The sequence below is a fragment of the Poecilia formosa genome, unplaced genomic scaffold (assembly GCF_000485575.1).
Source record: "Poecilia formosa unplaced genomic scaffold, Poecilia_formosa-5.1.2 Scaffold8, whole genome shotgun sequence".
In the NCBI taxonomy this organism is placed as follows: domain Eukaryota; kingdom Metazoa; phylum Chordata; class Actinopteri; order Cyprinodontiformes; family Poeciliidae; genus Poecilia; species Poecilia formosa.
In genome coordinates this window covers 4,346,751-4,418,839 of record NW_006799947.1, presented here as the reverse complement: position 1 = coordinate 4,418,839, position 72,089 = coordinate 4,346,751, and the positions used below count along the sequence as shown (strand labels likewise).

Here is a 72,089-nt window from a genome sequence, read left to right as displayed (position 1 = left end):
CACTGAGACCCATTTATTTTAACCCCAAGCTAAAAGACCATACAAGGATCTAATATTTATCTTGCCACCACCCACAGAGGGCAGAGTGGGAAAGCAACAGAAATAATCTCAGGCTCACTATTAAAGAACTGCAGGAAAGAGAGGCATCTTGGGGTCACCAACTTAATTATCACTATTGCTATCATCACAGACTGAAACATGTGGAGTTTCAGATGAAGCCAACAACTTTGGCCATCCTCAGCTGGATAACATCTGACTGGAAGAGTCACAATAAGGTGTTTCTAATTCAAAACTGATGCTTCAGATTGTAAAATACAGTATATGATGCATTTCTTAAATTAATCCACTAGGGATAAAAAAACAAAACAAAACAAAACATTGTTAGAGGTTGTAACCTCTATTGGACTATACATTGTCCTATCTAGTCTATGCCTTTATATTTGATAAAGTAATACTATACAACTTTTAATTCATCAGTTCATTTAGAAAGCAGTTTTAAATCATAATAGTTGCAGAAATTTTGAGAACCCACTTAAATGTACTCATATCAGAAGCAGAAGCCCAAACAAACTCAGGTTTGCAAACATTAGGCAGTTGCAAATAGCTTCATGCATCGATCCCAGTTTGGTTTTGTTGTCTAAACCCAACATCCTCTCTTGTGAACTCATTTGGGACAAAGGATCCAAAAATTGTTAATCGTTACAGAGCTGTGTTTAAGTCCACTTATCTTTGCTGATATGCAGAGAAATTGTTTTCAGTCCCCACAAAGTGTTGACACTGAAATGTGCCGTTAGACAACTATAAGTGGGCCAGAGCTCACTATGCTGTCAGCACACACACACACACACACACACACACACACAAAGCTGTTCAAAGCTGACAAGCTCAGCAGGACAGGCCCTTCTTCCTCTTCATCATTTATTCACCAACACAGCACACTTTAGCGAGCACATCCTATAGAGAAAACATTTATTCTCAGCATTCTTCAATTTCCCTCACAAAGCTCTTTTCAACCTCCAAGCACAGCCTTTCCACTATGCAACGTTCCGGCCATATTGGTTCCATAAGCCCGTTTGGATGCCGGCATATTGCGGTCCGAGATCAAATACTGCTGAGAGGAGATATTGATGTAATAGGATACGGGCATGCATGGAGAGTGTTATATATGAATGAACAGGATGGAGGCCTGTATTTCACAGTATGACCACTGAAGGTCTTGATTTGGCTACAACGGACGTCCTATGGTTGTTCTCAGACTGGGACACCTAGCTGCCATTTATGTTTTCAATCCAACCAAATCAGATAAATGTGACATAGAAACATGCAAATTTATACGCAAAATACATAGTCGATTAAGAATCCATTGCACAGTAAAAACACTCAACAAAAATCAATTTACAAAAGCTCAATCGTTTTTTTATTTCATTCTGTAAATACATTATTGTAAGAAAAAAATAAAAAAATTAAAAAATGACTGCACTGTTTTCTAACAATACCTCCCATACGCAACTAAATCTTTACCTTCATGTTTCAGATAGTTTTGCTCCTGGAGTTGGAAATATTTCAGTGAAACAACATCAGCTATGGCCCATTTCCTCTGGCATCCAGACAAACGATGTTGGCGAGTGAGAGTTGATGACTTTCCTCCTATGCTTTCGTAATTTATAGTTCATGATGACTATGTTACAGTGAAAAAAATATTTGTCAAAGTCCTCATGCCACCGACTGAAACTTTGTACCATTTTCAGTTCTGAACTGGAAAAAAGGTCGACTTCTCTTCCTTGGATGAGATTTGGTCTCTGGCACAAGTAAAGGAATTCAAGTTTTTTGGTGCCTTGTTCACAAGTGATGGTAGGACGAGACAGAGAGGTTTGTCCCAACTACATCTTAAGCTGTCCTGTACATCTGCATTTCCCTCCCTGACCTGTTACCTGGAAGACCTGTTTTCAGAGAAGCAGAGAAAAATAGATGGGATCAAAATCAGTACAAGTGACCAAAGTGCTCAATTGATATTACACAAAGACAACAAACACAAATATGGATGTGTGTCAATGTCAAGCTTTCAATTCAAGGAGTGAAAGTGAGAGCATGAAGACAATGTATAACTCACATAATCAAATAATTTAAAAAAAATATTCATATGGCACATGTTATTTCTAAAAACATTGTATTTTTTTCTACTTTCATTTTTTTTTTTTTTTGGTAATGAAAGTTTCCATTTGGGCTTGTAGATGCTGATAAACATAAAATATTGTAACCTGTGATCAAACCAAAACGATGCAGGCATTTTGAGTCATACGACCACATTTTCTCACAACGTACAATGAGTAAACATTAACTTAACTCATCTTGTCGAAGTAGGTACAAGAGCATTGTGGACCAGAAAACGCTGCATTGTAGAAGAAGAAAAAAATTACGATGGGATGAAAACCATTTTCTAATATTCATAGACAAATTGTTAGGTAATGATGACTCTTCAACATTTTTAAAATGTAACTCATTTCTGCTCACACAGTGTTTAACACAAGCTGAACCCATGAGTTTGTTAAAAGATATTCTCTATCAAAAGAGGAAGTTGCCAAAGCCACTCACGCTGTTCAGGAATTACATTGTTGGACAAAAACTTCGCCATCACTTTATTGTTGTGTTCATGTAATCTGTAACCATCATAAATCTCAAGGGTGATTTTACAGCAGCTCAAATCGGCAAGCAGGTGGACTGGGAGGCAGTAAAATAATAGTTGTGCTGCAGTTTCTGCAAAGCACTCAACATGATTCAGCTCCTCCCAGGCATGTTCATGGAAGGTGGGAAGAGTAAAGAGCAAATTTATGGTTTATTGTTGAGGTATCAATACAAGCCAAGATGCACTGTAAATCCAAAGGGTGGTCAATAAAATGAAAATATTAGGAAACGTCTTCGGTGCAAATGTGCAGTGCAGGAACAAGAGCTCAGTAAGCAGGCACCTGAATATGTTTACAAAGGTGTCAGATTTACTTTTGGCTTCCTGGTGATAATTACTTGGTTAGTTTTGACAGATTTGTCTGCGCTCAAAACTTATTTATTCCAAACCGATTAAAATATATACCAACAAAATATTTCAATCAGAGGCCTCAAAAGAAAGCCCACATCATTTTCAGCCGTCATGAAAGTCAAAGCTGGAGACAAAGTGGAACCGGCAGTTGTGACTCAAGGGGTTGAAAGTCACGAGAGATGGTCCAGAGCAATATGAGTAAGATCAGAAAATGAATCCCCCCAGTCCAGGGGCGCTTAGAAACTCTGCATCATTTACCCAATGAGAACGTTTCCACCCTGCCCCCAGCAGTCAGCAAAAAGTCTATTTCCCAAAGCTGGAACCTTCCTGTCATTATAGATGACAACATTGTCTCCCAATTCAAATGTCGGTCCTCTCCCACTGACTTTTGACCGTCGATATGCAGAAGGCCACAAAGTTCTGCTAGGAGAGGAATGACGCTGCAGACATAAACTCGGCTGAAAACTCATCTGACTCTGTAGTCAATGATGAGCTTCAAGTTTTGGTACATTGAACTTTCCAGTATAGACGAATCAGACCCAGCGATGTCTGATCACTGGAGAAAAATTTGCACAATTTAGAAATCTTAAAGAGTTAAATTTAGATAATCATCGATCAGGTCAAATGGATATTACGCATCATTGGTGATACTGAAAATATTTCAAGAGTAATCGTTTTGCAACAACTTTTATTTATTTTTTTAAAACAAAAATAATTCTTTGCAAACTAGTTCTCTTGCATTAGCTACAGTTTGACCCTTTTTTTTATTCTGAAAAGCAAATATTTAGCACAAAACAGCACAATCCTCTGGTAGGATAGCAAATGCAATGTCTAAGTGAAATAGGAATGACGTGACGGCGCCGACAAATGTCAAGAAGGACAACAATGTGAAAAAAAAATAGGAGAGCAGTTGAAATATTCTGTTCAGATTCTGAAATGTTCACACACTGTTTATTTGTTTATTTATTTTAAACTCAAGTAAATTTACTTATCCCCAAAGGCCTTTTTCAACGTACATGAGTAGTACAAGTAGACTATTAAAAGTGAAATTTACTCATACTTTAAATGATCCAATTAATTTGTATATACTTTAAGTAATCTAAAACAGTTTAGCTAGTAAATTGGAATGTCATGTAGTCACTTGTTAAAAGAAACAGTTCAGGTGACCTTATTCTTTATGAGACTGTTGCTTTGTTGCTATTTTTCAAGGTTTGTGACCATGTTCAGTGAGAAAATTGTAAATTTTCAGTTTACCAACTGTGTCTATGTTGTATGATCCTGCTTGGGAACTCCGCACCCCGTTAAAAGGACGGACGGAAACAATGTCAGCAACAGAACCGCCCCCCTGCCCCCTTTTCTTTTTTTAGGTAGAAACTCCTCCTTCCATGGCAAATTGCTCCTTCGTATGGAGCCGCTATCTGGCAAAGTCTCAGCTCCTTGTCGACCTTGAAGGATCGATGCAGAGGTGGCACAGCAAAGCTGAGAGTCTCCATGTGGAAACACATACATAAGAATGAACAATGACCCTTGGGGCTCAGGGTGAGGAGGATGTAGGGGCAATCGTGAAACACCACAGTACCAGAGGGCCACAGCAGTTAAGTTTCCCAGCACCTCCTCACTCATCCAGAGATTAATTATGCCTCTTTCCACATTACCATCTCACCCTTCCTGAGGGAAGCCTTGACCCCTTCAACCCTTTACTCTCTCCACTTCCTTGTCTCACCATGCCAGCCACCCCATCCACTGCAGGCCATGGCAAGGAAACAGAAGGCTCAATCTAATCTTTTACAGCTCTTTAAGAAAGTAGCAGGCAACAGGTTACAGTATTTATAGTACTCGCATGACACCTTAGGTGCGAGCCTTCCTTTTCTAGTCATCAACACAAACTCAGCACTCGTCTGTAATCAGATTCAGGGCACGAGCGGAGGCTGAACTGTTTTTTTTTTTTTTTTTTTTTTTTTGGACTGGCTTTCTCTGCATAATGACAATGCTGCACTCATAACTCACCTCGCTGTCATCAGAGCTCAGGCTGCCACTAGATATTGATAGAGCTCTTGAAAACTTCCACTCAGGAAAAACGAGCCATAAAGCATCCTGAGGATCTATGTAGGGGCTTAATGGTGCGTCAGACTTGTCACACTGTACACCCTAATATTACACATCAATTATGTTGTAATTATATATTGTTTTGTTTATCAATGTATATGTTTGTTTTTTTTATACATTCGCTGAGTGCATTCATTGCCATAACACACGTTGCAGTAAGAAAAGGAGCCAATCTGATGAGATCAAAACTCGTAATAATCTGTACATCCTAGTATCTGGATGTACAGATACTATATCCATGGCAATGCAACTGCAAAACTTGCCTTAATTTTTTTATGATTACTAAAGACAAGTTTCAACTTATATTTTTTTTTATTTTGGCAAAAAAAGAAAAAAAAAAAAAGAATTGTTTTTCAAAACTTTCTTGCATCTCCGCTATTGTCTAAACTAGCTACAGAGTGAACACAATATCAGTGTAAACTACAACACAGACATAATACTGAATGTGACGAAAGCAGGAACAGCTGACATTTCGGTTGACTTTGTAAAAAAAAAGGAAAAAAAAAAGGTATGATGCAACAAACTTGATGAGAAAGTAACTACTGTTGCTGTTACAGAGTAAAATGAGAATTGTGTGTTCTGGTCGAGATCAACTCCTTAGATTAGGACGCATTTAGTTTGGCTGAACCTTTGAAATGACCCGGCAAACGGTCGCTGTTGTTCTAAATGAAATCCGCCTTAGACTTTTTTTCTCTGGACTTAAAGTCCTTCGTTGAAGTGTATTAAAGCTTTACTTCCTGGATAATATTCTAAAATGGGATTTATCATAATTTTATTACATTCATTTACTTTGTGTTTGAGTTTAAGGCCTCAAACCAATGGTGGGACTTTCTTTTTTTAGGATGATATGGAAGAGAGCAGGATTCATACTTTCATCAATTATTAATTTGTGTCATGCCACAAATTAATAATGCTCTTGTATGGCAGAGCGGGAGTAGGGCAGAGTGGAGCACAACATAAGAAAAACAAACTGTGTAGTTATTAAAAATAGCATACTCAAATTACAAGATGAGCACTTGCATATATGTGCATTAAAACAAGAAACTATTTATTAGAAGTGGGGGAAAAAATCACAAAAAACGATGCAAGCAGCCGGTACATGCAAATCTGTTATTTGAAGTGACAAAATCCTACAAGTAACAGCAGAGTTTTTAAAGACTTATTGAGTCTGCTGGAAGCAGTGGAGGTTATAAAGTCTTACAGCTGCTGGGAGGGAGGATATGCTCTAAGGCTCTTATGTGCATCTAGGATGCAGTTCAGCAGCAGCGTGGGGTGGGAGACATTTTTCAACAGTGATGTTCCTGTAGGGTTGAGGAAGTATCCTAGGACAGAGCTAAGCTTAAGGCTTAACTGTAGGTGTTTGCAAATCTGTAATGTGTTTTAAACAAGTATTACACAACATTTCATTATAAAGGAAAACTTGGTTTAAACCATAGATCCTTGGTTGACTTCAGGCAATACTTAACTATAATTATTATAAATTATCAGTAAAATGTTGTGGAATATTCTAAAATCCGCATGCTATCTTTCGAGGTAGTATGTTTTAGAAACTAGAGTCATAAAGACGTTCCTGTTCTAGGTTGTCTAATTATATACCTGCTAATAGCTCAACTAGTTATGCATCCACACCTTTTGATCCTAATTATTGACATGAAACTAGTCTGTGGGGTTTGTACCTGAAATAAACCAGAATGGTTTTGTCCCGGAGCCAAAAGCTGGTGTAAAATCTAAAACAGCGACAGAGACGTCAAAGTCCGTTCGAACCAACGACGTTTTGAATAAAATCTTAGGAAAAAATGCAAGTTCTTTATAGTTCTTGGTGATATGGGGCTGGATCTGATTTTTTTCTTGAACTTTTACATCCACTCTAACCACCAGTTTTGCCTCATTCAGTAGTTAACTTTCCTTCCTGCCCCAGCTCATGAAGATAGTGCTTATTATCTGCTGTTGCAACAAAAAATTCTAACTTTATGCTGATGCTTGTACATTTACCGGCTTTATCTACCCACTCCTCCGTGACTCAGAACTTTTTGGTGTTATTTTATTCCCTTTTTTTTTTTTTACTCTGCTCATACCCTGAAGTCCCTATGTATCTTCTGTCTTTATATCTCAGTTTCTATCTTGGCTTCTCAGTCCGTTTCACTTGCTCTCTGTTTCTTCTTTTTTTTTTTCTTTTTTCACTGTAAGCCTCAAAAGCTGCCATGGGGAATATAGCTGACATGACAGCATAGTTTTCAGCAAGAGCCGACAGACATCCTCTATCCTTGCCTCCGTATGCATATCGAGGCTGACTCTGAGCTGATGCTCTTGTTGAAAACTTGTTCTGACTGCTCAAATTGTCAAAAGAATCCATTCCCTCAGCTCTGTTTATTTATTTTTATCCCCGTCTTTAAGTCCATGTCTTAACACCTTTTATTCAGACTTAAAAAAGTTGAAGGCGGATGGGAAATAAACTCTGTTTTGAACCGTTTTTGGCCAGGGAGCCAGGGCATAAAGCAGCGTGTCTCAGAACATTGTCAGCTTCTGAGCCCCTCTGCACTGCAGCAGGATCAGTTATTTGCTCAGTAAGGATTGCCTGCTTAGGGAATGCATTGATCCAGCCGTGAGAGAACTACTCTTGAAATAGAACCTAAAGGAAACCAGGTGAGTCATTCGAGGGACAAATATGTTTAGGGAGCCAGCCGTAAACTATCAGAATTTTACCGTTTGTCATTCTGAACACAGCAACCTTTTCCTCTGCCTGCTACGAATTGACGTCGCTGCCCCAGCTCCGGCTCCTAAAAAAGACGCCCTCACCAAAGACAAACCTTGACCTTGCACGTCAGGGACCGCGGCTTCCTCAATGGTAGTCGGAATCCACTCTCGGAAACAGAGCGTCTGCCATAAATCAAACGTAATGTAACTGTTGTTCTTCTCTCCTATTTTCTGAGGTTATTAATGATGTGAGCAGAGAGAGCTGAGCTGGTTGTACCCGAAAGCAGCTGCTGGGATCTAACCTTTCAATTCCCAAAGAGGACTGAACCTTGTATTTAATACCCATAATTCTGTAAAGCTTCATGTATGTGTGCTAGGTTTAGTTTTTTTTCTAACTCTTCTAGTGAATCTCATTACTCTCATATTTAAATGTATTCTTGGAGCAAAAATAATGTTTTGATGACTGAGTGAAAACACAAATATGACGGAACTAAATCAGGACATATGGATGGGTAACGTGGCACTAAGTCCTGTGATAACCACTCTTTGGAGATGCTGTCTAAACATTAGTCAAAGGGCACTAAAGAACAACTTCTGCCCCTGCAAAAAAATCACATTGGTTACAGAATATATGTGATGAAACAGAATAAAAATAAAGAACTTCAGCAAAGTTTTGCGAAAAATACAACCCAGTCAGTCGGAAACCGCAGCTTTAAATGTTTCGCTTTTGTCTAGAGTTTTTATTTTTTTTAATAGAAATTTTAAGAGAAAATGAAAAACAAAATAATAAAAACAAATGAAGATCAGAAAGACAGTTGAAGTCATTGGGTATCTGGTGGACATAGCTGAATGCCTGCTTCATGATGGAAGTTGACATCTAGATGCATCAGCAGATATTTTTCTGGAATGTGTCCTCTCTCGGGTGTCACCACTGACGTATAATGTCAACTTTTGAGACACAGACATTTTCTAGTCCTGCCATGGCTGTAACCTCTAAAAATGGCAGCTATCAGCAGTGTGAAGTGATATGGGTGACCTGGGTTCTTCTGTCAGAAAATGAATTTAAACCAATCAAATGAGCATGAAAAGCCAGGAATCAACAGTTTATCATTTGAAGAAAAAAAAAAAGAAAAGAAAAAAGCACAGGCAAGTTTTGCAACATAAACAACGTAACTGGTGAATGATTCCAGGATCAAAAAAACAAAGGTTTATATATAGGTTTGATTTTATTTGGTGCTTACCGCTTTGCTGTGTTCATCGTTTCCGTAGAGAGAACAGAGAATCCCTCTTCATATTGGCGGAGGTCTGATGAAAGGAGGTGATGTAAGGAATCTTGTGGGTTAATACACCCTAAAACCAAACACAGTAGACAAAAAAAAAGAAAAAATAGAAACAGAGAAAAATTAACAAGCTGAAAAATAAGACCCAAAACAAATAAAAAGATATCTACGCAGCACAGGGAGAAAATATATTTTAATTTTTTTGCACTTCTAGTCACTCAAAGTACACAAAACAATTATTGCAGAACTAAAAATGATATTTTGCATATGTTTCCATAAAAAAAACAGAGGAGAGAATAATTAATTCCAAGAGTTGTCATGCTGAGTCTAAATGAATAGATTTTGATGGACGACAAGCAAATTTAACATGAAAAAGTTCACTTGAAAGAAACTTGACAGATGTAGTCTGATATACCTGAAATTGAGCCGTTTGTGACTGTGAGAAACACTCAGCCGAATGGTTATTTTGACAAATAAACCATCTTTTGGAAATGCAAGTCAAATCATTTGTGCGACTTTCCAGGACATAAAAATCCCTCAATTTGTTTTAGGTCCAATATTTCACTAGGAGGATAGGAGTCAATTTAGTCAATATTCTCCTCAATAGGAGGAGAATATTGACTCTCTTTCTCTGAGATTTATTTCAGAGATATCATAAGCCGCTTCATCCATACAATGGAAAACCTGAGTGGTGTTAATGCTCCTATTCAACACCTTTTGCAGAGCTGGTTGTTTCATATAAAAACTGTCTTATATCAACACTACTTTTTGCAGCCCAACCCATCTGAACAAGTTTATTCCAGCCTAAACTCATTGCTCTTCAAAACCATACTGTCAATGTCTGAATTCCATTTATTTCACATATTCAACATGGTGAATATTGTTTCATTCACTGGTATTAATCTCAGCAGTCCAGCACAGAATGCACTTCAAAGTGGTCTGCAATGATTTAATTGCTACACTTTTGAATCTGTCTGATGCAGTTTAGGAAGCTTTATCTCTACATGAATTCCTCTTTTTCAGAGTACGGACAGCTCATTAGCTGTTCTTTTAGCCTGGCTATTTTTAGTGTCCAGGCAAACCAATCAAGTGTCTTTTTATTCCGCATGTATGTTGGATCCATTAACTTTTTTCTTCTTCTTCTTTTTTTTTTTAATGAACACATAATTAAATGCTGTTAAAAAAATAACAGGAATTAAAGGAAAACCTTTAATTGTTGAAATAGGTTGCTTCTTGCACAAAGGCAAATCTTTACGATAGAGACGACATGAATGTCAATAAGAACACAGAGTTTGATCTCATAAGAATAACTAAAATCCAACGATTCACTGTCAGGGAGCAATGGTAATTTGAGAAGCATTCACCTGAATTAAATCTGCATCTGTAAATGTTACCAAACACCAGAGTCGACCTTTAATGTTGATTTCAGCTGGTAATTACACAATGAAAACGCTGCATCACAACACCCCACGAACAACTTGCACCGAATCCAAAGCCCTGCTGCTCCCTAACTAAGGTTATTTGTGGAACCACATGGTATTTTCCCCAATTAGGCTATAAAAATAAGTCATTACTTCTCAGTGTGCTGTATGACTTCAAAGTATTTGAATGTTTTTTTTTATTATTATTATTGCATACAGTACATTCACTTTTTTTGCGTTGTGAACATTCTGCAGAGCCCCTTTAAAGAAAAGCATTTTGGTAATATACTCTCCAAAGGAGACAGACTTGTTAAAGATGACAGAAAGTTATCAGTGCAACTGAAGACATTTTGCAATAGAATACCAACTTTGTATGAACAAGGCTCTAGACCACATATGTCAAAGTCGAGGCCCGGGGGCCAAACACGGCCCAACATAGCTTTTTATGTGGCCCTCCGGAGGGACACATAAATAGAAAATTCACTTCAATATTATTTTATCAATCAAATCAAATTAGTTTTTTATCTATATGCTACCAAATTGCATTTAACCCATTTCTTTTAGGAGAAATGGGTTAAAATATCAGCAAACTATTCTAAATCTTCTGGAAAGATACCCACAGTGTTTCACCCATTGCATTTTGAAATGTAATTCTGTCAAAAATTAATTCTAGAAATAGTAAAGTGGCCATATCTTCCTTTATGTAAATGATTCAGTATTTTAACACCTTATGTTTAGCTGATGAAACTTTGTAAGCCTAACGTGAGCAAAGAAAGATTTCGCCCCACTTAATGTCAGGAAATGAGAGAATTGTTTCTAAGCAAAAGATTTAAATGAATACATATTTATCTACTAATAATGTTGGTGTCGCTCTGAGTTAACATAGCAACACCAGTCAAGACAAATTTACTTTTATGTAAATTTGTCTTGACTGTTCCTTTACTAAGCCAATCTATTGTTTTCACCTTTTGTGTAGCTTTGCTGAAATTAGTTGAATTTGAAATAAAAGCTTCAGGTGTGCAGCAATGACAGCCCACTGTGTTCGCCAGTCCTTCCTCTGGTCTCACATTGAACATTTCCATATCCGTCTTTCCTCTTCCTTCTCTCGATCGGACTGCGTAAGGTTGTAACTTACTAAAGGGTGAACTCGAATGAAAAAAAAAAAAGTACACACACACTGGGATAAATTAGAGCATAATGGTTAGAAATTTCTCCTCTCTCCTAACAGGGAAGATAGTGAGAGTGGGAGAGAAAGGAAGAGAGCCAGGAGGTAAAAAGCAAAGAGGAGCAGTGAGTGAGGGAGAGTGCAGGGGCTTTTGTACTTTATTTGGTTTATGTCTCAATCTCTGCGTCTGCAATGCGGTCCTATCACGCTTTCATAACTTTCTCCTCTCTGTCCAAAATAAAAAAAAAAACAAAACTCTCTTTTCATCTATTGTATTTTTGACACTCCTAATTTCTGTAAAATAAACATAACCTAGGCATTATTTGTGTTTGTATCGTACAAGTTCATCAGTAAAATTGATGCTTTTCTTTGAGCCACAGTTTTCTACCTCAGATGTAAAGATGATGTGACACTGAAGACCGGCGGTTCTCATAGCCACTCTTCAAAATGGGAAAGACTACAGTTACATGCCCAAGTAAGGCAGGTTAATGCTGATCTTTAAAAGTAAGAACAATTATACACAAAATAGATCTTCCCATAAACATGCCCATATTCACCTTCGGTCAGTCTGCTCCCTTCCTCATCTGTTTCCAATTCCCTGATTTCCTTCACCTGCATCTAATGTCATTCTACACTCATCCCTCAGTATTTAAGCTCACTAACTTGCATTGTCCTTCATTAGTTCCCTCTGTTGCATTTTCTGATACTCCTATTCTCCATCTGCATTCCTTGTCCTACCATCCCAGCGGATTCCTTTGTAAGCGATCTGTTTTGTTGTTATCGAAACTAAGTTGATCTCCACTCTTTTCTCTGCTTGTCTCCACTTGTAATATTACATTGGAGCCACAAAGTCCCCAAGACAACAATCTACTTTAAAGCTTTCCTTAGGTTGCAAGTGTTCATGAAGGTAGCTGGAAATGAGAATCTACTGAGTACTCCATATTAAAAACAATTTTCATGCACTTCCAGATGTCCATGAGAGTAACTGAAATGTTTCTGAGAGCTTTGCAGAGATTGTCCTGTGGCTACGAAAACGAACTTGAGTGTCATCTCATTAACTTTCTCTATAGTGTTGAAACAAAAGGTCAAGTGAGGGGGCATTACCTGAGAGAGAGGTGCTTTGTCCTTGAGAAAGAAAGTGAAGAAAGAAAAATTAATTTCCCTGACTGTATAGTTGACAATTCTTTGAAGGCAGTTAATTAGTCATGGCCACAACATGCAGCGAGGGAGAGCGCACTAATTCCCTTACTAGCCATCGGTCGTGTATTGGGGGATTTGATCTTATAACTATTTCTTTAAGCTGTAATTAATTCACTCCCTTATTTAAGTTGGACTAGCTGAATCCTCTGGCTGTTTAAGCCTCATGTTTAAATTTCACTCATGAGTGGGTTTAAATTATTCATATTTTTTTCAGATTGCAAAAGGGGATGGGAGGTAGTGGGATGAAAGCTGACCTTTCAAATCCAGTGATATAACATATTATAGGTGTTTATATTTAACAGTTCCTTCTGCCATTTACAGTATGTCAAACACAATGAATCATATCAAGACTAGCAGTTCACAGGGCTGGTCAACTCGTTAATCTCTGTAGCCAAACTACTCTGGCACTAAACAGCTGGTAAGTGAGACCCTCGACGTCAACAACACCTGCACAGTCAAAGATCGTAATCAACTAAACAAAGAGGGAAATGGGCCCACCAAACTTGATATGCAATGAGCAGGTCTGCTTCATTGCATCCATAGGATTGATGGCATATCAAGACTGAAACTTCTTAAAATAATTGTCAAAGCCAATTAAATATAGGAATTATTTCAACCCAAACCACTCCTCTGCAGCTCTGGTTGTATGTTTGGAGTCATCCAAATTCCAGCCTCCCTGTGCCTGCATGAGCACAGCATGATACTGCCACCACTATGTTTAACAGTGAGGGTGGTGAATTAAAGGTTTTGGTTTGCTAAGGCATTTTGCATGCAACATTTCAACCTCATCAGAGCAACTTTGTTTGCTCTATTCCTTATATAGAAAACTGCAGATTGATTTATTTAGCTTTCTTTCAATAATTTCATAATCGTGTCACTTGTCCATAAAAGTTAAATGTGTTTTAACAGATTGTTGCAAATCAGCTGTCAATCTCTGCAGCTCCTCCAAAGTTACCACAGGCCCTTTGTCTGTTTCTATGATTAATGCTCCCATAGTTTTGCCTGTCTTCTTAGGTGGACGTCATGTCTTCCTTCTAACCATTAAATGGTTAGAGGGAAGACAATAGTTTGATATAATTTCTTTTTCTCCAGAAAGTCCAGATGAATAAAAATATTTCTGTTGATCACTGTGGATATTTTTCATGCCTTTTACTTTGAGGAGAACACAAAGTACTTTAACTGAATTATATATCTTTTCTTCAATCTTTGCTAAAGTTGAGTCACTAGATAAATCCATTGTGAAAAATACCAAACACCTTTGAGTTCTCATATTTCATGTCCATGTAACAAACGGTTCATAAAACCGGAGCTCAGATTTTTAAATAAAAGCGTTAGAACTGAGACCCAGACTGAGGTTGCAAATTTTATGTACTTATCTGATTTACACCATTTTCCTTTTTGCATCAAATCCATGATTTCTCAGATTTTCTTTATGACCTCTGACACAAATCTCTTTCGACAGAGCAGCGTGATCTTCAGAGTAAGAGATTAAAACTTCCCCAGCGTATGAATCTTCAGCAGAGTTGATTTAGTATCTGTGACTCCTGCAGAGCTCTGAGAACTGTGATTTGTTGCTTTCATCCGTCATCTTGTTGGAGACGAATAGTCACCTTTTGAACTGCTTGATATTCATCATCTATATACAGTCCCTATACCTTCTCAGCATGTTTCAGTTATGTATATACATATACGTGTGTGTGTTCCTGTGGAATGTGGTGAAAGACGATTATTCATCTGAAAATCTGCTACTAGTGTTTGATGCCATCATGTAAATACGGATCAACATTTCTGAGGAATGATTCTTGAGATCTTGTTGAATTTTTGCCTTGGAAAATTAAGGCAGTGCTGAAGGCAAGAGGATGTCCAACACAATAGTAATGGGATCTAGATAATAAAGTGGCCAACTACACAATGCTGGCATTAGTGATCATTTCAGTTTTGATACATTTTCTATTGCTCCAGATAAAATCAGGTTTTGTGCCAGCATTTGTAGCTTTCTTTGTTGTTATGTTCATATCATTTTCTCAGTTTCTGATGCATCTTGGCTTAGCAATTAATTATGCTTGGCCATTAGCTTCTAAGTGAGATTTGATGAACAGTGATTGGGGTTTAAAGTCATTCCACATCCAGCTTTTCAGTAAATGTGAGCATGTCTGCTTCATTGCATCCATAGGATTGATGGCATATCAAAGTCTTGGCACACCATGTCCTGTCCAAGTCTCCCCGTTCAATGAGTTAAGATCGCGACTGCCGTTTTAGTTTCCATTTGCTTATTGATCCGGATTTTCATCAATCTCGAGCACTGAAGTATTGCTGAGAGGAGGGTCATGATTCTTACGCCAAACAGCGCTGCATGTTAGAAGTTATAGTCACAAACAAGTCGTTTTCCCGGTAGGAGGCCAACCTTGTTCAATAAGAGTGGGTCTAATGTTGTAAATCCAGAGCCAGAGCCTGTGATGGATAAGTAGAGATTGAAGTGATGATAGCTTTAATACCAGCAGGCTGACCTGCAGGTTAATCACAATATGCTGTTTAGACAGGCTGGTGTCGACAGCAACGTCTGCTTACCTCTGGTACACATACCCTTCATCGCGTCTCCTCATACATGGAGTTGTCCACATAAAATGCTTTCCACTGCCACAAAGAGCACATACGACATTTGCTCTTACTGCCTGTCTTGATTGTCCCTGGTGAAAGAGAGGGTCTCTATTACACTGACCTTTCAATATGCTGAATTAGCACATCAGGGAGAGTGTACTCCCCCAGGGCAAATATCAATAGGCCTACCTGAAGGTATTTCTAGTGATCCTATTTTAGCGTGACTTCAAGTCTAACCTACTATGTTGATTGCATTTTTACAATAAAGGAGTATTCTGTACTTTCTACCTTAAGTTTGTATAGTGTTGATGACAAAAGCAGCATTTCACACCCTGTTTAAAGTAGAACACTATGAATGACCTAATTACTAATTAAAGTTTGTTCATAGCTGCCAGTTACAAAAAAAAAATTCTGAAACTGCTGCCCATGTATCTTTTTGTCATTTTATGTAGTTGAAAACATAGAATGGTGCAAAACGATGTTTCCCTGTGCAAGATTTTGATAATGTATTAATAATGTTATCTTCAGATGAAGGAGATGATTCAATACTTGGGAGGGGAGCAGCACGTATCGCAGCAGGAAAGCTTTCCTAAGAAATCAGTATTATGTGATCATATTATCTCTTCAAAAGGATGAGACCCATGGTCTCCAGTTGCTATGCTGGCTGTAGTCCTCGCCACTTTGATTTATTTATATGGGGATTTATCCAATTAGGAAAGAGAAAGTAAGGGCAGCTTTGTGTATTAGTTGTTTTAGAATATGTATACACCTTTTTTTTCTTTAGGTTACAATACCTTACTGTAAAGTCCCTTTCCTTTTCTTTGGAAAACTTTGTTGCTATTGCTGTCTTTATGTTCCATTTGCCTGTCACTTTGCTCTTGATACATCTGAATTTCCATAAAGTATATTTAAAGTCTTCTATTATAGTGTAGAGACTTTGCAAACTGGCACCCTGGAGAGGGATATTAAGAAACTTTGGGCCTGATCTACAAAGATCCGAAATAAGGAGCTCTATATTGCCTGTTGCAATCTATAAAGATCACCCTCTTTCAATGAGGACTTTGCATGTGCTGCTAGCTGTCTTCATGGAGAGTGCTGAATAGCATAGCTGTAAAAGTAACATGCAGTAGAGGGTCATTTATGCTGGAGGTGCAGTGATGGAAACAGTGAAGAGAGAATAGATCAAATAATTAAACAGAGCATGAAGCCACACATGAATAGGAAAATTATGAATTTTACTAAAATAGCCTGTGAAGTCTTTAACGATTATACGTCAGCTAGACCTAGAGGTCATCAAGTGGGTTTGTGAGGCTGTGATAACAAATAACACGCAATTAGTACCAAGGAAAATGTACTATGAGGCAATTAGCAGACGGTAGTTTATGCATATTGGTTAACATCAAATTACATTTAACGAGCATTTTTACCAATGTCAGGATCTTAATACCTAATAATTAGCAATTATGCGAGAAGCTTATCTTTTGTTTTGTGCCGTTTAAAAATGTTTTTTTTTTTTTCCTAAATAACAGGCTTCTGTTTATCCATAGTTCATGTGAATAATTGGACGCTGACATGCTATATCACCATCAAAAAGTGTTTTAAGAGTTTCTGTAGGTTGAATTAGAATCATTTGTACATGGTCTCCTTGCATTGTGATCAGAGGCTCTTAAGCTGTCTTGACTGCACATGGGGTTTGGTTAGAGCAGGCTTTTGCTGCATTCCCATTATCAGGAATAAATATGCTGACAGGACATGCATAATGAATGAGAAGCAGGGGGCTATTGCAATGCGCCGTTCTGTGTGACAGTTCCTTTTGCCTCACCATTCAGTCAAAATGGACATTTACGGATTCTAAAAGTGACACCGCAACACTGGAGGCCCCTGGAAGGAGGCAAGAAGAAAAACAAGAAGAAGAAGAAGAAAAAAAACTTAGTGGCACAGAGCTATTCCGGCTGCTACTTATTGTTCCCATTTCTATTTTCACTGCCTCTCCAATCCTTTGCTTTGTCAGTCAGCCTCTGGCCCTTTAGCAAGCAAGCATCCTTTCTCTCTCCCACTGGGTTCCTATCAGTGAAGCCTGGCACTAAGCGCTAATTACCCCGTCTATCTCGGCTCCAGTGACATCCACGGTCAAGAAGAACCTTGCTCCCCATTTTTCTAATCTACAGCTGCTAAAGCAACACATAAATGAGTAGCTGCTGCCAGCACCGGCCTATTAGCTGCAGACAACAGTTGATAAAAACACACAGCCGAGCAACCGCAACAACTCTTGGCACAATACCCTTGAGTGGCATGCATTCAGTGGATTTGTGACACACATATTGTCATCTCTATGTATTCTGGATACTGTGGATGATTTGATTTGATCTACTGTCTTTTCTTGTATGTAGATTATGAATACAAAATCCTATCTAGCAGTGGGTCTGCAGTTTGCTGGCATGCACTCCCTGTTTTCTACGTTGCGTAACACTGCAACACAAGTTAAGTTTTAGATCTATTCAGACATGTTGTAGTCCTACTGTTGGTGGAAAAAAAACATTGAAGCGTACGGTTTTTCGCACACGTTGTCACGCCCACATTCTACCTTTACAAGATGGAAGCTGCCGGCTGCCAACTTGCTCCAATTAGACTTGTGGAACCTCAAGAGAATTGAAGTTATGTCCAGTGGCAGTTCTTTACCAGGATGAGTGGAAAGGTCCATTTCCAATATGCTGGACATGATAATAACCAGTTACAATGTGAAAAAAAAAAGATTTTGTCAAATCTGTTACACAACCATTTGTTTGCTAAGTGCTTTTGTCCAGAATTCTGACTTTTTTTCTCAGAATTTTTGATTTCTGACAAAAAAGTCAGAATTATTTTTCTTTTCCAGTAACCAAATTCCCTTCTATATAACTGTGATTTAAAGTTAGCTGGAAAAAAAAATGAAAATGCAAAAGCTATTTATTTTTATTTTTATTTTGTGCATGTTAAAGAAGTGTCTTCTTTTCAGACTGAGATAGAGACAGACATAATAAAAAGGTCGAACAACATGGAGAGCTGTTTCTTTCTTGATGTTCCCCATGAAATGAAAATAAAATAAATATAAAAACATATATTTTAATTGGGAGATTATTTTATAAATCACAATGTATTTCTCAATTTAAGATTTCTGTATTATTTCAGGATAGCCATGATAAGTTCAATCTCATTGAAATGCCTAAAACAGACCATCTGTTGACTATGTACTCATTTAATGTTTGTCTTAAAATGTCAGTAAACTAGTTTGTTTTACATATGGTGGAGACATCACGTCACGTCTGATCTTAATATAACAGCAACCCATTAAAGTATTTTGTACTGTTCTTATATTCTAGTTCTGGGAAGAAAAAAAAAAAAAAAAGAAGAATACTCCAAAATCTGTAGGTCAAAGATCCACAGATAAAAGGGATTTTGAAAATGATCCACAAAATTCTGATCGGTCCATTCCAGTCAACAGGTATGCCAACCTCTTTAATGAGGGTTAGCTTGTAAAGGAACATGCTGTATTTTACTTCCCCTGAAGGGAAAGATATTTCAACACACTGTCAGGTGTGCTGATCTGCAAACAGGTATGAGAAAAATGCATTTGTCATTCCCAGCCACACGAGGGTTGTTCACTTGCGGGAATGTAAAACTGAGCAACATTTTGGTTGCGACAGTTCACGGCACGCCACAGTTCATGGTAAGTAGTACTGAGGACGCAGGAGGCAATTAAGGACCCTACCTCTTTAAAACAGTTGCTGACCCATGTTGCATTTTGCAGTGCAGTGACTGTCGAAAATATCTGTTTGGGTCAGCTCCATCGTCCAAGTCAAGGTGATGTAAAAGAATCCGAGTCCTGTCTAAGTGAAGCCCTGCTGACTGCTGACCTTTGTGTCTTTTCCCATCTATCATGCTGAGCAGAACCTGCATGTGTGTCAGTGGTGAAGAGTGCTTGTTTGCCTGCTGGGTGCTGCATTTGGAGGTGGATGTGCAAGCGAGAGACTTTGAAGGATTTGTCTTTGTCACAGAGTTGCGTGAATGAGCAATCTGTCCTGCTCATATTTATTCAAGCACGTCCAGGCAGACAGGAGAGCTGCGGCAGTTTAAATCTGTTGACATTGTCTGGGCTGCAGAAGTGTCTATGCTGAGGACCGTATCTGTTAGGTTTCTAGCATCTGTAGAAATAAAAGTAGCAGCTTTCTTAACAGACAGCAAACTGCTGCAGATTCATCCAAAGTGCAAGGAAGCAGAGAAGGAAATAACATTTTAGTAAATTAACACAACAGACAGGCTGAGGATAAAAGAGTGGATTGCTTTAAAGCAGAATTTAGCATCAAGTTAGTGGTAACACTGGATGGCCTAAACCCGCAACTCAGGTAAAAGAATCTGATAACAGTAAACTTTTTAGTCAATCCCTCAACACCTAACCTGTTGCAAGATGCAATCCTTAAAAAAAAAAAAGCCCTGATTGCAAAACCATGTAGGAAACAACAAATGTGTGAAAGAAGTTTTTTTTTCTGCTCTAACATTTGAATTCCTAATGAAACTTTTGAGGTTATTATATCAGAAAACATTCAGGGTACAAATGCTTTAGAAAAGTACAAAAAGAGCGAGTTTTATCTGTCTTAGTTGTTTGAAGGTAACAATATAATTTAGCCAAGTTTCCACAAACTTTGACCAAACTAGTTCTGGAACAAGCAAACTGTAGCAACCTGTTTTGAAATGCAGTGGCATTGAGTAATTGTCCACGAGCTGCTAAAAATAGATCGGGCAAGATTCAGCTTTCCAATATCTGGGGAATGCAGAGATTTAAGTGGCACCTCGGAGACAGATTAGTGGTGTTCCTGTCTCCAACTGAGATGAGAATGGTGCATTGCAGCTGATAGCAGAGCTCAGACAGACAGATATGTTATCAGAGTCTGAGGTATCCCCTAAGGTCCCATATTAATGGCAACCTTACACTATGGATCCCTACATTGCAGTGAATGGTTAAAATGTTTTTCCTTTTCTCTCCTCTTTCTCCACCCTCTATTTTTTTTTGTTTGTTTCTCTGTGGTAACGCCTTACTCCTCATCCCTCATATTCTCCTTTTCTACTTTGCTCCTCCTCCTGCTTCTTCTTCTTTTTCATGCAGTGATGTACCAATTGTACTCTTGGTACATATTTGTGTGCCAAGCTTATCACTTTGGGCTGGTTTACTACGCTATAAGGTAGAGAAAGGTGGAGGAAATGGAGGTCAGAACTCATTGTTAGTGGGCAATGAATTCTTAATTAAGCAACAAATGGTGCAGTGCTTCTCGAGCGACCGGAAGCTCTCCCACAGCAGCAGAAATTGGCGGGACTGTCACCCAAAACTCCTTTGTTTTAGCTGATTATGTGTGGGGCTGCAGCAAACATTGGAAATGCTTCTATGGCCTTCATCACACACAGAATACACGGGCACATATTTGTAGTTGTATTCTTGCCGTCGTACCAAATTTAAACAGATGTCAAATTTAAAATGCGTGTTGTTCTTTTGTATTGTTTTACCAGAATAAGCTTTGAGCAGAACAACCATTACTGCGAGGCTCCCAGCAGGGTGTGAATGTAATACTCCAATACATCTAAGGATAATAGGGTATACAGCTGTTTGATGCGACAATTTATGTTCATTTAATGAGGATGCCATGGATGCAGGCATTTTAAAGTGCTAAGGGACATTGTTTTCCCTGATTTAGTGCAGAATAGAAATAGAAAGCAACAGCCAAATTGGACTTGCAGCGAATACTTAGAAATGTCTGATTGCTGCAGTTTTATAGTGTCATTTTTTTTTTTTTATGGGAAATGATAATTAAGGCTTCTTCTGTAAAAAGCAACATTTTAAAATTTTCTCGCTGCTATTCGAAAATGAGTGGATCACAAAAGTAGATTCATTAATTTATACAGACAGCCTGTGCAGTTAATAATTTTGCACTGAATATGAGCTCTTAATCTTTTTCATTTCTATTAAACGTTTGCAAAACTATTAAATAACTGAACATGAAGGCCGTGGCCATAGTTTTCTTAGCTCTGAGCTCGTGTTTTCTTCACTTTCTCTCGTACCATCTTTTCCATCCACTTTCACCTGTTTCTTCCTTCTTCCCATCTGTCCTCCCATGTTCATATGGTGCATCAAACATCCCCAGTGTGGCTGCGTGCTGACAGGTAGCCAGCTGACAAGCTCCCAGGCCATTCTGAGGGGAGCAGAGCTTTCCTTTCCCTCGGCCCTCGAAGAGACAGTGTCACAGCAGATCCACTCCGGAGTCATGGCAGACTTTTTCAGAAAATAGAGGGGAAATATACTCAGAGGGGCTTTGCATCTTGCATCTTTAAGGACTTCAAACAGAGCTGGCGACAATGAAGAAGCATATATTGACGGAAATCAAAACTTTATAGCTTTACAGATGTGTTACACGGAATCCGATTTCGGAGGATTGCTTGAAGGATTTCTATGTGATGTGTCAAATTTTCAGATATTATTTTTTTAGTCTAACACTGCTTTAAACATTCCCACAACTGACCTCTCTATTGTGCTCCTTGGTCTTCACCACAGAGCGTTTTTTTCACTATATTCTTTTACAAAAACGTTCTCAGAATAACTGTTTTTGACAAAGGATTAAATTTTAAACAGTTGGAATATTTTTTGCAATACTATCAATAGGTAAGAGATGTCTGGAAATATTTCCAGTCATTTAATATGTCATAACCTGCCTCTGGTGAGGGGCTGAGGTTGGGACAGGGTGGGTTGTGTTTAATAGGAAACCTTCCCCTACTCATAGCTGCGTTTGTGAAAGAAGTGTAGCTGAGTGTCAAGATGCAGTAAAACTACAGTACTGGCCCAGTGCATCTGCTTGTCTGTAATTATCGTTACACACACACGTGTGCACACACTCTTATTTCTATATACATAATGAGGCCACACAGACACACACATTCACTGTAACACACACACACACACACACACACAGTGTCATCTTCAAAGACACCCAGAAGCAACTTAGCCAACGTGACAACAGCCCTAATGAGCTTGCCTGAGTGGGTGACCGTGGTGCCTGGTGAGAGGAGTGGTGTCGCCATGGCAATGTGGAGGCGAAAGCTCTGAGTCATGGGGTCATGCAGGTGTTTCAGGCAAGGGAGGGGATGCCTTAAATTAGTTTTCTAATTTGTACATTTCTCCTTTATCCTTAGACAGAAAAGTACATATTTTGAGCTGTATCCATTCATTGGCATCTTTAGAGAAATCATGCAGCCAAATGCATCTCCAGTGTAGCTTGTTTGTGTGGGTTTTGCTCTCTGAGTAAGTAGCCATTATTGTGTTTGACAGCCCAAACCATGACACATGTAGGGATTTGAGGTGTGTAATGATGACTTTCTGCTCCCCACTCTTTCATCTTCAGCAGCACAAAGAAAAGAGAATTAGACATAAGATGTACATAGGCATAAGATGGTGTTGAGGCAACAAAAGGAGGGGGTACAGAAGCAAAACGCATGAAGAGACCTTCGGGGTCCTCAGTGTGCACAGTGATGATATGCAGGGTAATGAACTTCCAAACTTTACACATCAGAAGCGTGACGCTTTGCGTTGCCTTGACTGTCAGCAATTTTAGCCCTGTATCAGTGAGATGAGGCCATAATCTCCTTCCATCCACTCCATACCCGCTTTTTGAGACTTGCTTTGCCGACTTAAAGCCTGCATTTCATTTGTCAGCCTAATGGTGGAATTTGTAAGGAGTTTAAATTCGCTGTGCTGCTGGAGGTGTCATGTGCAGTTGTCAGTGGGGAAGGAGTGGGTTGTTGCTCAGTGTGGAAAATAATCTCTTTAAACTTGGACGAGTTCAAATATCTTCCCAGAGGTCTGGCATTCAGTGAGGAAGCATAGAGCTTGTTGCATTATTAATGATACAGTTCATATAAGTCAAATGCACTGAGACAGATATTTCTCCGACCCACACTTAAATGATTCCTTGTACTTTTATTTCTAGTCTCCAAGAGTTGCATGTTTTTTGTTTTTTTTTTCCATTACAGGACTTGTATTTTGTTGTTTCACCCTTAGCTTGTTCCCCATGATAATAATAGCATTCATACTTATTTGCAATAATGATAGGCTTCCATAAACAACTAGTTTATAAGCTAGTTATTAAAATTAACATGAAGACTTTGTACACCATAAATAGAGAGGTTTTCCTTGCTTTGTGTTTTGTAGTTCCTTGCCAAATAGCAATTGCATGCTAGTGTCTGTAAAGTCTCTTGTACCTGCCCTGCAACCATTTCTAATTGGCTTATAAAACGCTAACAGATAAATTATTAATGAATTAAAGGTTGTCTTTTAGGGTACTCTTGTTTTTCAGAATTTTTAGGCTCTAGTGTTGTTTGTTAAAAGGGAAATTGAACAGGAAATAGGGTGGAGAAAAAAGGGGAAGGCATGCAGAAAATGGCCCAAGAACAGGAATAGTCGTGACAAAAACTACAGCCTGCATTGATGGTGCACACACTCTACCAACTGAGCCACCCAGGGGCTGGAAGGTGGTCTTGTTTTAAAGTGATACCAACCCCTCTATTTTCATTGTTTTATTTATTTGTTTTATTTTGCCTGCATTGATTCTTGAAAATTGTTTCTGTGGCTGGCTTAATGTTACTTATGACTGACTTATAATTAGTTATTAACTTAATAATAATAATAATAATAATAATAATAATTATTATTATTATTATTATTATTATTATTATTATTATTATTATTATTATTATTATTATTATTATGCTTTTTAGTAGAGTAAGTTTATTATAAATATGTATCAACAATTTTAATTTAAATGAACTTGTTTCTAAATCTAACTTACTAATAATCTCTGAATAATTAAGTTTAGTAGTTTCTGGGAATTGTTTTTTGTTAATTCTTATAGTTTTTGATTTGTATTCTAATAGGACACTGGGAAAGGTTGAACAGCTTTGAAAGGAGAGGGGAATGAAAACAAGCTGGTGCTGCAGTGTACAGATGAAAGAGAAGTATGGTGCTGAGACTGGATGACGAGGAGGTGGGGGGGATATCAGACAGAGGTTTAAAATGAGATGAAATGGGTTTAGAGAGGGTGGATAGGTCTTTCGAGGTTATTGCATAAAGTATCCTGGTTAAGGTTGCTAGAAATGGATCCTGCTGTAAAGGTGGCTGTAGCCTGTGTCTTGGCTACATCTTTATTTTCTGCCTGTATCTAAATGTGTCACAAAAAAACAAAGTATTTATGATTTAGCTCATAAATATTGTTGTTGAAACGATAATCAGTGAGATTATTATTGTTGTTGGGTCATTAATATGAACACGTTTTGTTGATTTTATGTTATTTTTTTTGGGTTCTTTAATAAAGTTACAAACATTATAAGCTAGTCAGAGGACGACGTGCTGGTCTCAGTGTCCTGGCGGTGTTCAGTTTGACACCTAATGCCGAGATCGACTCAAAACCTTCCGCGATCGACGTATTATTGCGCCCCTGCTCTAGCAAGGCATGAACAGTTCAGAAACAATATGAAATGCGGTGGGGAAAAAAAAGCTATTTACTAACTGATTAAGTCGTGTTTTAGATTGTTCTTGAAAAACTAATCAGTCACGACTGTACAGTGAACCCATTGATTCTTTACAGCAGACAGCCGCTCCTCTCTCTTGCAGGTACTGCGTACCCCCGCTAAATCTTTTAGGGGTACGCAGTACCCGACCGTACCCGCCTACTTTCACCCCTGCAAATATGTCAAGATCAATAGGATTTTGGGTTCATTTTATCTGTCTATATTATATTTCTGTGCAGTCAGTTATTCAAGTGAAAAAGAGTCAGAAGCAGTCTATGCAAACATGTAAACAGTTCCCAGTGATTCTGCTGCTGTCACGAGCTGCTAAGCAGCACCAATTGTGTTTTAGATAATGGACTCTGCGGCTTTTATCCTTTCATGCATCAAAGGCAGTGTTTTAGCCAAAGAAAAACACTGTGGTGCTTATTCATTTCCACCACTCAAGTACTTTAAAATAGATTTTCATCTCAGTCATACACTGATTTACTTTTCCTTAGTCCAAATGTTCATAAAAATGAGAAATCAGAACACAGGTTTTTCATAAATCCAATTATTTGAAAACAATATGCATAATTTATTAATTTTCATAAGTTGTGAATTTATTAAGTATAGTATAGCTTTTGCGAAAGCTATACTTTAGTGAACAAACACAAGATAAAGATTTTAATGATGTATCTGTGAAGTTTTAGGAAGTGATACATCCATCCATTGTTTTGTACGGACCTGCGCAGGGGCCATTGGAGGGATTGCTATCTCTAACAATCGGTGAACAAAAGTGGGTTCACCAGGGTAAGATTACCAGTTCATCACAGGCTAACATAGACATATTAGGAAAAACAATTCTGCTCCAGATTTGTTAACTAGATTCATGTCTGAATTTTCAGTAGGCCATTAGAGGTAAAGAATACATTTAGATCTAGACATGGGAGCTGCTGATGTTTGGAGCAACTAAAATGTCACCATGAACCTCTTGGCGATTTTCTGCATAATGCTCCGATAATTAATGTGGAAGTCCTTGTCCTAAGAGATTGTTTTATATATTGGTGGGATATGAATTTATCTAGAACTTATCTGGTAGCCTATATGACGATGTTCTTTGTTCATAAACTTTCTGTAACAGACTTTGGTGACCTTGAAAGACCTGATTTATTAACGTTGAGATGCACAAGTAGACTTCAGAAGTCAATTACTGGCAATGGATTTCTGGGTATCAGAGTGAAGGGGGCTGAGTATAATAATATGTCACACTTTTCAGAAACACAAATCTTCATAAAATATACTTAATGTGGTTGTCACTTTACAAAATGTGGAAAAGTCCAAGGGATATGAGCCATTTTTCAATTCACTCTGCATTGGTGTGTGTGTGCATGTATGTGTGTGTGTTTCTACGGGATACATGATTGTGTGTGAACTCTGACATAGCTTGCACAATGTTGTCTTGGAAAGAAAAACCTCACTATGGATTATCCTCAACCTCAGAATAATGCATCTTCACACAGATGCACACACACAAGCACATTCGTGACCAGTGTTTGTTCCCAGACCCTTCCTGTGTAAAACAGACAGGATGGTAGTCAATATTGTAGTCTTTACTCAATTAAAGAGGCTTAAGTTTCACAATGGATTCATAACCTGTACAGATAGAAAGCTATGTTTTTATTGTAAGCTTGTTTTACAGCCTGAAAATATTGTTTTCTAGGCTCTCGTGGTGTTTACTGAGCAGAGAATAGACAGGACATGAGGAGAAGAGAGAAGGGGAAGACATAAAAGGACTGAGACCAAGATTTGAAACTAGGATAACTGTGTCGAGGACTACAGCCTCTGAGTGCATCAGTTCTACCAACTGAGCTGCTGCCCCACAAATCCCAAAAATATAGTTTTATACATGCATGTCTGGTTTTTATGTTAGATTGATGACCTGTCCAGACCTTGCCACCAGGGCGGCACTAGCTGGTGGTCTTTTAAGGATCACGGTGTTCATATAATGGGTGTATGGACTCATGAATGGATGGATGGATGTTAGGCACATCTTTATTTACATCTACATTTGTAATGTAATGATCTCTTTGAGTATTATCCCATGGACCAAAGCTAAATAAAAGAAGAGACATGATCAGGTTCAGCAGGAACAGAAACCTGAATGCAGGGGTTGGATGCAAGCAAAACATCCAGGAAAAAACAAAACAACAAAAAAAAAAACTGCAGGACTTAAACCCTTACAGCACTATAAAACACATGACTCCACCATATTCAACAATATAAAACTAATGTTTTCAATCAAACATATAAAGTCCCTTGCTTGCTGTGCTGCAATGTAAAAATGAGGCTTTTCATAAAATAGCACATGCTAAGGACCCCAAGGTACAATTAGTTGTCTTAGCTGTTGCCTGACCCAATATTGTCTGTCCAACTATGCCTTCCAGTGGGGATTCAGAACAGTAATATGAGATGTTGTCACAGAAAGACAACATCTTATGTTACTGATTGTAATCTTCACTTTCCTCTTGTGTACTAAAACCATTAAAGTTGTCTTTTTCAGTGTCGGATTTCAACAGCCTCACACACTCTTCCTTAGTTCTCTCTCTTGTTTTCACTCTCAATGTCACTTTTGTCTCAAGGCAAATTTGCTCTTGGGCTTGTACCACCCTGTTCATGACACAGCAGTCCACCCTTTTGAAACCCGTTGGTAAATCACAGCCGCATCACAGTGCTCAAAGCATGTGAACGAAGTAGCGGCTTAAAGTTTGGAAATTCCTCCCAAAAAACTATTTCATAAATGAAGACAGAATACCAAGTAGAAGAAATAGTTTGAAGATTTCAGGGAAATGAATTTGGGGAGAATATGCAGGGGTGCTGGAGGAATGCCAAACAAGTGGGTGGCTAGCACAGCGCTTGTCCATTTAAGTGGGAGGTAGCGGCTTTGCAGAAAGATCTATTAGCAAAGCCTACAGCTTCCTGGGCATCAATGGGGCTCAGAAACACAAAACTATGACAGGCAGCAGAGGAAACCTTAGAGTGGCAAGATGCCTCAAGATGGTGATCATGCAGTAATGCTTCTTGGGCACTCTGAACTGGACAAAAATATATAAAGTTAAAAGACATACACCTGACACCAGTGCTTTCAATGAAGATATGCAAATAACAGCAATTCTCTTCTACAGGTAATTCATTAGTAACTGGTAAAATCAATCAACATTATACTTGGTAATTCTACATAAATGCACCTTAAACGATTGTTATCCATTTCCCACCCTTATAGCGTGCTGGATGTTTTGAAGTGCAACCCTGCCTTTTTGCAGTTTAGTATCACCCCCCCCCCAAAAAAAACAAAAAAACAATCCACCTATTCATGTTTTTACATAGAAAATACTATCAAATATTCAAAACAAAATGCAGCATGGTAAACTGAAATACTGAGACAAAATGCTTCTTGACACACTATTGACTTGGATTTGCAAGATAGTCAATCCAGTGATGCAGTGTCTGCTCCAGTATTACTGCTCCTGGCTGGAAGGGTATAAGAAAACAATTTCAATGTTATTATTATTATTATTATTATTATTATTATTATTATTATTATTATTATTAAAGCTTATTTCTTTTTATATTATTTTATATTAAATTCATTCTGCTTTTAAATCACAATTGTCAGATAAAGATTTTACCACATTTGATTAGGGCGTATGTATGTATGTATGTATGTATGTATGTATGTATGTATGTATGTATGTAATACATGATATTACATGATTTTATATGGGGTGAAAGTAGATATCTTAATACATAATCTCTTTGAACCCAGAAAGCTTCAGTGATTAAGAATCTGTTACAAGGGACAGAAAGTTGAAACAAAGCAAAAACATACTATACTTCTATCAACCTATTTTATTTAACTGTAGCCACCACAGTCCTAAATGAATTTCCTTCTAACATGACAAAAAATGTATGAATAAGTGACATGGTAGCTAAGCTAAAAGTTGATCCTTAAAAACTAAAGCATGCTAATATTAAATGACTTCCCCGATAAGAAACATTTCTTCTTGGTTCCTTAAACTGCACACAAAAAAGAAGGAAAACTCAAAAAGTCCGGTTCATTTTATGTAAATTGTCAGCATTACAATGAATTGAAATGCTGCTGGTGCTTATGACAAAGTAGAAAAAGCTTTTGCCCTTACAGTAAGAAAGACACCCCCAGGAACTTCAGATAAAACTGGCATGTACTGTATGTGCCATCCTGCCCTTGCAACTCAGAGCTATCCTCTAGTAACTGAAGTAAGACTTTTCTGTCTTTACAGTAATATGTGGGGAAAACCTTAAATAGATTAGTTTGTACTGCAAAGACTTCAGCATACCCTTGGCAAAACGAACTTTTAGCCTTCGATCTATTTACTGAAACCTCACGCCTCGGCTGAAAAAACCAGACTCACTCGTGACCTCAGAATGATACCAGTCCTTGTGTCCGTTCTGCCTACTTTAATCATCAATCCGCAGCTTGGTTCACCAGCCGCTGGCACCTGTCAGGATGAAAGACAAGGATTAGAGATGGAGAGAGAGAAAAAGGTTGGGCATACAATACTAGCATCACGTGTCCCGTTGCCAGGGAGGTTGTGCATGTGTGTGTGTGTGTGTGTGTGTGCGTGTGCGTGTTTCCGTGGATGTGGATGTGATTTACGTCCAATAGTACTGTCAGGGCCAGCTCCAGGCACAACAGGACAATATCCAGATTTGCTAGTGCGAGTCTGTCTGCGAGTGTGTGGGTTTCTCCAGTACTTGTGTGTGGCTTATGTGATTGCGTGTGATGTGTAAAAAAGCTTGGGTCTTGCCTGCAATGTTGTCTCAGAAGAAACAACATCGCTACGCATCCTTCTCACCCATAGATTCAAATCCATAAACACACACACACACACACACACACACACACACATATCCAAGGGCACATCCCTCATGCTTATCCCCTCCCTATTCCACATCTAAAAATAGATTTCTTTTTTTCTCAATGATCTATCTGCTTCCCAAAGCAGGAGGCTGTAAGACAAGCATGTGCACTGGGTTAAACACAGCCCATACTCTCGAGAGTGATTGCTTTCATACCAGCTCCCCCCTATCCACCCACTCCAATAGTATGCACACACACACACACACACACACACACACACACCCTTGGAGCAGTCCATTCAGGGTGCAGATGGCAGCTAGTGTGTGCGATACAAGAGACCCCGTCCACATACTTACTTAACAGGGAATGGAGCTCATTGACATGCAGGCAGTGCATTTTCTCCAGTCCAGGAGACTATGCATCACTGCGAAGCCGGCTGGAAGGCCATGGGGCTCACAAACTATAATGGCCATATGTGCATTTCACCTTAACTTCCACTCACCCTGCAATGCCCTTGAACAGGTTAAAATCAGGATTACAGTCGGCATATGTACACACCAGGACATAATCAAGCAGATAAAGACTGAAGATACAACAGATCATAGCCCCAAGATGCCACTATATATATTGATGCCTTTAAATTGAAGATTTAATATGTACAGGCTTCAATGTGATTTATGGGTGACAGCGGCAAACATACCGGGTAGGTTGTGTCCTCGTTTTGGGAGAACAGTGAGCCAGTTGCTCTGGCAGGTAATGAGAAGGTCATTTTGCTGTGATTCAGTCAGTTTGAGTCGAACAAGCCGGCAGGATCATCCAGCAGGATTAGCACAGACGAACAATCTCCTCATCGTGTGCAGCGTGACTATGCGTCAGTGGAATCTGCTGATTAAAGGTACCTTTCAGAGGTTGAACAAGATAAATAGGATAAAGTCTTCCCACAGTAAAATATCACATGGCTTTCTGAAGTTAGATGATTTTGTTTTATTTGTGCATTCAGTGCTGTGAGGACTAGTCGCAAATCTTGAAGTCTTTCAAATTTGCCGTAACAACCCACCAAACTTACTTTTTTTTGTTTGGTTTTTACATAAAAGATCAAGAACAAGTGCTTCAAAATTTTTGAAGACAAAGAAAACTATGTACAGTTTACAAATTTAACAAATAAATATCTACCTAATTACTCTAATAACCCTAAAATGAAATCCATTGTAAGTAATGCTTTCAGATCTAGCTGAAATAATAAAATAATTCCACCTATTATAAATGCAGCTGTTCTGCGAAGATTTGTATAGAATATTAGGAAGCAAAAGGTAAAACACTGCAGATGGATCAGTTCCTTGGTAGAAGCAGTGTTTGGGCTAATATTGATATCCATGATAAATATTGCTGGTTATGGACAATAGCCGATATTTGCCAATATTGTATCAATTATACATATTTCACAACCCTTTCAACATCTTGGAAAAAGATGATCGCAACACTGACTTCACCACTGCTGATAAAAGGTACACGGCATAAATAAAAAAAAATAATCATTGCACAAGTTTTCCTCTAATCCACCAATCTATGTCCTATCCTATAGGATCCCCAAAAAGTGCATTGTAGTTTGGGGTAGCTAGATAAGGTGACAAGGGTTGTAAACACTTTTCCGAGCCACTATAACCTTTTGCCCCATTTGTGGTGTGACTTAAGTGCCGTGGTGACATAAAACACACACAATAAACCACAATTCCTCCCTCACACTCTCCTCTCAATTAGTCGCACCGTTTGTGTTAACATCGTCGTTAAAGTCACACACTGTTATGTTAATTACCGGCGTTGTCACCCGTCGTAAATTTGGATAATTCTGGACACCGTGTGCCTAATCAGGGGGTCTCCACGCTTGACCTGTAGGAGCCGTATGTGTGTCAGCCATAGCTGCACTCTAACAAAGTTCCATCTATCACCGTGCTCAGCCAGGCTTCAATAATAATTGTGTTAAAATAAATGGGCCATGATTTTGGAACACAGAGAAAGACAGAGCGCACGCGGGAGAGAGAGCGAGAGAGAGAGAGAGAGAGAGAGAGAGAAAAAAAAGGAAGACCAGCAGAGACAGTTCAATAATAACGCCGCGCCTGGAGAAGCAAGAAGCAGAGCAGGGCAGTGCAGTGAGACAGAGGCTGCGAACACAAAGCGGATTGATGTTCTGCCCCTGGACAGGGACAGTTCTGAATAAAGATGTGTCTGTTACTAAGGCAGGGAGGAAGCTGTGGCCCTAAGGAGGTGAGACAGAGTGACACAGCAAAACTCTGCAGTCGTTTGATCAGTTTGCACGGAGTGGCAATCTGAAATGTAAAGCATGTTTTTTACAGAGGTATTGACAGTTTTTACTAGTCTACTTTAATTTTATGTTGGAAAGTGCCCAAGTCCAGGCAAAAATTAAAGAGATTTATCCGAAGGAAGGTCCTGCTAAATCTAGAAGATCAACCACATATGCTCAAACAAGAAAGCTAATCTCTGAGTCATTTTCTTGTAAAACTCCCGATGTTTATCTCACAATACGGATATGTTGTGTCTAATTTATCTGTCTTTTGTCTCTGTGACCCTCCAGGGAGTTTATGTAATAATAAACTGACACACAGTAGTGCTTAATTGTAACATGGATTCAAAATGTCAGTTTGTCCTCAACGTTTCATATTTATCAGAAGGCTTTGTGGAACCACCGTTTGACGGATTGACCCTAAAGCATAATTCCGCCACTGCCATGTTTCACCATGGGAGTTGCTGTTTAGGCTAATATGTTTTTGCTAGTTTCCATCCAGATGTCTCGCTTTTTTTATATGACAGAAAGTTAAATTTTGATCTCATCTAAGCAGAACTTTTTCTGTTTATATTGTATGTGTCCCCCTTCACGGCTTGTGGCAAACTGCAAATGACTTTATTTGAAGAATTGTTCCATTCTTACCAATCTGCTGTGAAGGCTGGATTAGTGTAGTGCACAACAGATTCTCTCATCAGTGTTACCACTGTCCTTTTGGCTATGAAATTGCAATGATGCACATTAAACTTTACAAATACTGTAAAGCATAGGAACATAAAACAAAACACGACAATCAAAATGTTTTGATCTGAGGGAAAGTTTAAACAATTCCACTATTCAAGGGCATCGCTGGCGCATTATAGAATACTAAACCCATCGATATGCATAGACACAATGCTGCACTTGCACACACTATACACACGTAGGGTATAAAAAGAAAGACAGAGGTACACACTGTGTCACTGGAGATTTTCTGAAAGACAAAAACACCTTCTTCCAGCAGGTTTGCATCGTGAAAGAGATTATCACTCTTCGTCTTTCAGAGCCTTTCATGGTGTGATAGCACGTATGGCTTGGATACAGAGCAGCAATGTGTTGCGCTGCCTAAAGTGGGGGGTTTTGAAGTCACAGATAATCTCCTTTTGGAACATGAGACACTGTTGCTTTTCATTTGGCTCAGTTAAGCCAGACGCCAAATAAGGAGAGGGAGCGATACTGCGGATCTAACAATTTGTGTTGAATCCCAAAATTTTACAGCTCAATAAAGTCTCAGTAGCTGCAAAATTTGTTGTCTATTGTGCTGACTTCTTTTTGGAGATGATGGATTTGGCCATATTGGACAAAGATAGTCCTCATGAAGCTCTAATCTGAAACAATGAAAAAAGTATTCATTTTTAAATAGCCGTAGTGTATTCTTAAACGCTTGGAGTTGAGGTTTAACTGTCACGTTGGTTGCATTTGGCAAGCAAACGTCCAACTACTCATTCAGCAAAAGTTAAGTGTATGAAAAAACAAAATACAGTTCCATTCATTTATTGCTTGCATTGGACAATTGATTTAATTGTACATACAGATGATTGCTGCTGTAGGAGACGCAGCTTATTAAATGCCTTATGACATATTTAATTCTACTTGATCTAGACATTAACGAGGCATTCCAGTTTTTGTTGTTTACTGAACCTTCAGAAATGACAGTAGCTGCAGTGCACCACAGCAAATGAAATATGAAGCCAAAAAAGGTGAAGAACAACTCAAACCCCCTTGAATTCTCCTTTTCTCTCACTCCTGATTATCCATGAGATCCTTTTCAATCACCTAATCCTTTGTTTCACACCACATATAAACTTAGTTTATGTTTGTAATGGCAGGAGTGAAAAGTGTTTATTTCTATTATCACACCCAAACATCTAGCTGGTGTATAGATAGCATTTAAATGTTATTACGGAGAATTATTGACCCTGAGATGAAGGTTTTTTTTTTTTTCTTCTTCTTTCCTCTTCCTCTCTTATTGTTCATGGCGGCAAGATTAATATAGATCCTTACTTTTATATTGTACTTAAGGAAAACAAGAAGTCATTGATTATTAATTAGAGGCTCCTTCAAATTCAGATCAACTTAACTTCAACGTATGCTTAAACAAAGAAAGTGATTAAATTCCATTTATTTTAAATCAGCTCTGAGGGATTGCACTAATTGTGTCACCAGTGATTTGGTTGAAAACAATTCATTCTTAATGTAGGATGTTTCCCCTTCTGAATACTTGCATTCAAATTAAAGTTTGGAGTTTTCTGTAAAGTTCTTAGTGATGTAATACTGCGGTAAATATTTTTTTCTTAAAGCTTTTTATTTTTGCCAGAGTAGTCAGTATTTCCACCTAGCACTTTATGCAGGAAAAAGTCAAACAATGTTAAACTTGAATATGTTTACTTAGATTAAATTCTTCCAGTTCTGTAGGGCTAGACTCATGCCTCAAACCTGAATCATGAATATCTAGAAACTATTAAAAAAAAAAAAAACTAGAGACTCAGTTATATTTAATTCCATCTGCTGCAATGAAAGAGAATAATTCATGGAGTCACTTTACCCGAATCAGTACCTTACATGTTAGTAATGGCTTGTGCTTTATGTAGAATGTCACTTGTAAGCTCTTTTCCCAGCCTTTATTTGTATGATAATCTTTGAGAAGAAAACGTGGAGCCGAATCACATTTCTGCATTATGCCAACAAACAGACTTTGCTGTATGGAATACCAAGAGCTGTACTAGGATGAAAAGCAGAGAAAGCGGCACTTCGGGATGCTGCAGCGTGTTTCACATGGACAAGAAATCAAGATTATTCCAATTAGAAAAATCAAAAAGCAAACAAACAGCATTTAAAGAATGGCTGCGTAATATTGTACAAGCGTCACTCAGTGCTAGCCCTTTTGTGTGTTAGAAACAGCAGAGGCTTAAAGAGAAGACAAGCTGCAAGAGAAAGTAAACAACAGGCAACGAGACAGAAACAGGCAGAGTCCTGAGCACACATGTCCAGCTTTGCTAATGGGAAGGGGCTGCGCCTCGACCCTGCCACTTTGAAAAGAGCTCCACACCATCAGCCACGCTTTAATCTTCAGCAGGTGCATAAACACAGGCTTTATAGGAAAAGACACAAGTAAGGGAGGAAATAAAGGTTAAGTGTTAGAAACGCTTTACAAAATGGAAACCATAGCAACTGCTGCAGGTATAAAGTGACTGTCTTATTACATAACTCGGTTAAATTGGCCATCTCTCTGTAATATGCAACTTAACAGGCTGATTTTTTATTTATTTTTTTTAACTTTGTCACCATAACTTAAGTGAGTTGTTAATTCTTATGATGTCATGACTTCCTCTGTTTCTGAGAAGTTACTAACTGTGACAGGGAGCAAGACTCGAGGCAAAAGGGGTCAACATCACCCAGAAAACTGTTTTCTTTAATGTTCCACCCGACATTTAACAAGTTGTGATTTGAATGAATTTGAATCACCTCTTGAGTTGGTTAGCAAAAAGATGGCATAAGATGTTAAAACGATGTAATAAACAAAACAAACTAAAATGTTCAGCTTCCTACAAAGCATTAGATTTTTGATCACTTGTAGAAAGCATTACTTACTTGGTGTGATTTTGTTTTGTTTTGTTTCTCTCCTGTTTTGGATGACACACACAAAGCCTGATTCTGATGGAAGTTTTTGTTGTTGTTGTTGTTGTTGTTGTGCTAAAATTAAACATTTTGTTTCCACTGTCACCATGTGCTTCCTCAGCATAAGGGATTGCTTCAACATCAGTGAGTGAAATCTTAGATACATTTTTAATATTTAGCAATAAAAGATGAACACAATTTGACTATGTTATATTATAATTTGGACTGAACTAGAAAGCATGTAATTAAATCTGAATCTGCCCATGTGATTGGACTGGACTAGAATGAATTAGACGGAATTAGAACCAAATTGTATTCTATAAATTAGGACATGAATTTGATTAACTATTGACAATAATTGTGAATGAATGCTACATAAAATGATCTAATCTGCAATATCCTCTTCTTAGGATCTTTGTCCACAATAACAAGAGTTCATATCCAGATCTACCTCATGTGAGCTACGAGTTTCTATGAGTCTCGAGTGCTGAATGCCAACTTGCGTGTGTTATGAAGTGTAGTATGTTTGCTGTCTCGATGGCTCGAGGTGATACATGGCAGGAGGGCGCGAGATGAAGAAAACTCACCAGACCCAGCTGTGATCTGCCACTGACGACCAAACACGTTATCACAGAGACATACACAGTTGAAGTCGCACAGCATTTTGGGATGGGAACCAATTAACGAAAGAAAAACAACAGTTCTGCTACAATTACACCAACAGTGTGTGATTGACGACATGTTTTGCTTTGAGTGTTTATGTGTTTTATGGTTTTGCAAACAGAGCCGGAAAGATCCCAGATTTCTTTTCTCGAGTCATCTAATGGGGTTTGAGAACCCCTTCAGGCGATCCTCGTTTTCTTCCCTTTACCGGCAGCTTGGCATCTCAGCTTTCTGACAGAAGCAACAACACACTGAGCTGGTACAGCTCGATGCCTGTCAGGCAGTCTTGCCTCTGCACTAAAAACATGCAGTAGGTGTTAAAAGCCTATTTATTAACTAGTTAAGAGACGTCTGATACTTCTGTGGTTTAACAGCTGTTCGTTCAATCATATGAAAAAAAAAAAAAATGGAACAGCCTGTAACAGTCTATTTGTTTTTATGACATATTTGGTAACCCTGTTAATAACACTTCTGACTTTTAATAAAAAGAGGTTTGAAGTTTTTTTTTTTTGTTTGTTTTTTGTTTTTTTTTTTTTTGTAAAATGTACAGTAAGACTGAAAGAACCGTCTGAGGCCTCCAGAAAGAAGATTGTAACATCATGTTAGTAAACCCACTATAACGCTAAAAAGAAATGTAAACTGCTGCCAAGATCTAGGAATCGTAGGCTGTTCTAACTTTTACCTTTATTAGAATGTATGTTCTTGGTGATTTCTTTTTGTATGATTAAAACAAGGTTAATATTGGGTGTGTACCAGTAAATAAAGTGTTTTTTTTTTGTTTTTTTTTGTGTGTGTGTGTGTGTGTTTTTTTTCAGAAATAAATAAATCAAGATGTCCATAAATGCATGTGTACATCCGTAATGCATACCCAAAATTAATAGGGAATTTGTGCAAATTGTTGCTCAAAGATTGAGCTCAACAATCTTGAGCTCAACTTTTAGACTCCAGTTTTTAAACTTGGAGTCTAAAAACTGCAGACTTGGAGTTTTTAGACTTGGAGTCTAAAAACTCCAAGTCTGCAGTTTTTAGACAGCAGACTTGGAAAAGATATTATTAAGGTTTATTATACCGCTACTAAATTTGAGCTTTGAAAAATGTCAATTTATTTATACTTGCAAACTTAGCAGAAATCCTGAAGAACAACAAACCAGGACAACAGTTGGTTAATTGACAATCTGAGTCTGTTAACAAAATGTTGTCACGCACCCTGTTTAACATTTTTTTTCCTCTAGCCACAACTGCATGGTGTAGAATAAAATTTAACACTGCTATTTCTTTAAAATTACCTTTTGACCAAAAATATAAAACCACATGATTTTCTCAGACATAAAACAGGGCAAAAATGAACAGAATGGAAAAGAAAATTGAGTATGTAAGTGCACACCCAGGTGATTGGTTCCCTGACGGCAGACACTCATTCCTACCCAAAGCCATCTGTCTGGAGATGGACCTGGGGACATCCTGCGTCATCAGTTGTCTGTCCGCATCAGCAAACTTCCTCAATTTTTTATTTTTTTTTCATTGCAAACTTCCCTTCAATTGTGTCCCGTCCACTTGAACGACCAAAGTGGGACACAAGCATTGGGACATAGGACAGGGGAGAAGGGAGAAGCCGGTTGCCTGATTGGAGATGTCAGCCCTGAGGGAACACTCTTAGCCTTTTGACGGAGAAAATGACTGACAGTTAGTGTTTGCTTTGCTGGCAGACACAGGCACCCAGAGGTGGCTGAGTGGGAAGGGCCAGAATGACGTGCCAGAATGAGGACAACAAACAAGGTCATGTAAACTGTGTCACTGTCATCCAAACTCTAAAGGGCAATGGGATGTTTGAGGTGATGCTTGCATTTATGAGCGCTTTTATTAATCTTTTATTGGATGTTTCAGTGGATGAAACGATTAGAAATGATCAACGATCTAGCTGTTGGCTTCAGGTGAAGTCAGAGGCTGTGTAGGTATTGTTACCCCACCAATGCACCAGTAATGTAACAAGGGTTGATATTGTAATACCTCCCATAATCTTTCTGTCAGTCTAATTAATATTTTTTAGTGAATAGCTTGCAATTGTGTCAATATGTTACCATATTGAAACCCTTTAAAAATGTGATGAATAAACCCATGGGATAATAATACACAGGACTGCACTTCTTTGAATTAAAAGTCTTTTTATGCAGTTTGTTCATCAAAAAGAAGGCATAGTGGGTGTCATAATTGTTTGGTACATACTCAAAAGCCTTCAGTTCAATTCAATTATTCAGTGAGATGCCGTAACCTCCATTTACCATTTTGACCACTTTGTGGAGCACCATTTATATGTAGGGCAGTGATCATGTAACCCACATGCGTTTGTTCAGTTTAACCTGCCAAAAGAGTAACAACCCTTTTACGTTAGTGGCAACATATTGTTTATGACCCAAAAACATTTTTATATTTTTGACAAATGATCACATAACTGGGTTTATTACATCTAAAAACATAGCTTAAACCTATTATGACATTGGTTGCCACACACATGTTGTTCAATGTATCACTAGCAGCATCACTGACTCTCATCATGATGCTATTTCTACCTTGGTTCAGTGTTCTCAGATTTGAAAGCCTTTCCTTGACTGTACCAGATGTTCTTCCTCTCACCGTGACCAGTTCGCTCAATTTTGGTCTCCTCTGAAAAAATAAATAAAAACTTTCTAGGTTTATGTGAAATTTGCCTTGGTGTGGACAGTGAGACTAAATCTCACACTTTATAGGTTTGAGCCTTTGCAGTTTCTGCTTATTGTAATAAATTCCCTTTCCTCTGAGGATTATTGTTTGGCTCAGATGTTCCCAACTTGAAGGTGACTGCAATTTTTGAGTTATACCTATTTGTTGTTTAATTGCATATTTTAGTCTGTATGGATTAGAATGTTGTTGTTTTTTTTGCTCTAGTGGCCTTTATTTGATAGTTAATTGACAGGAAAGTGGGTAATGAGAGAAGGGGGAAGACATGCAGCAAAGATCACCAAGACCGGGAATCGAACCTGCGACAGCTGCATCGAGGACTAAGGCCTCCATACATGGGTTGTGCTTAACCTCTGCGCCACCACAGCACACTGGAATGAATTTTTAACATTTACTAAACCTGTGGACACAACTCTGGTTAATGAAAACCACAGAAGTTTGGGTTTAAATCATTCCACAGTGAATACATTGAATGTATTACTAAGAACAAAAAAAAAAATAACAGGATGAACAAATGAAAACTTTTTTATCTGCACTGTACAAAAAAAAAAAAAAATTCAAAAGAAATTCTACAGAAACAGGAAAACGTCATTTAAATGATATTTTGCTCTGAACGTGTAAAAACATCTTTTGCCAGACGTCTTCGTGTTTAGAGCAGTGACAACCACTGCTCTGATTAATTATGCAGCTAAAAGAATGGCCCACATGAATTTGTGGAGTTTGGGGGTTTTTATTACCCTGTACCGAGTGTAGTAGTAAACACTGCATGATTTAACAGAGGCTATAAAACAGCTTGTATAACTGTGACAGATTCCAGCAGAGCAGCGTAGGACAGCATGAAAGCATTTTGGGCACCTCTTCCTAATGTCTGATGTTGCATGCTATATCTACATGAGTGTGGTCATATGTGCAAAACAAGAAAGCTGTGGCAAAGTCATGTCGAAGCATGCAAGTGGCCTCATCCACTGTTCCTCTTGTTTTTTTTTGTTCTCATTTCTTTTTTTCCTGCCTTGCACTCTCTCAAAGGTACTTTTTTCCTTTCCACTTACACATCTTCCACTGGATCTGTTTTGTTCCTGCCTTTTACAGATTAATGGTAGCCATGATAAAGTTCAGTGGTGACGTAATGCAGGGCTGGTATCATGAATGATTTAGCAGAAATGCAAAAGGAGTATCATTTTGGGGGGGAAAAAGGATCAAGTTGTTACATTATGTTAAATTGTGGTTAAAAAATTAGAAATGCCCTTTCGATTAAAATAGATGGGAAACTCTACAATTACTTCCTGGGATCATCCTATTATTTACCTTCACAGATTCTTCATCGTTATCAAGTCAGGATTCATGCTGGGCCAGAACACAGCATTAATAGTACTTCCAGTCAGATAAACAAGTGGGTGAAATTAATAGATTAGTGTAAACGTAAAACCTGCAAGGGTATGAAAAGTTTAGATCTCGACAAAGACAAAATGCTGCAAAATGCTGCAAAATGCTGCAAAATGTAACCCATAAAGTGTGATGGCAGCAGCACAGTTTGGCCAGATGTGTGAGGCCTCCCCAGGGGGAACCTTGGTGCTGTGTGCTGCAGGATTAATCGTTTGATTAAAAGAAAACATAATTAAAATCTTCCCTCATGTCCTGACAATCAAAGAGATAAAGAACGAGGGAGATGATGGAGAGACATCTTTGATGTATAACCAGTTCCAGTCCCCGCCACACTCAACCCTCCTCTCATTTGCACTGCACACTCACACACCAACAACGTACACGACACACGTTTAGCTCTGATGTACAGTAACCAATGAGAATGCAATTGAAAGCCACCATCTCTCAGATCCAGACGGTGTCAATGTTTCTCCCAGGTGGCGTCGAGGCAAGGAGGTGGGACAGCAGCTGATGTTTGGAATCAGCCATGCAGCAGCAGCAGTGAGTTGGAGTGGCAAATTATTTGTCTGCTGAAGATGTTGTCTTCAGAAACAGTTGGTGTTTGCAGCTTTTCCCAAAAGAACGTTACGCTCAAGTTTCCTAATGTCTCACTGATCTAAGTTGCAAGGTGCTCTTTTTTCCCCCCCACTCTTCTTTTGTGAATCTAATCAATTTGCAGCACAACATTATTCGGTGTGGGTGGTTTTAATTTACATACCGACCAAAAGTGTCTCATCTGCAAACCTTGTTATGACTTTGAAAACTACAAACCAAAAGTTGTTTAACATTCATGAGAGATTCTGTTGGTGGGTGTGTTAACACGTTACACAAAAAGGCTTCATCAGAAGGGCAATAGGGTCATAAATGACCTCTTGCATCCAGGACACTCTTTTGTTTCCCCTTCTTTCCTGCAGAAGACGATATAAATCACGCAAAAACTACTAGACTAAGCGGTAGTTTTATCCCTCAAGAAGTAAGGAGCAACAATAACCTTTGGTCCTGAACATAGCAGACTGCAGTTCATATTTACATTTTCTTTCGTAACTTGACTTTTAATTGTATTCTGTATATTTATCTACTTTCTGTTTGTGTGTGTCTTTGTTATTCTTTTCCCTATTCTAAGTTTGCTATGCTGTCATTTACAAGTGCCAAACTGTCTCTTTCATTGTTCTCATAACAGCGACAACAAAGTTAAGGTTAGAAGGGGCAGACATGATTGTGGAAGGTACTTAGATATTCGATATCTAATTACGTAAATCAAAACTGAACTGAATTACAGTGAATCAACTGGCTTCTGCATAGAGGACAGTCCCACTGTGGAGTGTGTGGTGCTGCAGGCGGAGGACTAACGGGGACAGCTGCTCGCTCAGGTCATGTGAACCCAAATCTTTGTTTGGAGAGAGACCAGCTTGTCTCCAGTTGTGCCTCCTAAGGCCATCAGAGAGCTCCCAGTCCAGCCTGAGCCAGAGCAGCTCTACAACGACAGGCTCTATGCAAAACCTCTCCCACAGAACAGTGTAATTCAAACCGGCTATTGTTGTCCCATCCATGTGGCAAACAATGCAGCGAAAGTACATTAAAATACGTGATTGGAACGTGCTAAGTTGAACACACCAACCCCGTGTTGAAACATGGTTGCGAAAGCACCAGCAGCACCACATTTGGTTGTATGTTTGCATATCATGTTATGGTTTTTGCTTCCTAACTCATCTGAATTGAAGTTTGAATTAAATTTTGCGTAACTTGATCCAGATTGGACATGTGGGACAACGTTTTGGTCACGGTTGTTGCAAATTCATATTGTGAAGATAAAATCAAAACTAAAACTTGTGATAGTGTAAAAAGAAAAAGAAACAACAGGACCAGTCGATTCCCAAATTAACACGTGACGGGTCGTCGTCTCTTGGATCATTGCCTAATAACTATATTATAATTAGAATAAGCTACCCATCGTTATCATTCATGTCATTCTTTATCTTCAGTTGCCATTAGATCTGGAGTTAGAAACTCAGATTACTTTTGAACAAAGTATCTACATATGTCTACGGTTTACAACAAAAATTATTTTTTTCAAAATTGACATACTTTGATTTTAGCTGCCTTAAAAGCAGCTTCATGGATCTTAGTGTAGTGAAAAAGTCCAATATATGCAATTTAAAAATGCTGTGATCTGAGCCTGAACCGATTGGGACACCTCTACCATTCCCATGTTATGCACATTACGTTGTTTACCTATGTATAAGTTACTACTTCTCTACTATTCTATGTTAAAAGGTTTAATCATGTTTGCTAAGAAAAGGGGTGTAAGGAGTTGCACATACAAAGCCATTTTCTTTTTTCATTTTTTTTTTTGCATAGTAATTAGATCAGCTAAAGTCATTAGAAACAGGCCTCCACAATGTAAACTCCATCTGTTAGTATTGATTCTAGATTACCATTAAGCCATTTTTCATTCTGCACAATCAGTCGCCTCAGGCTTCAGTGCAGTATCTCCTCCTCTAATGTTCACAGCCTAGAGGTGTCTTCAAGTCATCCCTCAAACAAAACGGTTTGCTTTCATGATTTAAATTTGTATTCATTTCAGTTTAATTCACAATTTTATTTGCTTCAGCAGCTTTCAAACACAACTCGCATGGAATCCTGTCAGCATTACATTTGATCCTAATTACAAGCAGGCATGAAAAACTCAAGAATGATTCACGCGGCCGACACTTTGCGCAGTGGGATTGATTTTTAATGATCAGGTGAAATTTTCCACACGCATTTCAGGTCGCTCACAGCTAAGACGCTTTCTGGCACACGGAGTGGGATCTCTGGCGTGTGTGGGAGGAGGTGTTATGTGGGTGTGTGACTCCGGACGGCTTGAAGGGAGGGTCGAAGATAGGATTTCTCAGTCTAATTAACGCCTCAGCAACAACAGCAGCATACGTTTCTGCACAGACTTTTCCCAGCAGCTCTTTTTTTCACCCCCCATTTGAAAAAAAAAGCTGACAAGGAAACAGCGCAGCATGCACGCTTTAAGGGACGTTAGAAGATGAGGGAACACATGCATGTGAGTGCTGCATTCTGCCACAGCATTGTGTTTGTAGTTAAATGTCAACATGCAAACTGGGGCTTCTTCGCTACCACCAGCATCATGTTGCCAATTTCCAGGACGGATGATCGGATATTTCGGTATGAAGGTTGCTGCTGTCTTGGTCGATGATCATGTGACATATCCAAAGGTCCAAGTCGTTATTCAGATGCTGCATGTGTGTTTTCACTTCACGGATGACTCCTGTTCACATGAAAGACATCAAGACATGTCAAATAATAAAAGGGTGAGCTTTAAAAAGCAACTCAGACTGTAAGAATATGACAAACTGTTTGTTAGCGCAAGAGAAATGTGGAAACCAGTACGAGGAAAAACAAAAAGCTCTTGTTTCAACATTAGATGGGTCAACCCCAGAACCCCAGGAAGAAGAGTTTTCGATCTGATTTACATCTTTCAGTCATGTTAGCTTTGCTGCTGGTGTGCTTCTGCCTCAAGGAGAAGACTTCACTGACCTTTGTTGTTTCACTTACAAAGAAGTGACAGAAAAGAGCAAAAATGATCAAAACTGAAACGGTTTGGGCATCTGCTAAAGATGGATCTTAATCATCATCAAGAAGAGATGTTGGAAAAAAATACTAAAGACTTTCCAGTACCTGACAATACCTTCTAAACTAAAGTATTTCAATATTTTAAAACCTTGTTATATTTTGTCATGTTACAACCACAAGTTTCAATCTGATTTATGACTTACAAAAGATTTTGCAAGCGCATGAGTGGATAGTAAGTGTTTTTAGATGACAGAAAAATGTTACAAATGTGAATTTTAGACCAGTAGCAGGTGTTTGATTTCATTCCTTATTCTTCTGGATATTCCAAATATTCAAGGTTTTAAGCAATTTGCAGTCACTTTGCAGATAAAACTTACTCACAGCACTCAACAGACAAGAAAGTGGGTGAAGTGCTGCCTGCTTCTGTTCTGCCCTTGGCCCTAAAACGACAACATTCGCCCCTGCCTGGGTTAGCAAAACCGTCACTTTCCAGGATAAGTGTCAGAAGAAAGGGCTGAGGGTATCATAGTGAGTGTGTTACACCCACGTTGTCAAATCCTACGTTTCCCCTGGCATATAAATTTGAATTCATCCTTCAAAACAAAGATAGTATATGTTCCTTTGTTTTTTGCTTTCCATTTGTTTGCACTGAAAAAGCTTTATTTTTATTTTTTTTATTTTTGTAAAGCAGCAGCCTTCCCTCTCATCTGGCTCCTATTCAAGCAACTTAGTCTTTTATTTTGCACCCACAAAATTCCCATACGAGTCTCATCTTTTTGTCCCTGAGTGCTTCTGTATTGCACAGTAGTGATTCACAAGCTTCTTCATGTGCTACAGCATTTTAGTGCAGGTAATGTATATGTCTGTTATTAAAGTAAATCTTCTGTCTGCCTTAGCCGTCTTGCACTCTGCTGCACTGCACCTCGTACATCAAGTGCAAGTCCAACTGGCCGGTGTACAGCTCTGTGTCCAATTAGGACTTGCCAGCCGCTGATTTTTATTGGCTGTGTAATGGTGCAAAACTTAAACATTTATCAGGGTCGATGGGCTACATGTAGCAGCTACAAGCTATTAGGGGACTCAGAGGAGGTGAGCGAATGTGAAAAGTTTTAGTAAACTGCGAATATTCAAACAAACTGTAATCTGTAGGAGATTAAAATGTCCCAAGGAAGAAAAACAAAAATATTCTGTTTTTTCTCTCTCTCTCTTTGCTGCAGTGTGCATTAAGAGACAAGTTTTTTTTTGTAAACTTGTAAATTTGAAGAAAGTATTCAGAAAAACTCTGATTATTCTGTGATTTAGCAAATAGAAATATTTTTGGTCAACCTAAGTGACCTAAAGAAGTGAAAGTTTAATCAAATCGAATGTTCAATGATCCGTCTGAGTCTGTTTACAGTGGATGTGAATATCTGCTCTCAACTGCGTGAAGGAGAAACAGCGTCTGCTCCTCTTTCTGAAGGTCTAATAGATTCACCCAGACTGACTCAATCCCTAATCTCCCGAAACCTGCCTGGCAAATAAAAATAGGAATTCGCATTCATCACTTTTTAGGTTTGGGTGCATTGTGTCCTCAACCAGGTGCTGACTGTCCCGCTGCGAACCTCTGTTTGACAAATCTGAGTATAATCCACTAATGTTCTTAATCCAAGGGGGAGGAGGGGGGCACATTAAAAAATGGATGAGAAATTAATCTGCTGTCAGGTCTGTCAGGTATATTCTGTCAGTGCTGGTGCTTATTTTCAACCGATTCCTTCTGGGTGAGCCAATGCGACCTAAACACCCGACCAAAAATCAGCCTGCCAAATCCCTCAGGACACCCTTTTGTCAAATGTTCTCTTCTCTGTCCTTTTGTCCTTGTCTCGGAGAGATTTCATAAAAGCTGATGAATTTTGCAAACAAAGCAGCTGGAGCACAGATGAAATAAACAAAACAAAACAAAACAAAACAAAAAAGTTAGCTCTTCTGTGACTCTGAGCTGCTTTGAAGCACAGTGGTGAGGAGGAAGAGAGTAATTGTGGCTTCAGATAAAGGGTCTATTTTCCAGCTGCCCTGGCAGACAGAGGTTGAAACTTGCTCCCACTGTGTAAATGCGTTTCTATGTCCTCCCCCACAAGGTCTCAAACATCAAGTGTGTTTTGTTTCAGTGTTTGCCATATCTTTCTGTGCCATGCCATTCTGTGCATACGTCTTGCCATAAACGGACTAATTTCATTCATTCCGGATGGGTTGATCAAAAAAGACCCATAGTTTGCTGGGTTGGTTTTTTTTTCTTCTCTTTTTTTTTTTTGCTTTCCCCCTTTCAAGCTGTAATCTGTGCAAAAGGCTGAATTAAAGCGGGGCTCCCCCTGAAGGAAGCCCTCTCTGTTAAGATTAGAGAGGAGGTGAGAGAGGAAAAATGGGAATGATTTGCCTGCTGTGCTGCAAAGGGATTGCTGGATGAACTGTCAGGTGAAGATTCTGAAGGTTTCAAGGAGAAAATATGTGCAAAAAAAAAAAAACAGTTGAAGTTTAAAAAAGCTTGGTTCTGTGCACAAAAAATATATATTTTAATATAATGCGATTTAGAAGCAAGTGAAATGAACAGAATAAATCAATTTAATCTTGATTTTTAAAATTGTCGTGTCTGACATGGACATTTATTTTCAATGTAGTTCTCAGTTGAAAACCTTGACATTTCTCTTGTCAGAAGGCGTTGCATTTACCAGCCAAACACAACGCCTTTTGATGACAACTTCTTAACAAGATTTTTATCCTTGCATTACATTGCAATTTGTGATTATATTCTGACAAAATGTGCATAAGCCCGAACAGGTCATCAGTGAATGCAGACACGTAATTGTGCTCACACCCTTAAGGCAACTGAATCCCCAGTGAATCTGGGCCTGAGAAAAGAATCTGGAGTATCCTGAGGAAAACAAAATGCAATGTGATGCAATGTGAACAATGGAAATGTAAACTTTCCACACAGAAAGTACAACCAATGACCTTGTAGCAGTGAAGCAAGCATCCTGACCAGCTTCCCACTTTAGTGCGCTAAATAAGATTTGTCACCCTGGACAAAAAGGCGGCACCCACCTCCATCTGCTACACAACAGAAAAGACTAGTTTATCCCAGTGTGTCATGACCTGCTCTCCACACTGTCCTGAAAGCAACAAAAGGGACTCACAATATTATTTGTTAAGCTTAGTCGTCCACCTTTCTAGTTCCTATAACAAATATCCAAATTGATCAGATAGCTTAGGCTTATTTTTTTTTAGGTTTCCTGTGTATACGACTGGTTTTGCCTTTCTTAAATGTGCTTCAGTGCACCTCTTTTTGCTTCATTTTCTGTATTAACAGTTGTTTATATTTATTTCACAGTTTTTGTTTTTTTTTTGTTTGTTTTTTTCTGTTGGCCTGGTCTTTGTTTGAAGCCAACCTGTGACAAATTTACTTTCACATGTCTGGTCCGTGGTCCTGCGGCACCACCCAACTCCCACAAGACTTCTGTCCGGATGACATTCTGTCAACGTCTGGAATTTATTTCCCTCTCGTCGAAGGCTAGCTGTAAAGACCCAGAAGCTGCTCTAAATCATTACGCTCTTGCCACCATTCTCCACTACTGGGCTGATATTTTAAACTTAAAGTTTAAGTAGTTCCCAAAATATTGACCAAAAGGCTTCGAGGAGTCAAAGTGCTTTTGGCTTGCTTCTGGAAACCCAAGATGTGAGAGGTAAACTCCTGGACGCTTGCTGTGTCACACATTGTGCACTTTATGTACTTATTCATTTTTCTCTTAACATGGTAGGAATCTTATTTTGACCTAGTCATGCTCAACAGCCAATAGACCTTACTGTGGTAGAATCAGTTAATAAAACTCCAAGTGTTTTAACTTCAATGTATTCTCAAGTATTTCCAACAGATGTCCTGTTTGTCACATTAGTGCTAAAACAACAAAAAAAAAAGGAAGCTGCTGCACTGCCATAAATACACACATTTATTAGAAAATAGGAAAACAGTGGATTTTAAATAAAACTCAAATGCAGAAGCAGTCCGTCTAGTTTTTTTTATTTATTTATTTTTTTTTGCTTACTGTGCCTCATCTTTCAAAATTCTGCTTATTTTGCTGCTTCAGCCTCTTCAAACCAACACCTGTCAGATTATATTTTTGAAACTTAAAAGCTAATAGTCCTACTTGGCTTTGATCTCTGCTGACCGGAAAATAACCTTACACCTTCCTGAAAGTCAGACAAGAGACCTTTATTTTTAGTGATAGGGTATCTGGAGTGTATTAGGTGGCATTTTTAAGGTTTGTCCCTGTTTATGCTTATTTTGGTGCCATCAAAAAACAAATTAAATTTCAATGCATTTAAAACACAATATGAGTACTTTAAAGGTTTTAATATTCCAATATGATAGTTTGCATTTGAATTTAAGTAATTTGATTCTACAACACTCCTTCAAATTTACTAAATGGTCAGAAATTGGAGTTGCCTGACTTTCATGTGCTGCACATTTATTCTTACTAACATGAACTAAAGCTGGGCTTGTTCCACTGTTCATGTTCTGAATACTCTTATTCAGAACGTGAACAATGGAAGAAGGTACTTTTCTGTTGTACACCACCTAATAATGAGAACACCTCTCTTTTAATGTGTTGATTTTTTATTTTTATTTTTTTTTACCTCTTTTGACCTGTAAAATATAAATCGATTTAAGAAAACCCGAACTGGGAAGACGGTCTGTAGGCTTCTTGCCTCTCATTTTCTTCTTGTCATATCAAACTTGTTTCCAGCCCTTTTGTACCGCAGTGATTTAAGTTTCCAAGGCATTCAGAAAAAAAAAAAGTTTTATTTTTGAAATAACTCCTATGTGCATGGTGCAATCACATTCTTTGTTTGGTCTCTTGATTTTCATGCATGCATAACTGGTTTCAGAAAATGTCCCAACAATTTTCCTGCTGTACGAATCCGTTTGAGTGTTTCAGAGAAAAAGGCTGAGTATATACAAGAACTAGAACAAGAACATTCTTGGTTGAGCTCCGGATAAACAACCTAATTTTGTGAGAGTAATGTACTATTCTGGAAACGGTCATTTTGTTCTACTGCGTTCCACCATAGGCTGTTGAATTCATGGCTAATGAGGATGACAGGGTGCTGGTTCACACTGACAGTGATTAATAGGACTGCTTTCGTCTTCTTTTCTTTTTGAGTTCATGACAAAATCTCTGGTCCCTGCTGAGCTGGAGATGGATGTGCAGGTACAGCTGCTCTTTGATTTCTCCCAGCTTTGCAGAGTCATCTTTGTGAGGCAGGTGGGGAGGGGTGGGCAGTGGAGGCGAGAGGGAGGGGAGATGGGCGTAGAGTCCTTCCCCCAGAACAACTATCAACAGCTTCAGATTTTTCATTTCATCTCCAAAGGTCTTCATTTCTTTCTCATATCTCCCCCAACCCCTCCTCCCTTGTTTTGTTGCGGTTATACAGCTGAACACTTTGTGTCTTATTATTTCTCCCCATCTTTTGTTTCTGACCTTCACAAGTAGCACAATGCCCTCTCCTCCTTTTGTTCTGGCTGCCTCCTTTGTCAAATTAAAGAAGATGGGATGAGCAAAGTGCACGTATTCAGAGGCATGATTAGCTGTTTGTTGTCCCTGTAGAGTAGAGCACATTAATGTCACACTAACAGCCTGTGAATGCACATTTAAGGGCTGGCGCTGGTTTAATGCACGCTGCGTTATCTCAGAGCAAAAGTATTGATGTGTCTCAAGGAAGCAGCACTAGAATTGCAACACATTGCAGAGTGATGAGATCCTGCACCAGGTGTGTCCTGCAGTAGTGGGTGTGGCTAACATCTTCACTGCAGCAAGACACAACTTCCACCGGATACCTCTGTGATGAAAAGAAGCCACAGCAGGGAACACAAAGTACCGCACCGCACACGTTTCTGGTGTACACGAATCCCATTTTTATTTTCCACAGAAAAAAAAGATGTTTTTTTTTCTTCTTCTTCTTCTTCTTCTTCTTTCTGGTTCAGAAGGTTACATTTAAAACCATTCTATGAAAAACTGTAGCACCAGAGCAGATTGTAATTGCCCATTCTTTGACAAAAATTCAACTTTGTGCTTTTTCTTTTCAGATTTGATCAGCTGTGATTGGAGGGAGTCTTGTTATTATTTTTTTTTTTTTCTTAAAAAAAAAAGCTAGCACTTCATTTCTTTCCCCAGACGTTTCCAAAAATAAAAGACAGGAAAAAGAAAAAAAGAATCTGAATATCTTAATTTCTTCAGTCAAACCACATCAAATACATTTGGAGCAAACAAAAAAATAATAATAATAAATTGGCCAGTATTGAGCATAATCCAAGCAAGGAATCAGCTTTCATGATTATTACTATCATCAGATATTTATATATTTATATATATTTATATTTTTATATATATATCCATATGTATACACATATTTATAATCTATATAATGTCTATGTACAAGTATGGCACTTGATTACACGAAAAGCAAGAAAATAAACACAAATAAAAACAGTGGGCGCTTTGGTGTGTCTTAAATTAAGGAATTCACAGACGTTAGCGTTTTTTTGCAGCAAATTTACCAGATACTATTTTGCAAGTTATAGCTAGAAAGCAATGGAATGGTTACATATGTTAAGGTCAGTGGTGCAACACAGGCAACAAAAACAAAAAAGAAGAAAGAGTTGACCAAGCTGATGTATTTTAGCTAACCAGTAAGGATTTATATATTTATATATATTTTTATATATATATATGTATAATGGGTATATATAAATCTGGTAGGAATATGCTATATTTTCCCTGTTTAACGGTGCCATATAAAAGAAATATGGGTGGAGAAAAAAAATGTCAGCACATTTGGATACGATCAAGCTCTCATGTGTTCACCTCTTTTAGTGCAAGTGTTTTTCTTCTTTTTTTTCTTCTCCTTCTTCTTCTTCATCTTCTTCTTCATCTTCTTCTTCTTCTTTTTCTTCTTCTTCTACATTTGCTCTTTTCAAGTTCAGCCCAAGAAAGAGTAAATCTGCGAACACTTCAACATGGTCTCCACGCTTTAAGTAGAAACGTTACTTAAAAAGTTGCATCAGTGCGTTAATAAAATAAGTAAAAGTAAACCAACGTGTGATCCACGTTCGTCTCGAAGTCCATAAAGTATCACCAAATCAAACAGAAAGTAAATTAAGTAAATAAATAAATCTGCCCACTCTTTAAAATCATGACACAATTTTAGGCGTGCGGAGCTGTCCATCATGTCCATCATGGGTTGATTTTTTTTTTTTTTTTATTTTTTTTTTTTGTTTGTTTTTGTTTACACGTATGCAGAGTCACTGGACTGCGTGCGGCCAAAGTTGGGCACGCTCATCCTCGGCAGGTCCTTGTTTCTGATCTCATAAATGGACTTCCGCCGGGCTTGCACGCCCCGCACGGCCGTCTTGATTTTCCTCCAGCCCAGGTGATTGAGTTCGGCCAGGTTCAGCACCACGCAGAACCCGCTGACCGCGAACATGAAGACCAGAAACACGGTCTTCTCCGTGGGTCTGGACACGTAGCACTCGACCTCTTTGATGCAGGGGTAGCGGTCACATTCGTACACGGACGGGACGTTGAACCCGTACAAGAAGTACTGGCCCACCAAGAAGCCAATCTCCAGCGCGTTTCTGAACACCACCTGGATGATGTAAAACCTGGAGATGCCCTCCTGACGCCTCATTTTGGACTTTGTAGTCCTCATGGCCGAATTTAGGATCTCCTTCACCTCCGAGCAGTCCGGCTCGGCTTCTTTGGTGGAGTTCTCAGTGTTCTGGAGTACTCCGTTCACAATGGTGTTCTTAATCTTTTTGCTTTCGTCTCGCTTCAGAGAATCTTGATCCTTATCCAGCGTCAGGTAGACCGTGGAGTACCGCCGCTCCTTCTGCTTGGCCGACTGGTGCACAGAGTACGTGATAAAGCAGAGGCTAGGCGTGCACACCATGATGATCTGAAAAACCCAATATCTAATGTGTGAAATGGGGAATGCCTTGTCGTAGCATGCCTGGTTGCAGCCCGGCTGTAAGGTGTTACAAACAAACATGGTCTGCTCGTCATCATAGACAGTCTCTCCAACTATCGCTACGATTAGAATCCGGAAGATGACCACCACTGTTAGTAGGATCCTAAAAAGCAAGAAAACAAAACACAACAATGTGAAAATATGTGCAATAAACGTCGTTAGTGTGGACGCGCTCGGAATACGACCCAAGAGAAGCTGCCCGGTGCTGAAACAGGGCGCTTTTAAAAAAAAAAAAAAAAAAAAAGAAAGAAACGATCTATACAATAAATGTCGAAAGCAAACTAAAGATATGTAAAAAGGAGAAAAAAATGTGTGTAAAATAAATAATGTGTTCAGTGTATGGGTGTTTGGGATTTAACTTAAGGAGCTGTCCTTGGCTAAAACAGGGCGCTCTGGTTAATGAAATGTGTCTTTACAACAATGCAAAACGTAAAGCAAACACAACGATGGAAAACGAGAGAGCCCGACTTTAATTTGGGGATCTGTTCCCTGCCGAAGCAGGATCACCTCCGAGAGAAGATAGGAGTTTCTTAAAATGTAATGTGTCTTTTGATCCTAGAAACCAAGCAAACAAAACATTTTTTTTTTTTTTTTTTTTTTTGTGCAAATTAATTGTGCGAGTTGTTGGCATTCCGTGTTAGGAGCGCCCGGTTTTAAGTTAGGACTTTGTCAAATGCTGAAACGGTACACTGTCATGCAAAAAAATAAAAAAATAAAAAAATAAATAAATAAATAAATAAAAAAAGAAAGAAAGAAAAAAAGTGCTTCTTTTAAGTTCATATTTGTGTTTGTGAGCCTATAAAGCAATCAAACAAACAAACATAACCATGTGCCACTGTGTGCACGTCTATGTGTTCAGAGCAGATGTCCTTTAGCGAGCGCTCGGATTTAATTTAGGGAGCTGTCCAGTGCTGAAACGGACGCTCGGCGAAAAAATAACTAAATAAATAAAATGAATGTCTTTCTTACAAGAATACAAGCAGAGCAATGTGAAAATGTATCTCAACTATTTGTTCAGTGTAGGAGCGCCCTTTTGCAATTTTAAGGCGCTGTCCAGTGCTGAAACTGGACGCTCTCTGAGAAATGCGTTTCTTACGACGAATGTGATTTAATGATCATGACACGTCAGCAATCGACGTTGCCGTGATTGTACCTGTGTGAGCATGCTAATGAAGTGAGGCTATGTCTCTTTCTTGCCACCCTCCTCTGAGTGCATTACCACCACTCAAACCCAACGACCAGCCACCAAATGAATGAACGGATGAATGATCACACGAAACGGCTACACATGAATTTTAAGTTTAGACTGTTTGACTTTGCAGCACCATCCCAGGTTCCTAAAAGACAGCTGTCATCTGAGTTGAGCTGTCTCGTTTAGGAGGAAGACAAAAAAGGAAGCAAAAAAAAAATTGAAAGAAGAAGAAAAAGAAGAAGATCTGGGGAACAAGACAAGAAAAATCCACAACACAGACACGAAGCACCACTGAACACCACGGTACAGACGATCCTGGAGCCACAACACAGAAACGGGGGACTGGGGTGCCATGCTAAAGACGATCCTGGAGGCTGCTGCGTTTCTTCGGTTTGTTCTTGTCTGTTTTTTTGTTTTTTTTTGTACATCATCTTACCTTCCTATCATAGTAGAGTGCTGCTGGACAGCAGCCTCCAGGAGCCTCTCTAGTATAGTCCATTCCCCCATTTCTGATCATCCGGAGGAGACGACGATACAAGGGCACTCTGGTCAAATCCCTCCAAAGGAAAAAAAAAAAAGCACCCGGCTTAATTTCCCCGCACGGCCTCTCCCTGTCTCCCGATGTTCTTACACTCCAGAGCGTCCAAAATCAAGCTAAAAAACGCATCCGTCACTGGATGCTCCTATACCGTCCCCGCCCCCCCCGCACCCCTTCTGTCTCTCTTCGCGCTATCTGGTTGGTTATGAGCTGAGAGCGCAGCGCCAGTGAGCGTCCTGCTGTGTGTGCCGAGCGCTCCCACAACGCTGCCACACTGTTCCTTGTCATGAGACTCCGAGGGCTGATTACTGTAAGCCCTCCTATTTTCGATCTTCAGATCAGGTTGATTGGCTGTGCGCTGTGTCTGGATGGAGGCAGGTTGGATTTAATGTCTTGCACCGTTAATCCGCCTTTAAGTAGTATGCACCCCCCCCCTCCCCCTCCCCCTCCCCGCACACACACGCATACACGCACGCATACACAGGCACAAACACACACACGCACACGCACACAACCCCCTCCTTTGCGTCACGTACACAAAGACAAGTCGGTGTAGCTCCACCTGGAGTGCCAGGGGTTCTGACTTTTGTTTTTTGTTTTTTTTTTTTTTTTTTTTTTTTTTCATAAGGTTTTTTAAGGTTTTGGATCAGGTTCTGTACATCCTGCTCTGGCCTGGTTTGTTAAGAGTTGCACAGTCTCGATTGTCTCCACAGAGCAACTGAAACTGCAACCACTCTGTCTTGATCAACATGCTGTTTATTGTGAAGTGGTAGAGAAATTGCTTTAAACATTTTTTTTTTAACCAATAAAAATCTGAAGACTGTTCTGTATTTGTATTCAGCTCACATGAACCAGAACTTTGTCGGTTACAGTTTTTTGGGGCTGTGTCTCTGCAAGCTTTACACATCTAAACTAAACCACTCAGTTTTGAAATCCTTCCACCAATTTCCATTCCAGGCTGCTTGCGCTTTAACATATATACTTAATTAAATCTTAACTATTTCATCATAACTAATGTGTTTAGATGCATTGAACTCATCTTTGACCTTTGACCCAACTGCTAACTGGGTTCTCAGCCAGTATTGCCCCATATTTAGCTCCATCAGTCTTTCCATCAATGCTAAACCAGCTTTTCTATCTCTACTCAAGGTAAACTTGTTCACAGCATGATGCTGCCACCACCGTGTGTCACCATTGGTTAGTACTGTGGGAGTTGTCTACCACACATTGTGGAGTATGATGTTGATTGTTACTTCACCAGAGCAGACTCTTCTGCAACCTGTGTCCCTTACATGGCATGCAACAAACTTTGATCAGGATAAGGATCAGGATTGTTGTCTAATTTTCACTAATAAACTGATGGACTGTATTTCATCGTGAGACTGAAACTGGTTGAATACTCGTGACATATAGGCTGCCAGTACAAGGCACCGCATCGCTGGCACAGGATTTAATATGGCCTTAACTCTAAATAAATAATGTTCCAAGTCCATCAGTCAGGAAGGAGGATTGTTCTTTTAAAAGATTCCTGTAAATGGGAAATTGTTTATCAAGATTTTGAGTTACTTGTGCAAAAAAAAGTAACTCAAGCATTCAAGCCAAAATAGTTCTATTTTTTTCTATTCTATTCTATTTTTACTCAACATTTGTATCCCATGGAGTCGGCTCTCGGCTAAATGGAGCCTCTCCTCTCTTTCTGGTAGAGAAAACAGCTCCCTCTTTTGCCCAGAGGTATCCCTCCCTATGTCACAGGCTGTTGGCCCGGATGGCAGAGCTGTTGTTTCCACCTCGAGCGAAGATGACGCTGTGGATACAGTGACAGAGTGAAAGTACCATCCGAGTTGTTAATCGCTTTATGAAGCGGCCTGCCTGCCTGCCTGTCTGCCTCTCTGCGTCTCTCACTGAAGTCTGAAAATAGAAGCAAAATATGATACTTTGCTCCATATAACACCCAGAGATTGTAACTTGTCATGCTGCACTGGGCTTACTCTAATGAAGTGTGCATTCAGTGCGCTTGTCTTTTCACTGCAGGTTTAGTTGGACCATCCGTCAGCTCTGGTATTTGAAGCCCGTCAAGATTCGAAAGCCTACCTTCGTAAAAAGCTGTGTTGTTAAACTTTTGTTTGTAAGGGGCTTTTGATTAAAGCGCCTGCCAGATGTATGAAAATAAACCTAAACTGGAAAAGTTAGATTTTATGTGATGAGTCCCCCTAAAACTCAGTTCAAAAGAAAAACATAATCTCGTGTATCATCATCTCTCCATTTGAAACGACGTATGATGTCCGTATTTTGTGGCACATGCATAAAGTTTTGAAATGCCAGCAAAGTTTACTTTCATATCAGATTTAATTCTATTACTAATGTGGAATCTATGAAAAGTGAGGCTTTCTTTTTCTTTTTTAAAGACAGGCTTTAATTTGAAAGTCCAAACTTGCAGATCACTATAAAACCTACTTTGTTTATAATTCAATTTTTTTTAGTTTTATTTTTAAAACCTTAAAACATCTAAGATTATTAGATTATTCTTTAATTGGAATTTCGAAACCTATCTATGATCATTACAATAGAAGTAATACCAATGCTAATGTTATCATATTAATAACAGCATTATTAACTGTAATCTTAATTCTAAGCATTGTTATTGTTCGGAATATTAAGAGTAATGCTATTATTGCTGCCATTGTTCGGTTTCTTATTTGCTTTGTTCAATCCGGGGTTAGGGGTCATGTGACCCGGTGTTGTCGCTAAATGAAAGTTTCTCATGAGGTGGCTGATCCTCTTCTCTCACTGTAATCTTTTCTAATTCAAATCTTCAATAACCTTTACTCAGCCATCACGTGAGGAAAGGACAGAGCTCAGAGAGCCACTGCTGTCCAGGGTCAAGGAAGAAACAAGGAAACAAGCAAACAAATTCTTAAAAATGATTTATTCTGAAATATATATACATATCCTGTTATAAATTCCAAATGCATAAACATAGCCTTGAACAAGATATAAATTGCTGGGAAGATAATAGAGGATGGTTAGAGAAAGAAAATAAAGTTCCTCAGAAGCACTTCCTGTGGACTATAGAGGGTCCGGCCTCGTCATATTCCTCCTTACTGATCCACATCTGCTGGAAGGTGGACAGAGACGCAAGGATGGAGCCGCCGATCCAGACAGAGTACTTCCTCTCAGGGGGGGCAATAATCTAAACCAAAGGCACATTTATGATGGTGTGAACCTGCCCCATACAATATGTAACAAGACATTTTGAAGAGAGTTGAATTACCTTGATTTTCATGGTGCTGGGGGCCAGGGCAGTGATCTCTTTCTGCATGCGGTCAGCAATACCAGGATACATGGTGGTCCCGCCGGAGAGGACGTTGTTGGCGTACAGGTCCTTACGAATGTCGATGTCGCACTTCATGATGGAGTTGTACGTAGTTTCATGAATACCAGCGGACTCCATGCCTGTGAATGGAAACAGATGAGTGTATTTTGGAATCATCTGTAGCAAGAAGCGCGCCACCATCAGCTGTCGGAACAGGCGCTGAGTGGGAGAGCTTCACTAGCAGTTGCAAACATAAATCAGACGGCTGCTTGTATTGTCACGAGACAATACCTGTGATCTTTAATGAAAACAGCCGTGCTCTGAATCCTATGAGTGTAAAGTTCTGAAAAACTAGCATTTAGCATTACTGCTTCAAATCTCATTCAGAAGATGCCTCCTTTCTCTAGGTGTCTAATGAAGAATCACTTTAAAATTAGGTATGTAAGCAAATCTCACACCAGCTCAGACTTTACATGAATTAAAAGAAAAACATTTTGCTTCTGAACCTTCTTGATCCTTGATGTAGAAAATATAGTTTTCTACTCAGAGCACCATTGTTTTGGGATGCATACGACTGAAATGCAAAAGAGTTAGCTGCATTTCAATCAGTGGGAATAAGCACTCCTCTGTGGTGCACATGGTGAAAGCAAAGAAAGAAAAAGTTGTTCATGCTGAAGAGCTACTTTAGTGTCTCTGAAAGCAGTGGGATGCAATTATCTCTTTTGCAAACTTTTAGATAATTAGACATGTGACTTGTCGAATGAATACTAACCAGAGATATCTCAATACAGCTTAAGACTGATTTTTTTTTCCTCTTTGTGAAAACTAACGAAGAACATTTTCAACTATTTTTGACCAGGAGGGTCACCTCGGATAGAGACATCCGTGAGAATCACAGATGTCTCTATCCGTGCTTTTCACAGATAGAGACTGTTAGATATTTTTTGGTATTATCATTTTGTTATTACTTTAGTTCATATTCAGTCTAATGTTAATCAGTATTATTGTGATTTTTAGTTTAAAGTGTTTTCTTCCTTATGTGTGTATAAACTGACCTGGAGGTTACGACTGACTGTTTCATCTTCATGTGAGACAGTTAACTCTGTGTTTCCCAGACCTTAATTCTTATCAACCAGAATACCTCCTAACTGCCTGTGAGCAGTTGTATTTTGTCTCTTGTTTATCCTCCCTCTTTGTTGACAGTTTGACCTAGAGCTGAACTGGGCTCAGATAGTAGATCAGATATCACACCTGGAACTGAGTTGCTGGTTTGTTTAGGTTAGAAGTTTTATGACCTTTGTTGTTCTTCCTGACTGCCCCTTTTGGTTGTTCTGCTTGACAATAAAACAGGGGCTCGCGTGGAAGGAGATCAGAATTCTCTGTGAACGGCTGATGAGGTTGTTGATGGAGAGTTCTCCTTTTGCAAAAGCTTTGTCTATAAAATTCATATACGTTGTCTGTGGTCTTTTATATAGGTTCGAGAAAAAGTACCTATCAGAGACAGATTATAGGTGTTTCTAAATACATTTTATTTGTAAAATCTCTAGCTAGAAAGCCAGTTTTTTCTAAAACTATATTGAAATCAAGGTGTCCATTCATCATTCATTTTTATTTTCAGATTACTTGCATTTTTTTTTTTTTTTGAGAAAAATAGAGTAGAGAGAGGGGGTGGGCGGCGTCACCTTGTGATGGGAATGGGTATGTTTGGTTGCGTATAGGGCAGAAGTAAAGGGGTTTCCAATTCATACAACAAACAATTATACAATTTCTAAATTATTATTGCTAAGCCACTCACTTTGTTCACTATTCAGCCGATCACAGAACATGTAGGTGATATTAATGTGGGCGTTTGGATGTTTGAGTGCACCTTTACGCACCGATAAAGGAGGGCTGGAAGAGGGTCTCTGGGCAACGGAAACGTTCGTTCCCGATGGTGATGACCTGGCCGTCGGGCAGCTCGTAGCTCTTCTCCAGAGACGAAGAGGAGGCTGCGGTGGCCATCTCGTTTTCAAAGTCCAGAGCCACGTAGCAAAGCTTCTCCTTGATGTCGCGCACAATCTCACGCTCGGCTGCAGATATGCAGACGTTGATCGTTTTAAAAGTTGTCAGAAAATTATTGGTCATTATTTAAATACTCTAGCTATTAAACAAGTAGAGCTGAAAAGATTTAATCATTTTTTTTAATTTTCTGCAAAGAGCAAACGGCATTTTATTAAGATAATTCATTGAACAGTTAAGCTTTTTTTATTTTGAATTTATTTTATTTGGCCATTTTTGTTCATCTAGACTGTTTAAATACGATGTCTCATGTTGTCATCCACTAAATCTGTTGTAGTTTTTCGTAATTGAGGCTCACCAGTTGTGACAAAAGAGTATCCTCGCTCTGTTAGGATCTTCATGAGATAATCTGTGAGGTCACGACCAGCCAAGTCCAGACGCATGATGGCATGAGGAAGAGCGTAACCTTCATAAACCGGCACGTTGTGGGTTACGCCATCACCAGAGTCCAGGACAATACCTGCAACCGACGACCAAAGTTCATAGTCATGTTTCATTTCACAAATCACTATCTGTCTTTTAAAGGATCGTTAATCTCTTACCCATCTTTATCTGTTGCATTTATGTATGTCATGTTTATTCAGTGGACACATTTTAAACATTGAAGCAGCAATTGTCAAATTCTGCCGTGATTCCATGTAAACACTAAATTTTTTAGATTTTTTTAGTACTGAATACAAGTTTTAAAATGGATACCAACATCAGGACTATTAACCAGCTGTGACATACATCCATATTCCTTCAGAGCTTATACTGCGCACAGCACGAGAGTGCACCCAGCTCAATCTAACAAGATGTGGAAATAAACAATTAAATGTCAAATAGCCGAGGGAAGCTTCGGGGGCCAACAGTGGCCCCCGGGTTATGCTGCCCTGGGAGGTGAGCCAAATTTCTCATGTCAGAAGTGTCACCGTCTCTGTGAATAAAAAGCACAGCTGAAAATTCAGTCATACCTGTGGTTCGCCCAGATGCGTACAGCGACAGCACGGCCTGAATGGCCACATACATGGCAGGCACGTTGAAAGTCTCAAACATGATCTGAGTCATCTTTTCTCTGTTGGCCTTTGGGTTGAGAGGGGCTTCTGTGAGCAGGGTGGGATGCTCCTCAGGGGCAACCCGCAGCTCGTTATAAAACGCGTGGTGCCAGATCTTCTCCATGTCGTCCCAGTTTGTGATGATGCCGTGCTCGATGGGATACTTCAAGGTCAGGATACCTCTTTTGCTCTGGGCCTCATCTCCGACATATGAGTCCTTCTGGCCCATGCCAACCATGACTCCCTACATATGACAAACGTGAGAAATATGAAGTGATGTGTTTGAGTCCTCATGATGCGAAACAAAGCCACGCTTCATTGTGTGAGCACAGAAATGAGAACTGTGTGGATTATGAACTTGTTTGGCACAACTTTACTAGTTTTTGCTGTGTAATTGTTCAAGTTATGACTTTTTTTTTGTCTTTAAGTATGTTGAGTAGTTTTCTTTACCTGGTGACGTGGGCGACCAACGATGGAAGGAAACACGGCTCGTGGCGCATCATCTCCCGCAAACCCGGCTTTCACCAGACCCGACCCGTTGTCACACACCAGAGCAGTGGTCTCTTCGTCATCACACATCTTGTCAGCTCTGAAACACAAAGGGCAGCATGTAGCCACAATTAAGCCAACCGGAATGGAACCATGCTTGTGATTTATAGCTCTACTTTCATCAGAGATAGCCATCAAAGGACACAAAGAGTCATTGTTGTAAAAAAAAGAAAAGGAAAACGTTGGATTTAACATATTTGTTCAGAATCCAGATCTGAAAATTCAAACAGAATAACAGAAAGCAGAACATCTTTTTAAAATCTTATGTAACGTTCACATTTCATTTTGGGAAATTGTTTTAGCTTTCATTAGCTGTAAAACATATTCATCACAATGCATAGAACTGAGCACCTTAACAAAATCAGACTTTGTCTTATGAAGCTATATAATATGTTAGTGTTTCTTTCAAGATTACTTACAAAATCCACCCTTTGATGATAAAATGATTTGTTGAGATGGACCAGTAGTAGATTACTTTAAAAAAAGACTAGTGTATAAAAGGCAGGTATTTGTCAGTCTTTTAAAAGTTTAAAGCCTGCAGCCCTCAGGTTAGCACAACGAGATCATCCAACGCAGTCAGAAGATCGCAAACAGGCTAACTGAAAGTGGAACCAGTGCTATTTTGCATTAAAATCCATCACCCACTTTATCGTAACAAAAAAAAAGAAAATGAAAAAGAACACAAAACAAGTATATAATCATTTAGTGCGAGCCAGTCGTGTTGATACTCACCAGATTAGTAAGCGGGGGCCGGACCCTGAGTACGGAAACAAGAGGTGTTGAGATGTCATGGCCAGACAATTTATACCACGAAGTTAGGCCCTGGAGGCCAAGTAGTGTGACCCCCATCTCTATATTTGGAAGCCCATTGCCCCCATTGTCAACAACCGCTCCATGAATGGCATCACTAGGAAAGGAATCTCCCCAATGGACATCTGCGCCTGCAAACCATATATGGAAGAGGGCAATGAGGTGGGCGAGACAATGACAAACCCACCTTTGATCTTTTACCTACTGTGATGAGTCATTGTATCATTTCTGGGAAATCTCAGTGTCTCCATGATAGGTAAGTTATAGTCACATGGTTCTAATTTCCATTTCATATTTTTGTAATAGTCCAGAAAAGCTGTTTTATCTTTTTGTCTTCATATAAATCAGGGAGAATAAACTTACCAGAGCAAGCTAAGGAGCTTCTGACATGAAACCTGTAGTAAATCCGTTGCTTTGTTGTTGTTTTTTTTGTTTGTTTTTTTTAGTTTTTGTCTTTGGTCTGACAAGACACATGCGAGCTGACAGTGCCAAACAGAGAGACCACTTGTTCCTCCAGCTGCTGTCAGCAGACGATTGACTTGCCCCCCAACCGCCAGCCCGAGCCCATTTTGATTTTCTGCAAAGACAGGGAAGCTTACATGCAGACAAAACATCCCTTCTCTCCTGCAGTGTTATTTCAGCTTCAGCCCAGAACAGTTTTGGTTCTACAACGAGATCAATGTGCATGCATGTATTCCACAAGCAAGTGTGTGGTTATATGGGCTATGTCTGGACATGCCATAGGGATTCTGCAAGGAAATTTACTCACAAAGTAAATCATAGATTTCCTTACTATGAGCTTCTCTTAATATAAGTTGCAAGTAACACGCTCAAAATTCCCATATATCTATTTATCTGCCCGTCCATCCATCTTTATATCTTATCCTCAAAGGGTTATGTAGTAATATTAGTACCCAGAGAAAACTAAGTTATGCAAGAGGACAAAGACGTCAACATTTCCCTTCAAAGACACTCCAAACAATCAGAAGGGGAACTTGAACTTGATCTTTTTTTGTTTGTTTGTTTTTGCTAAAATTAATTCTCTACATGTGAAAAGTGCAAGAGACAAACCCATGAACATTTACAAATGTAATTGAGACAAAAGAGAGTTCTACAAAAAAAATATTTATTCAAGAGGGCTAAACACATTTGTTCACAATAGTTAAAAATTTTGTAAAAAAAAAAAAATCAAAATCATTTATTTTACATCAGAACAAAAAAAAATCCAGAAAGTAGCAAAAGAGGTAAAACTAATCTTTTTTTTCTGAAAAAAAAAGACTTGTTCCAGCATTGTTGTTGATTGATTGTTTTTGGCTAAAAATGTATGTGGGCTAAAATGCCATGTGTGCATGGCTCCAAAGCTGTCATGTGCAGCTTTGGAGCCACAGGTTGCTCCAAAGCTGCACTGTAACTGTGGCAAAATCTGTAAAAAAAAAAAAAAGAAAAAGAAAAATCAAGGGGTTTATATTTTTGCAAGATAATGTAACTCAAGCTGAAATTTACTGTAGTATGGCTTTAATGTGACACTGGGTAAATATAACAGCTTTTCTGTCATGACAGACCTCCACAGGTGAATCAACAGCAACCTTGGTAGTGTTTATTGCTTGCAAGTTCCCAAGTCTGAGTAAAAAAAAAAAAAAAAGGAGCATCCCTTGTAGTGACACAGCGCATATTCTTTCCTTAATCCCACACAGACAGGAAAGGAGAAGACACTGAAAATGACATTGCCGGTTTACTCGCATCAGACAGAGAGCAAAACTCTGAAGGCTGTGAAATAACACTGGCTAAAAGCAGTGGATGGTCCCTCCACAAGGAGGACACGACAAAAGGGCACAGCGAGCCATGAATCATATGCTGCTGTCAACCGACCCCGAGCCATAACCCTCCACTGTGTGACTCTTTGTTTGGCTCTTATGTAATGAATTTTAGGCAGTGGTCTGCTTTAAGCGTCCTTTTGCCCCAGTATTCAAACATTCCTAACTTTTTTTTTTTTTTTTTTTTTGTCCATAGATCATGTAGGGCTACGTATGGAGAGAAACTGTCTTTTAACTTGTTATTGTGTTTATTGTGAAAGCTAAAAAGGACAATTGATTTGGCATTTTCTGCAGATTTTAACATTCAAATTGCACAATAAAAACAATAACAGACACAAGAAAACAAAAAGGGCATATTGTCAGAAAATGTCTTTCTGTTCCCAGTGAACAACAGAGGTGTGAAACTGCCTGTGTTAAGCTCGGAGGTTTCTAGAGGGCTGCTCAGATCGTCTCGTAGTGTGACTTTCACTCTATCGTTTGCTACTGAGATTAAATCACTGTGGGCACAATCGCTCTACCGCTCACGAGCCCTCGGGAGATCAGCTTCATTACTCAGCAGAAGAGATGAGATAATAAGGAACAAACTGTCGAAAACAAAAAGCATATTGATTGTCTATGGGAATTTCGCGTCTTAATCAGAGGGAAAAAAAAGCCATTCCAAGAACCCCGAGGGGAAGTCATTTGCAAGGCTTTGTGCTCCAGTCAATAACATGCAGACATATTGGAATGTGCCTGTACCAGACGGTGGCATTTACGTTGTCCATCAAAAACTCACTCAATACTAATGTTCTGTAAGGATTTTCTTTTTTTTTATTTTTTATTATGATTATTTCAACTTGTCTGCTTCATTTGTGATGGTTTGGGGGCATTTAAAGGTCAGAGCAGATGGAAGGCATGGAACACGCTCTGTGGAAACTGGGCTCCCTTGTTCTTGTTGCTACAATAAATAATGAGTGACAAGCTGTTGGTTTTTCCTAAAGTCTTGCATGAGGTACCTCAAAGGAGTACGAGGCTCACATCGCTCCGCAAACATTGACGTGTACAGTAATGCTATCGCTAACTGCAGGGAAAGCGAGGTTCGTTTTCAAATGAATGCATGGTGTTTATGTTTTGATGCTCATTCAGATATGCCACACACATTTTTTTGTTGTCCACATGAGTAAAGGAGAGCTGGTTTTAGATGAGATGTCACATTGCAGACACAGTTTTTAAAGTATTTTATTGGGATTACGTGGCAGAAACAACTGTACAGCGAGAGGAAAAGCATACAAACTAAAAATCTGAAAAGTGCAGCATGCATTTTGTATTAAGTCCCTCCTAGATATACTGTGTGGAATTATGACATAGATACATTTCAGGAAAAAGACCACTCCTACTCCCAGTCCAATACCTTTTTTTCTTTTCTTTTTTTTCACCTTCCAACAATCCAATACCCAGAGGAGTTCAGGCTTGTCCAGCTTCTGGGAAAACCGAAATGAACTTTAGCCAAATGAATATCATCAGAGTTCTCCCTCTTTCTCCTAGATACGACTTTGAGACAGTGTGGTGAATGTCAATGACTCCAATTTCTGAGATTTTCAGAGAGATTCTATTGAGACTATTTATCATAATCTGCAGATTAGAAAATATTCAGACCTGGGTTTGACTTGTAAAATAGGGCTACATTTTCTAAGAAAAATAAATTAAATAAAAATAAAAACATACATAAAATGTAGCTTAATGCCAGTAGGCTGACAATTCAACAATGAGGCAATAATTTTTTCACCATAGCAACTTTTTATAAGTAAGTCAGATGATTGTCATCCTCGGAAAGAAGATAATTTCATGCACATTTACCTTGTTATAAACTAAACAGTCTGCTGACTGCGTTAAACTGAATGGTTTCATCTGTGCCCTACCCATGCCTTTACTGAAACGATAATTTGGTGTCGGGGAAAGAAAAAAAAAATACTGTCAAAATCGGCACTTGCTATAAACTTTGCACAGTAGTCTAGAACAATCTGAGCAGCCAGAAACTGTAAGATTTACTGACCGTGACACTTGTGTTGCTCCAAACTCTTTGGCGATGGCTTGTGAATGTAATGGGGTGAGGTTTCTGAGCAGCATGTGGCTAATTGAAAGGGGAGATCTACTCTTGTCGTTCCTTCGCTCTGCCTCTGAGGTCTCCTCGCAGCCAGGACAGCGTCAAACCTTTTTCATAGTCAGTTTCAGACTTTGATGAAAAATTTACCAGCTTGCCTCTCTTTAATTCTCTCAGTTCGGCGCTGTCATCTTGGCTCGAAGGCCTCCCTCCTGTGCCCTCTGCAAAGGCTTTTGGGAGGAAAAACAGACAAAGTAGTTTAAAAACTGGGCTATTTTATTTTATTCTTTTTTTTTACTTTTTCTGGCGAGCGGGGTTCTCACTTCAGGATATTTAGGAGCAAATCCGGGTAGTATATAAAAATGCTATCTAATTAGGTCTCACATGGCACTTCTGTAAATATTACAACACACACTAGGGTCTTCACCTCCTTTTATTTATTTTTTTTATAGTAAATTCATCTCAGCATGCATTTTGAAGTAAGAGTGAGGTTCTGACGCTGTGTTTCAGTCAACAATAAGGAATCTGAAATTATGATGAAAAGCAGTTTGAAATGAAAATGAAATATTCATGTGGGTACATTTGAATAAGCTACAACACTGGCAGATTTGCAGGTAGGCAGCTCAGTAAGATTATTTGAGAGAGTATTTATGGGGGTTTCTGAGGACGGTATCCGGAGCTATTTTGGTCCTGACTCAGGCTGTGGTGATGCCAGTCAAAATATTAAGACAGCTTCTAAGTTGTTAAGCAAAGTACCCTCACACCTCGCCTTGACAAATACAGTTAAACAGACTTTTGCTCTAATATGTGCAGCAATACTGTCAGTGTGTTTGAGTGAGCCTCTGCAGCAGAAGAAAAAAAGAAAATCTGTAATTCTCATGATATTGCTGAGGCAATTTTGCAGCTTTCTTGGCTTCAGGAAAGCTGTTCTGAAAGTCAGTCAGCATCACACACATGAGCTGATATCAATAAGAAAACAGATCAGTAAAGCATTTCCAACTTTACTTTAAAGAAGCTCTTTCAATCAAGGAAATGGCTAACATGTTGCTGATGCAATTAGGAACAACATATTAGCGGTAGCCATGTTAATATTTCTTTTTGCAATATCAATACAGGAATCTGCATTGCTAAGTGATGAAGAATTTTGGTGGTGTCTAAACATGTTCATAAACTCAATTCTGTAGCAAATAAATAAATAAATAAATAAATAAATAAATAAAAAATCTACCAAGCAAATCGATCAATCCGTCCGTCCATCCGACCGTCCGTCCCCACCCTCCCGTCCACTACAATAACTCGCATATAATATTTTTTGTGAGAACTTAAGACTGGATGAATGTGAACACGCAGAAACAGGAGACGGACGGAAGCAGACGGAGGATTAATTGACGTTACAGTTCCGAGGAACTGTAACGTCTGGGTTACTTAGAAGAACCCAGACTGTCAAAACTTTAGTCCCAAAAGCCCAAGAACTTTTAACTGCTTTCAAGCTTTCGTTTTATTGGAAGCACTCAGTTTGCTTTCAAGAAGTTTCCCCTTAAAAGATGGAAGCTGGGATATGTGAACCAAACCATTAGCCATGGACTGAGCATGAATTAGTTAATTCCTAAAATAACATTAAAAGATGTTATGATGTGTGTGTGCTTTGAAAGATATCCCGTTTGGGTCCCAACTCTATAGCTTGCCCTTTGAAATTTTACTGGAAAGTCTTCAGTTTACTCTTCAAGTTTAATAGCTTTCTCCCCCTTTGTGTTAGTGAGATTTCAGCGACTTTGTTTGTGCTTCTGAATGTTAGAAGAGCCACTTTGCAGCTCATGTCAGACATCTGTGTCGGTGTATGTGGTTCATTGCTGGACCTTCACCAGCAAAGAACCCGCTAAGGCAGACGGTGATATTTCAGTGCAGCTTCTACCATCGCCACCATTTAGTCTACATCAGAGGGAGGAAGTGACAGAAGAAATCGTATCACTCTGCAATGCAGTCAGAAAGAGAAAAAGGTTTTCAGGATTTATGTTGAGCCTTTAAATTAATTAAGAATACAGCATTCGGTAATTTTGCAACTGTCACATATGCAATATGAAACCATTCTGTCGTTGGCTGTCACCTTAGCATCCATCATGGGGTCATCAGGGTCAAAGTCTGGCACAAACACCTAACACCTATAATCTATGTGAAAATGGGAGTCTTGTAGTGCCATCTGATCAGCTTGATTCTTGGTTAGATATTTGGATGTATAGCATGCCATCAACTCATATATACGCAAAGCAGAGTTAGACTTCTTTTCCCTCAGTGGTCTTAAAAACATTTTATTTTGGTGCTGCTGCTGTAGCAGTAGGGGAAGAGCAGACTGTAGTGATCTTCCAGAAGGTTAGATCCTTCAGTGTTTTCAGTAAGATGCTGCAGATCTATTAGACTGTTGTGGATGGTGTCATCTCCTCTATCATCATCTGTTGCGGTAGCAGCATCAGGGCCAGTGACCTCAAAAAGCTCAACAAGCTGATAAAGAAGAATTGCTCTGTTCGGAGGACGGCTGTAGAACCTCTGGAGATAATTGCGCAGAGATGAATTCTTCATGAAATGAACATTACGTCAACCCCGAGTATGTTCTTTATGAGGCCGTGATGTAACAACAAGGGGTTTTCAGTCAGAGGCTTTTTTAAGAATTGATGTAGTACTGATCACTAGAGAAGATTCTCACTACCTACAGGCATCTATCTATAAAAACAATGTTACAAGAACTATGATTTTTCCTTTTCGATTAGTAAAGTATTCTAGTATTGGAACTGAATTGAATAAATTAATTATTTAAACACAGCATGTGTGTTATAAGAATTAAAACTGTCACATTCTTTTTCTGTTTGCTTCCTAATTAAACAGCACACAGTACAAGTCAATCAGCAACCACAGAGGACGAGCTTAAAGCAGTTTTAATCGCATTCTAGGTTTCAGTGCAGTGCTTTACAAGTCTAAACAGTTCTATTGTTAAAATGCCATTTTCATTCTTATCTTCCGCATGCAGCGTCACCGTGAATTATACAGAGAGCACGGACCATGAATGCAAAGCCTATTTTCTTGCGCACCAAACTGAAATCCGAGGTTAATTAGGTGTTAACAGCAGAGGTGGAAACCAGCGTTCAAACTTTTTTGGTCGCAGAGGTTACAAGACAGAATGCCAGATTGTCAAATGCCACTCGTTACAAAAATAAAACAGACACCATCGGCTCCTATCTCTGTGAAGAAGCTTTGTCGCTACAGAACAGGAGTGACCCCCTGTGTGATCCCCCTGTGTGATCAGGTCCTGATCACTCAGGGTGACTCTCAGCACAAAGGCTTGCAATGCCTCATGTTGTTGGCACAGGTCCGGCCTACGTTGGCCCCCTCCAGCAGTAAGTCAGAAAGTCGATCAAGGCCGAGGCAGGTGGTGAGGGGGCTGATGAGACCATAGAGACCGCCTAAGGTGATGCTGATTGGCCAGCCAATGAACAGCAGTACCACCAGCCAAATGATGCACCAGAAACACGAGCCACAACTCGCCATCCTGGTCTACAGGGGAAAAAAAGAAAAAAGAAATCGGTTAGAATACAAATTAAAACACAGACAGGAATTTTTATAAACTGCTTCAGCTTTGATCCAGTTCTAGTGTAGCACCATATTTCTAAGACCGTTTCCTCTTTAACAAATTACTACTTTTCTCAAAAACTTGCAGGGGAGAATCCCTTACTTGTCTCATGTCACCTATATCTAAGTACAACATGTGGAGAGGGCTTGACTTCAAAAATAGAAGATGGTAATACACAAATTCTGCCTAAAAGAGATACTTTTACTTTAACTTAAATATAACATCTTTTACAGTAAACTGAATAAAAAGTGAGTGTATAAGTTGTGAAATGTATTGTTTACAGATATATTTTATGGGTCAGTGGCATGAATAGTTTTGTACCAAAAACTCAACAAAAGTAACAACATGCATTTAAAACGTCATTTAGACTGAACTACAGAGGACATGTTTTGATGGGAATTTCACATAATGTGTAACATTAATTCAGAAGATATAAAAAGTCTACGGTCCTCTGTTAAAATGCCTTTTATTTTTTCACGTGCTTGGAAATTGTTTTCTAACCTTTTCCTGGCTGATACATTGTGATACATCCCCTCTGACTGCTCCTTTTTCTATGGAATTCAATTTGACCGTCATTTGTCGTTTGTGGTTTAGGTGGGAACTGATTCCTGTTTGACACTGGGTGAGAATGTGGTGGTTGTTTCTGAACACAGCCACATCCTGTGTGGTGTAGGAGAGAGCACGCTGCCACATTATAAAAACGTCATATGAACATGGTACAGCAATATGGGTGTCTAGACTTCTTTTTCCACTGTTATGCTTACCAGCATAACAATTTAACAACATCAATACTTATATATTTTGCAACGAGTTTGGTTTTAACAGTGTGCGACTCTATCACTATGAATTCTTGCATCTGGCTTTAAAAATAATTAAGGTTGACTATTTAGATCACACAGGACAAGAAGTAAATGTTCCTCTGTTGTGATGAGAGATTATCGGTATGAGATGGGAATTGTTGTTGATCTAGAAGAGCTTGTCAGGATCAGACAGTCGCTTTTACAAAGCCCGATATGCTGACAGCTCCGAGCGATAGCCACCATGCCTGTCTGACTGTCGAGGTCAACTGACCATTGAATGACACGGTGTTGAAGAGGCACGTTAGTCACCCACTAATAGCAGATCAGCAAACATCATTCAGGACCTTTATAATAAGCAGAACTGTCAGCACAGATAAACAGCGACCAGGAGTCGTAAAGTGCTGCTATTCTCAGCCTGCTGCATCACCTGCAGAGAGACAAAGTTTCACTTGGTAAACTGTGCAGGTCTCAACTTCCTTTTTTTTTTTTTTTTTCACCACTTTGAACGGGTTTCAAATACGGAGTGTGGCTTTAAATATTTCCCGCGATGAAATCCACCAGAGAAAACTTGGCCCGCGGCCCAGCCTTGAAGTTAAGATAGTAGAGCTGATGGTTTTATGAGTGTGAAAGTATTGTGTGCTGTCAGGCTGATTCTTTAAGGTTGTTAAAGCTTTAAGACACAACGGTCAGATTTCTCCCCCACCAACTCCCTGCAGGCACTGCTGCCTTAACTCTGTGCAACGTGTAATTTCCTGTTTTGACAGCGCTGTCATGTAGGGTTGGCCAATAAATTACATGTTCTCGCACGAGCGTGTCTCATGGTGTATCCCGTGCTCTTAGTAAACACCAGCACGTTGAAAAGAGGGGGAAAACACACACAAATGAGCCACAAAATTACAAGTTTTTACAGTGGAGAAGAATAGCGCATAAAATTACAAGAATATTACTGATGTCAGATAAAAAACATTCAATTTAAAACTTTGAAATTTATACAGCTGCAAACTCTTAGATATGATGGAATTATCTTCCTTTTCAAAAAAAAAAAAAAAATTCCACAAAACATTTCATAATAATACATCTTCTTGTTATACATCACTCCACAGGAAGCGCAGCAACAATCAATCTGCTTCTGTCATGTTAAATGCAGTTAGTGCAATTTTACATCTAAGCAAAAATGTTAGGAGTGTCAGCTTTGCAAAAATAGCTAATAACCTAGAGAATACCTGTCCTGTGAGTATAAAAGACATGTTCACCTTCAGCACAGACAAGGTTCTGGAGGAACTGAGCGGCTGCTTTTCCTCACGCTCGGACAAATCTCTCCCAGATCCTTCCTCAGACTTCCAGGGCAGATGTTTGTAAGCAGTAGTGACTTCCCACCAGTTTGCCTCTAATTTGCTCCAACGAGGTGCCACAGCAGCTGGACTGTTTTAAGGCCGGCTGAACGAAAAGCCAACGGGAAGTCTGATCGGAGGGAGGCCGTTGCACAATGAAGCTATTCATGTGACTCAGGGGAAGGATATGCCTGGTGTCATGAGATTTCAGCTCTTTGGTGATATAGCGAGATGTCGGGAACCTTGAGGTTTTATGTGACTGACAACGACAAAAGAGCGGATGATTGTGGGGTTTAAAGTAAATGATTCATGGATATTTAATAGGTCGATGTGCATTTTTATGTAGCCTCCCTGACTTCCACTTCTTCTTTGCTTAAATAGCTCACGCTCTGAGTGGAGATGAACCGTGAACATCAACTTTTGAGATATCTCAATTGGACTTAGATCCATGCTTTGACTAGGCCATTAAAAATATGCTTACAATTCAACATTTTTCCTATTATCCGTAACCAGCTTTGAAGAGAACTTAGTAATTGTTATAACCCAACCCTGAATTAAACTCAACTTGCATTTAGGTTCATCAGAGGGGCAAGTAGTTCAAATGCATG

At 39.0% G+C, this 72,089-nt stretch overlaps 2 protein-coding genes and 1 long non-coding RNA gene across 3 annotated transcripts; all 3 read right to left on the bottom strand.

The window, feature by feature from the left end:
• Positions 1 to 50,271: 50,271 nt before the first annotated feature.
• On the bottom strand, positions 50,272 to 54,465 carry gjd2b (gap junction protein delta 2b). The gene is made up of 2 exons (XM_007576253.2): positions 53,972 to 54,465; positions 50,272 to 52,446 (listed from the first exon to the last, which is right to left on the bottom strand). The coding sequence occupies exons 1-2, from the start codon at positions 54,040 to 54,042 to the stop codon at positions 51,603 to 51,605; spliced, it is 915 nt and encodes a 304-aa protein (XP_007576315.1). The 5' UTR covers positions 54,043 to 54,465; the 3' UTR covers positions 50,272 to 51,602.
• A 2,515-nt stretch (positions 54,466 to 56,980) lies between these two features.
• On the bottom strand, positions 56,981 to 61,866 carry LOC103154821 (actin alpha cardiac muscle 1). Its single transcript, XM_007576242.2, has 7 exons — positions 61,760 to 61,866; positions 60,929 to 61,067; positions 60,398 to 60,722; positions 59,743 to 59,904; positions 59,264 to 59,455; positions 57,345 to 57,526; positions 56,981 to 57,263 (listed from the first exon to the last, which is right to left on the bottom strand). The coding sequence occupies exons 2-7, from the start codon at positions 61,055 to 61,057 to the stop codon at positions 57,120 to 57,122; spliced, it is 1,134 nt and encodes a 377-aa protein (XP_007576304.1). The 5' UTR covers positions 61,058 to 61,067; positions 61,760 to 61,866; the 3' UTR covers positions 56,981 to 57,119.
• A 2,401-nt stretch (positions 61,867 to 64,267) lies between these two features.
• Positions 64,268 to 71,881, bottom strand: LOC103154814 (uncharacterized). Its single transcript, XR_477968.2, has 3 exons — positions 71,404 to 71,881; positions 65,684 to 69,274; positions 64,268 to 65,111 (listed from the first exon to the last, which is right to left on the bottom strand). It is a non-coding gene; the product is annotated as an uncharacterized LOC103154814 (long non-coding RNA).
• Between the last annotated feature and the right edge of the window lie 208 nt (positions 71,882 to 72,089).

Excerpts from the sequence above, each read along its gene's own strand:
- gjd2b (XM_007576253.2), bottom strand. The coding sequence starts at position 54,042 with ATGGGGGAATGGACTATACTAGAGAGGCTCCTGGAGGCTGCTGTCCAG. Across the intron at positions 52,447-53,971 it reads CACTCTACTATGATAGGAAG|GATCCTACTAACAGTGGTGG; the intron begins GTAAGATGATGT and ends CTTGCTTTTTAG.
- LOC103154821 (XM_007576242.2), bottom strand. The coding sequence starts at position 61,057 with ATGTGTGATGACGAAGAGACCACTGCTCTGGTGTGTGACAACGGGTCG. Across the intron at positions 57,527-59,263 it reads CTTCCAGCCCTCCTTTATCG|GCATGGAGTCCGCTGGTATT; the intron begins GTGCGTAAAGGT and ends TTCCATTCACAG. Across the intron at positions 57,264-57,344 it reads CCAGCACCATGAAAATCAAG|ATTATTGCCCCCCCTGAGAG; the intron begins GTAATTCAACTC and ends CCTTTGGTTTAG.